General features: G+C 41.6%; 4 protein-coding genes across 5 annotated transcripts in view; 1 reads left to right on the forward strand and 3 right to left on the reverse strand.

The window, feature by feature from the left end:
* Positions 1-4,286: 4,286 nt before the first annotated feature.
* LOC145433489 (uncharacterized) lies at positions 4,287-10,421 on the forward strand. The gene is made up of 4 exons (XM_080310604.1): positions 4,287-6,567; positions 7,835-8,001; positions 8,067-8,627; positions 8,783-10,421. The coding sequence occupies exons 1-4, from the start codon at positions 5,046-5,048 to the stop codon at positions 10,106-10,108; spliced, it is 3,576 nt and encodes a 1,191-aa protein (XP_080166730.1). The 5' UTR covers positions 4,287-5,045; the 3' UTR covers positions 10,109-10,421.
* A 1,092-nt stretch (positions 10,422-11,513) lies between these two features.
* Positions 11,514-34,939, reverse strand: LOC145433490 (uncharacterized). Of its 2 annotated transcripts, none has more exons than XM_080310606.1 (15): positions 34,168-34,939; positions 33,925-34,098; positions 33,778-33,865; positions 31,009-31,067; positions 29,583-29,741; positions 27,558-27,663; positions 27,242-27,486; positions 26,643-26,768; positions 26,311-26,399; positions 26,215-26,251; positions 25,205-25,333; positions 19,491-19,667; positions 19,243-19,421; positions 15,815-16,030; positions 11,514-12,285 (listed from the first exon to the last, which is right to left on the reverse strand). In XM_080310606.1, exons 1-15 carry the CDS (start codon positions 34,393-34,395, stop codon positions 12,138-12,140), a joined length of 2,160 nt encoding a protein of 719 aa, XP_080166732.1. In that variant the 5' UTR covers positions 34,396-34,939; the 3' UTR covers positions 11,514-12,137. The 2 variants fall into 2 exon arrangements, with proteins under 2 accessions (XP_080166732.1, XP_080166731.1); XM_080310605.1 differs by having other exon boundaries at positions 26,643-26,786; positions 34,168-34,933.
* A 10,403-nt stretch (positions 34,940-45,342) lies between these two features.
* On the reverse strand, positions 45,343-53,976 carry LOC145433491 (pseudouridylate synthase RPUSD4, mitochondrial-like). Its single transcript, XM_080310607.1, has 6 exons — positions 53,394-53,976; positions 50,092-50,293; positions 48,450-48,575; positions 48,251-48,375; positions 47,954-48,148; positions 45,343-46,592 (listed from the first exon to the last, which is right to left on the reverse strand). The coding sequence occupies exons 1-6, from the start codon at positions 53,857-53,859 to the stop codon at positions 46,315-46,317; spliced, it is 1,392 nt and encodes a 463-aa protein (XP_080166733.1). The 5' UTR covers positions 53,860-53,976; the 3' UTR covers positions 45,343-46,314.
* Positions 53,977-67,650: 13,674 nt separating this feature from the next.
* The window catches only part of LOC145433492 (von Willebrand factor-like), an 8,896-nt gene continuing 4,457 nt past the window's right edge, over positions 67,651-72,089 (reverse strand). Inside the window, exons 10-18 of the mRNA XM_080310608.1 lie at positions 71,879-72,089; positions 71,591-71,785; positions 71,309-71,533; positions 70,407-70,852; positions 70,147-70,337; positions 69,693-69,920; positions 69,041-69,262; positions 68,650-68,793; positions 67,651-68,592 (exon numbers count right to left, since the gene is read on the reverse strand). The exon at positions 71,879-72,089 is cut by the window's right edge and continues 134 nt beyond it. Of these exons, the coding sequence (XP_080166734.1) occupies positions 68,297-68,592; positions 68,650-68,793; positions 69,041-69,262; positions 69,693-69,920; positions 70,147-70,337; positions 70,407-70,852; positions 71,309-71,533; positions 71,591-71,785; positions 71,879-72,089 (2,158 nt within the window). The 3' untranslated portion in view covers positions 67,651-68,296. The remainder of the gene's footprint in view (positions 68,593-68,649; positions 68,794-69,040; positions 69,263-69,692; positions 69,921-70,146; positions 70,338-70,406; positions 70,853-71,308; positions 71,534-71,590; positions 71,786-71,878) is intronic.

The following is a 72,089-nucleotide window of genomic DNA, read 5'->3' on the forward strand; positions in this document are numbered from 1 at the left end:
GTTTATGATTCACAGTGAGCAGACAATGGGCCGTCCACAACGGTGTGCCTATAAAGTAGGATACAGGCTGTAACATGTCAAATGATAAGTTCACCGACAGTGCAAACATCCATCGATACAAACGAAATGCACGTTGCAAAATATTTTGACTTTGTAAACAATTTTGACAATTTTTTTACCTAACGCTACAATTTTGACGAAATGTTGTCTTATTTTAACATGTCAAAAAAATCGCTCTATTTATAAGGCAGTTTACCGCAGATACTGAAGGACGACTGCTCAGTGCTGAGTGTTCAACAATACATGAACGAATGGAATGTCAATCATCGCTGTCGTCTATTCGAAATTTCAGCAGTCGTATGACAATCGATATCGAGTTTGGGAAGGTTTTTGTTCATTTTAGCGAGATGTATGATATGAATGATGAAGCTGAGTGTCTAATCAATACAAATAGTTATTATCGTACTAAAATCGAAAAGAGGTCGACTGCGGTACGGCACCTGTAGTAGACCATAGGCCAACATGTTCTCATACATTACCGTATCGCTTGCTGCTCATAAACTGTGAATTCACTAGATCAGTGTTTCTCAATCTTTTTTTAGACAGGCCCCCCTTTATGATAGTGAAAAATTTCGCGCCCCCCTTATCGTCATATCACAAAATCCAACCGGAATGCTGGGATTGTTTGACGGCATGGAAGGTTATGATTGTTGATTATAGAATTCAAAAATACGACATTCGGTCTCTACATAGAGAAACACGCGTGAATTGGAGGTAAATCGCGCACTGCGCGAAAAATTTTTCAGTTTGCCGCTTGATGCATGAATTCGTAATTTTTGTTTGTTAATTAAAACAAAAAGTATTACGATATTGCAAGTTTGGTCAGCCATGTATGTACGAAGTCCTGTGAGCTAAAAGTACCACGCTTATGCAGAAGTTATATATAATGCTAACTCTGAAAGCTCGCGTCGTGCAGTAATCATGTAATAACCGGTTCTACTTCAGACAATTCATTCTAAAGTTTTGACTCAATGAGATGAGGATTATATGTTTCATATGGGGTATACTTCACAAAAGAGCAATTACATGTATATAACAATTGGAAATTGATATAATTCCAGTTTTTAGATACACGCAAGCATATGAGCCATACAGACAATGAGCAATGAACATCTGCCATTAGGTACGTCAGCGGTCTACAGGTGACAACATAATTATCCGATCATGCTGTATATATTAAATTTCTAACATTAAACTTAATTTGTTCAAAAATAATAATCAAATTCCTGTAAAAGATTCATGATCAAATTTGCTTGCACATGAACTTTGATTCACTGTCTCAGGAATGTGAATCTATATATTCTTAATTTTCAGCTCGACACTCCACCAAGTACAGCTAATTTTATTGAGAATGCTGCGGAGTATCGGTACATATAGAGTTCACTATAGCACACTTTCAATCACGAGAAATTTAAACTGACATAAACTCATTCTTTCGAGGTGCGCCAGTGGAATACTGCTGGGGTATAGTTGGACATTGCCGGTTCTTAGCTCCGAGATTTAATGCTTAAGACTAAAATTAAAGAAGTGAATAATCATAGATAAATGCAGATGGATGTTGATGGATATGTTGTGTATTTACGTATGTGAAAATGGTAATTGCTATTTTTGTTAAGTAAGAGTCTTGGGAGAATGATTATCGTATTCTGAATAACGGCGCTTTACTTGAAACATATGCTGGTGAAATAGATAGGATGAAATAGAGTGAGAGCGAGAGAGGGTAGAGATAGAGATAATATGTATTTAGATATCAATAAGAACTGCAATCAAACTGGACATCTTCATTATTCATTGACAGCCCCGTCCGCGCCGTAAATGGCAAGTATAGAACGATATGCCGTGTAGCAGCAAATCGTACGATTTTATCGAGGCCGCCTTGGTCCCTTTGCGAAGACTTTTGTGGCATTGAAATGTATCATATCTGCGTTTAGATGGCAATATCTATTTCGCACGTGATCGGCGTATGTCAATCAACAATTTTTGCGTTGTAACTTGCGGGACGTAAAAATTATATAACACATTCTTTCTTGCAGTTCGTTATGCAAATGCTGCGGCCATGACCTGTGACAAACGTACTATAATTTGATGCGAAATAGCAGCGGAGCATATCTCACCTGATGCCAAAGCATAGATGCTTCATAGGAAATAGGATCATCGTAAATGTGGCGAATCATATCGCTGTTGATTTGAATCTCGCTAATGAGTTTCAAGCAGTGGCTGGCCGATGCTAAACAATAGGCTTCCACGTTACAAAAGCGAATGTGTGGGGGCACTGTCTTTTAGAGTGATATGCTATTCAAACGATCGATTTAATAACAATGCAATTTGAAGACCACTGACATATGGCCGATATCGACAATTTCCGTCTCCCGTTGCTTTAATTATATCTTCATCAATTTCGCAGGGTTCTGAGGATAACATCTGCTCCTTTCTTAGATGGCATGTGTCAAATCAATTCCCATGTACTTGCCGATTCGTAAATGCTAGGCATAGTCGCCGTAATGTATCGTCGTTCTATGATTAAGAAGTGTGCAGTGCACGGTGTGCAATGTACATCATATAAACCAGTGGTTCCCAACCTTTTTCATCTCGTGCCTCCCTTGGCCGAAATTTGAGCCAAAATTCCCCCCTTTGGAGAAATCTGCCCGATGATTAAAAAAGGTCATTTTTCCGCGCAATCACCTGTTGACCGAAGAATAAGACGGGATGTACGGAGTGTCTGTTTCTAGCAGGGCTGTAACAACAATTTGTAGACCTCCAAAAACAATGGTCTTGGTCCCAATCAAACAAATTCTGGAAGGCTTGACTCAACAGACCCCCACACTTCCATTTGTGTTTTCGGCTTATCATGCACCAATCGTTAATATAACTGCTGTGAAAAATCAGTATGCATAAATTTGCTGGTCTCGCGATTTTTTTCTCAAGTGTGCGTATGCATTTGGCCAAAATATTGGTATTTTCATATATAGCAGAATTGACCACACTCGAGTCGGACTCGAGTCAGCATTTTCTGATGACTCGATTTGACTCGAGTCATTTTCTCTAAATAGGGAAATGACTCGACTCGGTGGAGACAATCTGTGTATTGACTCGACTTGGAGTCATTGTACATGACTTGAACCAAGCCATATGACTAGTGACTATAAGACGGTCAAGACCGACATTTCATTGTAATTTCGAAGAACAGTAAAGTGGCCTTCCTATTGGAATTTCGTCTATTGGTCCTGGTACTTGAGAATGCGACAATAAACTGCTCAAAGTGAGGAAAATTAGTATATTATAAATAAAAATTATTCAATATTACCAAACATAGTTATAAAAAGGGAGTTTAACAAGACTTTAACTGGAAACTGAGCAGTCGACACAAGGAATTAGACTCATACTCGAGTCATAATACCATAACTCGGACTCGACCCTATGCTCGGTGACTTGGACCGTCGGACGTGACTCAATGGTGAATTGAAAATGACTCGACTTGACTCGAGTCAAAACTATGAAAGTGAAATTGACTTGTGACTCGGAGCCTCGGGACTTGGTTACAGCCCTGATATATAGGCTACCCTGATATATAACATACACGTGATCAGATTTGCTGCTTGAGCTCATTGAAATTTAGGACACTCATTCCGTTTCGGCAACATTGCACCAAGTTTAACATGCATTTTTTCGATGAGTAGCTGTTCACTAAAAATAAAGCAAAGCTAGCGATCTCTTTGACTTGAATCGATGACGTTGGAATATTTTGTCACTTTATGAAAATCTTGACATTAAAATATAAGATAAATACTTTTGTTAGAGGCCTTGTTGTGATAGATTCGGCACGACATTTGCTCGCTTAGAATATATTTGATTGGGAGGCCGTCGCTGGCCTACAAAATTGTCTTGCGAACTGCAGCACATCTGAACTAGTTCAAAAAAAAACAAGGGCGAACTTGTATGGAAGAAAGAGATTTCAAATAGCATTTGAAGATACTTTCAGCAAAAAAAACAGCTATAAGGAGCATACGCTCTGATATAACTGGTTTCCAACATGACAGTTCGGACATGAACATTTTGGGAAATCCGTTACAATTCTAAAGTGGAATTCCTCCCTAAAAATTGAAAAATTCCCCCCAAGGGGGGAATTCCTCCCCGGTTGGGAACCACTGATATAAACGAAGAGACTATTTGTGGGGCAACGCATTTGTTATTACAAAATAACGATTGCGAAGGTATTATTATGATTTCGAATTTTTAAATGTCATATAAAATATATACTTATATACCCAAAATGCCACTCCAACCCGTTGTATCACCGGAACGGCGGGATATTTCACGTTCATTAGTCGTATAAGTAACTAGTTCGCAGATATTGAAAATGGTTTGGTCAATTTATTTCTTTATTCGATAATGACAAGAGAAACACATGGAAAGCGCATCATCTGGCAAAATGCATTCATTATAGTTGAAACCTTTCTATGACAAGCATTGTAACCTGTAGAGAGGCTTGCGGCGTGATTTCCGAAAACAAATCGCAGCAAAGAGAAATTTCACTTGCAAATCTCATGCGCAGGATCCCTGGCAATGAATGACTATTTCGGTTACGCGGTGAGAGAAGCCAACGCGAACGAAGAAGTTTCGCCATGCGACGGCATTCGCACGCACAATAGTATGTTATTATACAAGCAGTCGCTCACTCACTGTTCGAGACTCGTACTGCTAGCAGTGCTAGTGAGATGAGACAGGCTATTACGGAGACATGCCTTGGAGATCGAGGAGATCTATGAACTTCAGTCGAGAATGAGTTGTGCGAGAAACTGTATTATAGACCTCGAGTGAAATGCGGATTTCTCATCGTAAGCCACAGATATTGAATTTTAACATGGCATATTTCTATTTCCAGAACACATCGAAATGATATAATAGTTTTGAACAGTCAATTTTACAAGAGCACTGATCATATATATTACGACTTGATTGCGTGACCACTTGCGGATATACTGACCATGTCAACCATAGCTGTTCGCGTTGGACGTGAAATAAAGGAAATATCTGGACTTACCAAAAGTACTACGTGTTGGGATGTTGTACTAGCACTTCTAAAAGAGAAGCAGGTGACCTCGGAGACGTCGGACAGCGCGACGCGCGCAAACGAAAACACAACAGCGGGCGACAACACGAATGCGGACTCAGGGTCAAATTCATCAAAATCAATCAAGGAAATAGCCCCTTCATATGTAATCGTGGAAAACTGGCGTGGCTGCGAAAAGCCCATACCCCCACGCACCAAGATTCTCAACGTATGGCAGGCCTGGGGTAAAGAGCAAAAGCATGTCGAGCTTTCTCTAAAAAAGAGCAAGCACATAAGGTTCCGAGATGGGAGCAATCGCCATACTCGGTCTCGGGCTGGAAATTTGAAGTCCGAAAATGCGGAGGTGGACCCGGATCATTATTCCCTTCACTGCATGTCTAGCCATCAGAAGAAAAAGCTACGTCGGAACATGAGGAGATACCAGCGCGCGTTGATGACGAAACAGAATGAGGACTGTGGCATTGAATCAGTAGACTCAGAAGTGAAAACTGAGCCAAAAAGCGAAAAACGAAACAGACCTATTCTCAGCGAGGAGAAATTCATTGACGGATTTTTGGCTGACCCAGACTGTCTTCTTAAAGGACCTGACAGAGCGCACTTGATAAGCCAAGGCACGTTCAATCGCGAATTTTGCAAGTATCGCAGACGGAACCGTCGACGTCATGGGACTTCTAACATGCGTCAGCACAGGCGGCATCAAGTGTCCCATTACCCGTATTCTTCGCAACTTGATAAACCGCGCTCTTCAAGAAGGGGAAGGAGCACAACGTCAAATAAGTGTCGCTACAGCTCGGACGATACGTCGACTACTTCGTCTGTGTCGTCGGAAGACGAAAATGCTTCTGACGCCGATGATGAGAAGTCGGTTTTAGTCGACATTAGAGGCAACATTCCCCGCCGTAACATGGCTTTCAACGTCGGAAGCAGAGACGGGTACGGAGCGACGACCACTGCCACCGACTCAAGCACTACAACTAGCGGCGATAGTATGACAAGTTCAGTCGGTGGAAGTACAAGCAGCGAAACTTCCAGCGGTGGCGATTATTTCCTACCTGAGCTGCATCGGTTATCGTACGGACGGGCGATAGAAAACGCAAAATCGACCAAAGCTAACGAAAACTCTTCAAATAATAAACCCAAAAAGAATAAATTTATTTTAAAACCGGCGCTCAGCTTGATAGACTCGTTTCGTAAGCGAAAAACCGACAAGAAGTCCCCGGACAAACAACCCATTATATCCGATCCAAAACTTAAAACAGTAATTCCTAAACCACAAAATTTATCGGAGTCGAAAATTCCCTTGCAAAGCGCAGAGTGCAAGGAACGCACACCCCGCGTGGAAAGAAATGTATCAGAGGCCAAAGAAGAGCCGAAACATGGGTCCAACAAGCAGGACTCTGATAGGACCGGGCCGGAACATAAAAGCACTGTCGAAGGTACGTATTTTACTCTATGAAGTTACTGCTGTGAAGTGGGTGGTCGTATATACCTTCCAATTGACAGCTGGTTGTAGCTAATTTTATACGTTGACGTATTCCATCTATATACTGAATATGATGGGAATGCGACGGCTAGTTGTCGTGATCTGACAAATACGACTATTCGACATTCCAGACATTTACAAAATGTTTTCGTGATTCCTTTGATTACTTACGCCATGTTTCGGTACCGATATAGAGAATCTGTTTCTTTTCGGATAACTTGTCTGCTAAAATATGCAATTTACAAAGAGTCACAGAGTATTTGGATTACAGAAAGAGTTCGTTTTGGTAGCGCGGTTATTAGTGTGAATCACGAAACGATATTCTTATTGATCCTTACCGCCCGTGAAAATTGAGGCTACACGTTGTAGTAACAGTAACAACTCTATTTGTTTTTTGCGAAAACCGTTGGAGCGTCGGATGTAATGATTTGTAATCATGTAATTTCATCCAAGTGATATCTATTTACTTTTCCCTTCTTAATTCGAAGACACGGAGTCTAGATCTTGCAATTAGCAGCATAACTGATGTGATTATCGTAATTGCACGTCGCTACGCTCCTACTTTTCCAATGTCTTAGCTCCTCTCTGTAAAATACGGACAAAAACAACCCGACAATTACCAATTACCGATGACATGAGTGATCACTGATCACTGATCATGTTGAATATGATTATGATGATTCCGTTTTGTCGGAGTGTATGGCGGGACGTGGCACTCTATCATCCGATTGCCCAGATTTTACGCAATGAGTTACAAATTGTGCCTATCTTCGCTACTGTGACGTCTTGTCATCGAACGTAATCCTTGTTATCAGATCTTCGTGGAAACTCAAGTCTGTTGACATCAAACAAAATTCGAACAACAGCAACAGCAAACACCTAACAATTAATCGCGCATCTCTGTTTGAAACGAACTTGAATTTTCAAGTTCTCAACACTCACCGTTCCACACGATTACTTCACACTTGGGATCACTGGAGCGAAAACACGAGAATGCGACAAACCGCGGTTCCGCGATGCGAGAAGAAATGAGGATAATTCTTGCGCAAACATATCGTACACGTATTCGCCAAATGTCCACCCGCTCATATCGTAATCATCCACAAAATGTAGCTTTTCGTAACCCACAGAACACTCTATGTCGAAACTAGCACGACAAATGGCAATAATTCGCTCTGTTCAAATTTCGAATGTATTATTCAGCGTTAATAAATGTTTAGATGAAAGACTCGATTGTAAAGACGAGATATTGCAATCGGTCCAGTCGCAGGAGATAGTGCTGAGGAACCAACGGAATAGACTGAAAGTTACCGATGACCAGATACAATCGATTGAAAGCGATATTCACAACCTTCGGACAAGAGCATTGGGAAAGAATTATGTCCAGGTACGCAGCCTATACTGCAACTCTGTTTAGGATAACAGAGGATTAATTTTCATAATTCGTTGCAGGATGCGTATTTATCTGGTTACGTTGACCCGAACTCAAACGACGCAATGACAAATCTCTTCAACGGCCCTTCCATACCCGTGACGACACCCTGGATATTGGACTGTAACGATGCGGACATGCTCGAGCGGTTCGTTCAAATGAGCGATAAGATCGTCGAAATGCAGCTCAAAATCGAAGAGTACAATAGAAAAGCGGACATGCTCATACAGGACATACAGGAAGAAGTCTGGCGGTCATCCACTTTAGGAAACAGTCAAAACCAAGGGCCGAACGCAGCTGCAAGAGCCGCCGCGCTAATGCTCGGATTAAGCGACGAGGACGTATCCGACAACGAGAACGGGCACGAGCTTTTGTCCGTTACCAGCTGGAACGATCACTCTACACAAAATTCTGCAACTCCCGACGAAACCACAGAAGAACGACTCGCTTCTCACTCGTCAATCATAGAAGTTGAAACCGCCCGCACAGAGCTCGAAGCAAGCTTGTATTTGAGTTTGCGATTAACGGCCGAAATCGACGAAATAGAAAGCAAGCTGGGTGCATCAGATCATTTAATTCAGGTGAGCAACAATACATGGATACGATTAGGCATATCAGCCAATGTCATCATTCACTAGTACGCCCCCATCTAATATAAGTACAGTCAAATATTTTAGGTTTCTGGAATGTCCGTCCAGTTACGACTCCATTAACGAGGTCTACATTTATTCTTTAGAAAAAAGGAGAAAGTCTTATCGACTGCGTCAGAGATATGGCAATGTCAGAAGAAGGGGTCTCTCCAGCGGTTTGGGAAGAATATGGCGAGCTATTGACCGCATATGATATGGAACTCAGTCAGAGGCGCTTCCTAGAAGAACTGGAACACTCTGAAATAAGAATAAACGGCTCGGAAGACTCCATGGGATGGGCAGAAGAGGCAAATACTTTGTACATCGACGCAACTTCGCCCAACCCAATATCTCACTGTGGAGGCACGAATCACATGAATTTGAATGGGCCGGTTCGAGAAGCAGGTAACGCACTCGCGCCGTGGATCAGCGAAAATTCCCAGGTCGGCTGCCGTTATAACGGACATGTGAATCACAGCCCCAAGCACACTGTTATGCAACAACACATTCCTCACTATCCGCAACACCCGCCGTTACTCTCAAATCTACCTCTGCCAACGCCGATCAACTCCAGAACAACTGGCAACGGCGGTAACAGTCAACAGAAAGTACCATCGGCAAGATTATTGCCGATGTTGCCGATACCGGGAGAGATTATGTCACCCGGCCGCCATAACGACAGCGATTACGAAGACCTACCTGATCTAACGAGTATGAGCAAGCCGGACCCGTCCAAATCCAGCAGGCGTCTTGACTTACTAGTCGAGAATGAGATTTCCAACAATACTGACGATTCCGGAAACGCATCAGCCGGAAGCACCTCCAGCTTCGCGAGCAGCGACGGAAGTCGCAACAGCAGCTGCGACGGTGGAAGTCCCAGACCGATTCCGATGATAATCGAGAATCCCAGCTCCAGGCCAATATTCGGAAGAAATTCGGGATTTAGAGGGAGCTGGAAGGAGCACTTCGTGTTCCCGAACACCTGCAAAGAGAACGGCGCCAAATTAAATCAACAGCGTTCCGTCGTCTCGTTACCGCAAGCGATGATGAAATCGAAAGCAGGAAAACCCGAGTTGCTCCCGAAACCGGCAAGCGTCACGTTGAAGCAGGCGACGGTTGTGGACTCGAAAGAGACCGAAATCCGGATGCAGCAGCAGAGATTGATAAGACGCAACAGCGCCGGTCGTAAAAGGAACGCTTTAGAGAACGCGAATTCCGCCCAATCCAATTCGAAAGGAGTAAAACTAAAAAACGTCTCTTCTGGATCGATTCATCCGAAAGGGAATAACTGCCAATCTTGGCAATTGAAGTTCAACGCGACCGAACAAAACCAGAGGTTCAATAACACGTACGATAACGACTCGGACACCGGTAGAAGCTCGTTGCATAGCGTCGACTCAGACCAAGTAATGTTTTCGGAAACTCTGGTTTGAAGAGTGTACAAATGGATGCAATTTTTACGAAGTAACCTCCGTCCGACGCATTTTCCTTGCCAATGATTACATTTATTTATCTTTTATATTTGTTTCGTTGTCGCATTAGCGAACTTTTCTTGTGCTTTGCGCGAGTTCCAACGTTGCTCTTTCCCTCTTTATTTCCGATATTTTACCAAGGTCTTCGCGAAGGCCACCCTTTCTTCGAGAAAATTACTATAATATTTGTATCAGAGTGTACTTCGCACTTGCTTCACTATAATTGCCAATGTTACCTTCTTTCAACATTAATAGATTGGCAGAAAATGAAAAACGTTTTGGTTGTTTCATTTACGGATCGGAAATTAGAATGCAGGTAACACTCCTAGTCCAGAGTTAACTACCGAGAATTAATCTAAAAGAAGCGTGGAGGGAACTGTAATTCACGCGGCATCTGGCTGCCGATGGTATGTTAGCATCAGATCTGCGAACCAATACTTTTCTTGGACAGGTTATCGGACCATCAAACCCTTACATATTTTACCTGTCCGTTACTAGCCATATAAGAGAAGTCCGTACTTTTGCAAAGGTGGAGGTATTGAGACTCTAAACATATAGATAAGACTCATAACCTGGTCTAACCTAATAATGCGACGCACGCATAGACCTAGCTACTGGCCACACAGGCCAGTGCGGTAGAACTGCTCGTGCCGCCTCGTTGCGTCTTATTCAGGCGAGTAGTGCCGGTCACCAGCACTCGGCTACTATAGAGCAGATTAAACGTGATAGGAAGCTAGTCAGTGGTGGACAGATCACGACAGCGATATCAAGTCACCCTCAATTCGCGCATTGATCTTCAGCCCTGTGTAATGTGCAATGTAAATGGTAGGTAGGTACTAGTGCGGAGCGGATCGACAAATCATCTGGTCCGACTGCGATCCTGTTTTTCAAGTCTATGGCCCGGCTCCGGCCGCATCAGGGAAAGTACTGATCCGACTCGGCCGAAAATGAAAAACTCCGGCCGGATATCCAATCTGGATCCGGTCTATGCTCCGCCCTACACGGTACGGTGGTTTCGTGGATTTATAAATATGGCACGTTTATTTTCGCACTGGCTTGGCGGTTACTTGCGTGTGGTAGGTTGGTAGTTATTTAGTTACAAAAGTCATGCTTATCATTAAGATTCTGGCCGTATCAAGGTATTACTGATCCGGACCGGCCAAAATTGAAAAAATCCGGCCGGATATCCAATCCCGCTCCGGTCCATGCTACGCACTAGTAGTTGTTATGTAGCGCCATCTTCTGGATGAATATATCTCGATTCGGGACTACCTGACCTTGAAAATGTTACTAGTCGGTGCTCGATCGCTGATTATGCGTATTAGACCATATGAGTCCTACAAATTCAATCATGAAGACCTAGCGATATAATAATTGGCAAATTTTATTGAAAATATACAATATTTTGGTGTAATATACATTTCAATATCGTCTAGTACAGGGACGGCCAACTTCTCCGGTCGGCGGGCCGGGAATGGAAAAATGAAGTACTTGGCGGGCCAGATTACAAATCGCGTATTTATCCACCTATACAAGGAATAAATCGCATTTAATGTAAACTTTAAGTTTAAAGCATAAAGACCAAAAACAGGATTTAATGAGCTCATTAACAATAGCTGTTGAAGTCAATCAACTCTGGCTGCATGTCGTATGTAGAAATCCTTAGTAACAACTGCACGCGAACATCAGTTATATTGGAACGCAGCTTTGTCTTGTTAATGTTCATGGTCATGGTCAAAAATGTTATGTAGGCCCGAACAGAGCAAGTAGTTTCATGTCCATCTTTCTCAGGTTGGCAATCTTGGATTCATTCTGACGCATAAAATTTGTCAATACTTCGAGAATAGAATTTCACTTTCATGGTAGAAACTCTCTGCGTGCCGGATCCGGCCCGCGGGTCGTACATTGCCCGTCCTTGGTCTAGTAGTATAGTTATCATTATTTTTGGTGGCACTTTTCGCCTTCTAAGGTGATGTGTGCCACGGCATAGTTAGGCATATTTCTTCCGGATGTAAAGCAAAAGTTGCTTCGTCAACGGGTTCAAATTGAATTCATGAATCTTCCATTCTATGTTATAAAAGTCTGCATCCTCCAAATGAGTGTCGTTTTGCTTGATGGTATGCACATGGAACCCGCCCCTAAAATATACGAATAGTGAATATGTCTTATTTCAAAATAAATGGTGCAATTGCAATAACTGAGCGTTTTCGTGAGAGCAGGTTCCAATTTTATTATACTAGTGGAAAGCTTAGGTCAGTGGTTCCCAACCGGTGGGGAATTCAATGGTTTCTGGTGGGGAATAGACGCATTTGGTAAACATTATAAGCACCACAGTCTACATATTTACGGAGACACCTGCGCGATTGCCGTTACCAGCAGAGGTGGTCAAAGTAGTCAAGAAGCTACTCAAGTAGAAGTAGAAGTAGTGACGGAAAAATCTACTCAAGTACGAGTAGAAGTACTTATTTCATAAGCAATCTAAAACTACTTGAAGTAGAAGTAGAATTGACTGACTTTAAATCTACTCAAGTAAGTAAGTAGTTGTGAAAACAATCGTAATTCGTTCGCATGGACTGTCAAAAGCTGCAAATTGAGCTATGAGGAAGGTGTAGAGAGCTTGATTCATATTGATGCATCCCAGGAGGTGTTAATTTTTGACAGAATAAGCAGTCTTCCATATCATGGGATGTAAATGATAGTGTAGATATAGAATGCAATACTAATTTTTTTTTACTCAAACACCCCGTTTTAGAGAATACCATAGCAAGGCGCCCTCCCCCATATTATAAGGCCCCTAGTTAAGTCGAAGAGCAATACTGACAAGTTGCGTCGGATACGGCTGTAACATTTTGCGCGATTAGTAAACGTTAATGAAAAATATGGCAGATCGTAAAAATGCCATATAGATATAGCGTATAGCTTTATTTTCGGAAAATATAAGGCATAGGTACACTTGCTTTTATATTTCAACATGTATGTTTTGCATACAAAAGAACTGAAACTATGATTAGAACTCAACGTATAATACTCGTAATTAAAAAAAAAATACAAAAAAGCGAAAAGTTTATTTCATGTCTTTTGTCCAGAAAGTTTCAAAACGGTGGTCTGCTAAAACAGGTATAACGTTAAAAAAAGTGAAAGTCCACTTTTCCAGATTTGGACACGTCATAGGCTGCTCGGTATAATAGGTTATTGCTAGATTGCGAAACGATAGTTTCAAATATTATGGGGGGCCATACTTGCTGTGATGAAATATTTGGTCTAGGTGACAATGCGGTGTGAAAGGAACCGCGCAACCCGCTATCTAAATTATATTCAGCGATACTTTCGTTAACACATATATGTGTCACACCATATCTACTGTGCGCGAAGCGCAACGAAAATTCTGGGTATTACATGACTTTTATGATAATTAAATGTTGGTACCACTTGAAAACAGCCCCAAAATTCCTTAGCCTATCTTTCCTATTGGGGGATTAAACTAATTCTACTTGACAAACTGAAAATAGCGAGAAGTAAGTAAGTAGTTCACAAAATATTACCAAGTAGAAGTAGAAGTAGCGAAAAACAGATCTACTTGAGTAAGTAGCATAAGTAGAGGAAAACTACTTGATTACTTCGAAAAAGTAGAAGTACTTCGTTACTGACCACCTCTGGTTACCAGTTAACTGCTCTGGAATGTATGTATAGAAAACTATATTGCGTGTTGTTCACAAAAACTCATTTTAACTCCGGATAACCAATGATGGCGTCACATCACAAACGTATCCAGCACGACCGGTATGACGTGTAATAACGCTTTCGCTAAATTTTTAGGGGTACTGGCATCGTTTCACAATAAGTTTTATGTTGCAGTTATAGACGATTGTCTTGCGTACTGCTATGATTGTGTGTCTTGTGTATACTCAAACAAGCTGCTCCGCTGCTCCGAAATGACAAAAGTTTTGGGTAGTGAGGAATGAAGACTCGGAATAAATCTTAAAAGAGGGGAATGAAAACAAAAAGGTTGAGAACCACTGGCTTAGGTTTTCAGGTTACTGGTTGGACTCGTTCGAGTTTTTACTGTCAAGTCCATGAATTAAGTGCTTCATACGACATGACATAGATAGATTGCAGTGCGTAAGTACCGAATTAGCTGTATAACCCATAAATGCAATGTTATTAGCATTTTCATCCATAAAAAATACACAATGTACATTTTACAATGCCAATGCGACCAGTGGTTCTCAACCTGGAGGGCGTGAAAGCATATGAAGGGGGGCGCGAAGAAGCGGTTACCTGAAGAAATTTTTCGCGCTCTGCGCGATTTACATCCAGTTCACGCGTGTTTCTCTATATATAGACCGAATTTCATATTTTTGAATTCTCTCATCGACAGTCATAACCTTCCATGCCATCAGACAATCAGTTGGGGTTGCTAGCATCCCGGTTGGATTTTGTGATATGACGATAAGGGAAGCGCGAAATTTTTCACTATCATAAAGGGGGGCGTGTCTAAAAAAGGTTGAGAACCAATGAATGCGACACACAAAGACACAATGTGACGGAATGAACACTGAACAGTTAGTAAGATGTTGCAACGACTATGTGCTGTCTACGAATCTAACATCCACCTTAGCCTGGTCGTTTCAATATGAATGCCACTATACTACTACTACTATGTGAGTAATTGCTTTATTTTAAGTCGTATTGTGGAAAATTCATTGTATACCTCGTTGACCTATACATGCGTATAATACTTGGACTGCATGGCGATGAGAGGTCGTAATATCATGCAAGCCGATACGTAAGTGAAATTTGTTATAAAATTTTCGTCATTGCTTTTGTAAGCTCATAACGTCAAAAAGGAATATACCATGCTGGTTACACCGGTTGATGCGTATGCGTATGGAATATAACTTGACATAGGCAGGCCTGTCTGATAGTGTTGCACACTGTTGCCTCATACCTCGCCCAGACATCGCTTCATTGATCATTTGCTACCATCGTTTAGGCTACTAACATTTTTAAAGCCAGACTGTATGGAGTCAAATGTACCTGTTCGATGCTGGTGTGATCACACTAGTTGACCCTCAAGGTCGTATCGGTCATTTCTATCTGATACCGAATACTATGCATGCATATTTTCTGTCCACCATCATTGTCGTCTGTTGTTATGTATTTTGGTTGGATGAAAATAAAGACTCTCTCTTTCTCTCTCTGTGTGTGTGTGTAACAAAACGACAAGGCCTGTCTGACAGGCCTGCCTATGCCAAGTTATATTCCATACGCATACCCATCAACCGGTGTAACCAGCATGGTATACGCCTTATTTGACATTATGAGCATATAAAAAATCAATGACGAAAATTGTATAATAAATTTCATTTACGTATCGGCTTGCATTATATTACGACATCTCATCGCCCTGCTTATAGCTCATTCATAAGGGGAAATGGATCGCGCAACAAGCGAGCCAAATGCGACCAGTTGGCGTAGGTAACAATTGTTCAACCCACGAAATTGATGATTAATTTACTTTATGGTGGTCCATGCAAACGATTCCACGTGTTCATCATAACCTTTATATTTTGGCAACACTCTACGTTTTGGGTCTATTTCTAGTAATGTACGCAACGAAACAGCACTGCGTTTGTACCTATTTGCTTCCACATAGCAAACACTCACACTGTATCCTCCTGACAAAGAATCCTGTTTGCGAGACAACAAATTCCCACGAATGTGTCGGGTCCGATGGCAATGTCGGACTGTGACTCTGATGCTTTTGCCGCATTTAGACCAGTACCGAATCCCAGAAGTCCGCAAATTTTCTCCATCAGTGCAGGGGAGAGTTCGACAAATAACTTTTCCATGGCAGCACCAACGTCTTTCAGTGACAATTGTCTGTAACAGCAAACGGGATCGCTTCAAAGCCCGAAGAAGGCCAAAAGCTGGTACAGATACAGAATGATACAGGGTTGTATTATGACTCCAGTCGTAATTTACCGGCGACTCGACGTGACTCTTGTCCTTTTCTTAAATTTGGAAAATAACTCTACTTGTACTAGACCAGTGCTCTTCAACCTTTTTCGTCGTGGTACACCCTTTTAACGTTTACTCGAAACTCGTACACCCCTGACCACATAACGCACGGATTCCGTATAGTAGGCCTAATTCAGAGGTGCTCAACCTGTTTTCTATTCACCGCCGTATTGCAACATATAAATAGCATCTAACAGCCGCATTCCGGTGGAGAGTCTCATGACCCGTCTGGACGTCATATACTCATGTTAAATTGGCTACTGGGAACTTTGCACCGTGGAGAGTCCGTGTTGGGTTCTGTGCCATCACTGATTTCTTGAGATATACCTTGCTTAAAAAAGTTTTTAATTGTAGCAGCAGATCACCCCCGCAGGCTTACTATCTATGCACGATAATCGCGAGTATAAATTCCAGTATAGCGCGAAAAGATTTCCCACCTTGAAAATTAATTTCGTCTATTGGTTGCTTCAAATATTACTGACAAATATTTATCCATTCTTAGCCCACGTGATCAGATTAACCGGTAGAGCGGATGGAGGGGACATCTTCGACAAATTTGGGCACGAAATTAATGATGATGCATCTACCAGTTTTTATTAATCACTTTGTTGCATGATGCTGTTTTTTAACCTCCCATCCGGATTGAAGCCATAGTCGAAATATAATCGCCCAAACGTATACCAGAATAACCTTCATTCGCGAGACGCACACGATTCCGACTTGGTATTTCTTTTACGGGATGCATCATTTTCCTTAGCGGTTCGCATTTGTACGGTGGGGCTCAGATTACACCATTATATTAAAAACGAGTCATCCAAGTCCCCCTGAATCGCGTTAAGAGTGAACAAAATCTTCAAGTTGAATTAAAACTCTCAAAGATTTTTGAGCCTATTCGTTGATTCAAATAGCATAATGACGGCGGCCAACACACGCTAATTTATTTATGTGTAGAGGGCCGCAAATTTTGGGTTACCGCAGGGGCGGGTTACTTTTCCAGTCGGCTGGCCGGATATGGAAAAATGAAGTACTTGGCGGTCCAGATTCTTGAATCTATAAATTATACGCGCATTTATCCACCTAGAAAAGGAATAATCGTATTTAATGTAAACTTTCAGTTTGAAGCATAGAGACCAAAACAACATTCAATGAATTTAATAACGTAATGCACTTTAATAGCTGTTCATGTCAATGAGACAGCTGTGGTCGATCAAAATTGCGCACAGGTTCTTTGAATTCTGGCTGCATTACGGACACAAAGAAAAGAAAGAACTAAAGAATAACTAACAATCACTAATATATGTGACAAAAATGAAGAAAAAAATACCCTACAGTCACTATAATGTGACGTAGTAAGCAAGTAGAGGAAAATTGCGGCAGACTCTGACCGTGGGTGATATTATCATGTTAGAATGCAAACTGTCTGCGGGCCGCTCATAATCATGTCGTGGGCCGAATGATGGCCGTCCTTGGTTTAACGGCTACATGTGGCCGTATAAGTCTAGCTAGAGGTTGGCCACCTCTGGCCTGTTGAAATAAGGATGAGCAAGGCTGTAACGAATTATAAATGCCAAATACTATAACCAGGGCTCGAGATTACCGGACCACCATTTAATGAAGTGGTTCTTAAACTCGACTCCCGCGACCCGCTGCATGGTTATGCTATGTTATATACACTGCGCTATTTATAAGCATCTCGCAGGAAGTACCAATTCAAAATGTTTGAGCTCAACCAACAACGTTTAAACAATGAGGAGAAGCATTTGCTTATGAAATTATAAAAGGAATGTAATCTACGAGCTGCGTACAGCTGATATGAATATAGACCAGAGGTCTCAAACACGCGGCCCGTGACGTCATTTTGGAATTTCAAGTATTCAACAATATATTCAAGTGCCATATATCTTTTTTATATATAAGAGCCAATTTATTCAACTGGAAAATAGTCTTCGCGCCACGCGCGATTTTATGAGAATGGGCTTTCCGATTTTAATATAGGTACCATCATAAATTGTGTTGAAAATGGACAGGGGCTACGAGAAATTTTATTGGAAGCACAAGAAGTACGATCGCTCAAAAGGTTAAGAAGCAATGCTATTACTATGGCTCCATAATTATTATATTTCCGTTGTTATTGATATGTTCCAATAATAATCGAAGACAAAATCTAACGCCTATTTAATTTGACTTTGGCAATGAAAGAAACAATAGCCTATACTTATCACGGCTATATCAATATCAGGATTAGGATACACCGCTCAAATGCTCTGATATCAGATCAATCTTCAGGGGATTTTAAAATATTCTACATAAAATCGTGGCTCGTCAAAGGTCCAATAGCTGCGATATTAGATCCCTAACAGTTTTACTATTTCGTGATGCATCGTCTTGCATGATGTCTATAACTCATTATTTTAACAAATTAAGCCCGACACAAAAACAATTTTATTCAAATATTTGAAAATGTGATTTTTTTCGTGTCGAGCGTGAATAGTACAATATAGTTAATTGCATTTTCACGATGTTTGTGGGATGCCTGTCTGCAAGGTCCTGTCAAATAAGGCCTACTTGGAAATAATACATTGAATATATTATTGATGCTGCGGCCCGCGGCGTCATCAAAAACTAGGAAATTGGCCCGCGAGCACATTTGAGTTTGAGACGACCTCTGATATAGACAATGGACACTGTATGATATTGCACACCCGGTCAACATGTTCTTAAGCATGTACTTGCCAATTTTTTGTAATAGCTACAGTCATTGGTCCGTTTCGGATCTGGTACACCCCAGTACACCCCATTTGAGAGGTACACCCTGGGGTATACGATACATCCGGTTGAAGAGCCCTGTACTATAAGAGTCATTGCGCATGACTTGACCAAGCAATTCGACTCCGGACATTCTATGTGACTTTATTAAAATCATACACGTTCCTGTTTTGCTGTATTGCTGCTTTTTGCAATTAGTAAATTAACTGATAGAGTGGTATAGATAAGATATTAGCTCTTAATCGCATGAATTTTATCGTACGACATAATCTACATGACATTGGGGCCTCAAATCCATGGGAAATTACCTCTTATTCATTTTATCGTAAGCTGTAAAGACGCGTTTGTAGAATGCTCTCCATGTGCTGCTTACTGAACAATATTGAGATATATATTGCACCGGTTTTAAACCTTCCAACTTTCGTAGGTCCATCGGTATCGAAAACCGGATTTCGTATTTGCTGGTAGTATCTTTCACACTTGCAGCCTGACAAATATATGATCTCGAGAATTATATGTCAGCTTATCTCTAAAAATGTACTGGGCAAGAACAAACTTTTGGGATTTCCTGACAGGCGAATGACGTGCAGTCTAGACTCGATAATATCCTGGTTGCAGTGTTCGGTTTGAGGGGAAACGACAACTTGCCCGTGCTGCTTGTTAATACGAAATTGTCTCCCGGTTTTAATAATTCCTCCTGAAGAAGTCGTCGTCTGGTCCAGGTGTAAAGATCCTGAAGGAAAAACAAAACAAAACATAACATAACATAACAAGTAATTCTAGAGCTGTGTAGCATTAACCCCGTCCACTGCCATCTTACATATGGAATAACAGTGTGGGGCTGCTCTTACAAGAAGCATATCAACAAGCTCCAGGTATTACAAAACAAAGCCATTAGGATTATATCTAGTATACCTGCACGTAGCAGTATCAGTCCTGAATTTAGAAAATTGGGCATTCTCAAGGTCTCGGATTTGTATGAATTTGAAATTGTAAAAATCATGAAACAATATAATGAAAGAACATTACCTGAATATTTCGACAACTTTTTTCAATGCCCCAATTCAATTCACCATTATAACACAAGATTCTCACAGAATCAGTCCCTAGGCCTATTTGTTAAATTGAATTCATCAAGACTGTCAAGAAATTCCCTATCTTATATAGGTGTGAAATTTTGGAACAATGTACCAACTTTGTACCGTACTCTTCCTTATCATACATTTAAAGCTCGCTATTGCAAATTTATATTATCCAAGTACTAAGAAGAACATATCTCATGACCACAGTGATGTTGTTTGTTGTTTTGATTCATTTAATATGCTACAATAATATTACTACTGTGTACATGGGTCAAATTGTTATTTTCTGATCACACCATAGTGTCCTATATGGTGTCGACACAAGCAAACTGCACGGTTCAATGAAATTGTATCACGTCACAGTTTCCATTTGGCTACAGGCAATTTGACGGTGATTTTTGACCGACTTGCCGAGCATTAAATTTGATGAATCAGGTATCAATCGAAAGCTGACGCTGTACTGATTGCGAAAATATAAATTTTATTCCACTCATGGCCCTGGAACCCCCACAATCGGCCACAGATTATTCATTGTCGGGTAGATTGACAATGTGACGCAACAATGCTGTCTGGCGAAACGTGAGACTAGCTCAAGAGCAAGGATGCGGCCGAGCGGTGAGAGTGGGATCAGCTGACGTCGCGGCGATAGCAATGTGCAACCGCGCCACAGACAAAAGCTGCGCTGTTGATACTTTTTCTATGCGCTTCGGCACAAGCGAGCACACACCAGCCGGGGCCTACGTAGGCCCAGCACGAGCCTTTCCTTGACTTGTAAGGGTAGAACCGGGTCCACAGAATGTATAGGGCCCTACCAATTTTCGCGTAATAGCCTTCAGCTGATAGAGATATTTCTAGTAAGAAAAATATACTTTCAAGTAATAAGATTCACTCAAGACAGCAAATTTAGATAATGTAAATATATCATAGTGTTGAGTTTCACTCTAGTCCCCATAAGCACCACGTCGGTGACCTTGACACCAAATTCCGAGAAGGCGAAAAAGTACAAACTCTGTTGGGCCGAATGGACAATGGACATTCAGTTATTCAGATGCAACAAAAATAATGCAAATCCGTTTTACGTAAGTTACATTAGGAATACAAATACAGGCTACAGAATGAATATAATTCAAATGTCTGTAATACCACTGTATTACTTTTTACGCAAAAGGTCCCCGGCATTCAAAAAAACTGTTTGGTGATTGAAAAATGCTAAACCAAATTCCAACGTCAACGTTTATAGTGATATCAGATATATTCCAGTGAAAAACAAAGGTATGAATTTGGTGGTAACATTTTGGAATCATTTGGCAGGTATGGCCCGCAAGATTTCTAGTAACGGATTGAATCCGGACAGCGATACCAGTTTAATTCGACACTCCTGCTGTTAAACTTTATTCAACAATCAACATTTTACCTGCTGCATTCGCGGACCAAGTCCTACCCATACGGATCAAATAAAAGCTTGTAATGTATGCTCATGCTCAATGCTCCTTGCTCACACTTAACCACAAAAGCGACTATAGAAAGTATCGACACCCGCCATCAACAGCGGGACGTGTCTCTGGAGCCCTACGCAACAAGCGGGCTAAGGCAATCGATATCATAATAGTCTGACATAACCAATGTAGACTACTTAGACGTAGCCTACATATCTCTATCACCTGAAGGATATTTCGCGAAAATTGGTAGGGCCCTAATACATTCCGTGGACTCAGTTCTACCCTTACAAGTCAAGGAAAGGCTGGTGCGGGGCCTACGTAGGCCCCGGCAGGTGTGTGCTCGTTTGTACCGAAGCGCATAGAAAAGTATCACCAGCGCAGCGTTCTCATTGGCGCGGTTGCACTATGCACATTGCTCTTGCCGCGACGTCAGCTGATCTCACTCTCGCCGCTCGGCCGCATCCTTGCTCTTGAGCTAGTCTCACGTTTCGCCAGACAGCATTGTTGCGTCACACTGCCAATCTACTCGACAATGAATAATTTGGTGCTGATTGTGGGGGTTCCAGGGCCATGAGTGGAATAAAATTTATATTTTCGCAAGCAGTACAGCGTCAGCTTTCGATTGATACCCGATTCATCAAATTTGATGCTCGGCTAGTCGGTCAAAAATCACCGTCAAATTGCCTGTAGCCAAATGGAAACTGTGACGTGATACAATTTCATTGAACCGTGCGATTTGCTTGTGTCGACACCATATAGGACACTATGATCACACTGTTAACTATGTAACTATGGTAACCGACGGTTACTAACCGTCCTTCACTAGTGTTGCTGTCTTTTATTTACTTTTGTTTATTTCGTTACTCTTTGCGGTGCTACTTGACTGAGAGAAGAAATTGATCCATATTATAATTAATACTGCCAATATGCTTGGGTGACTCCGGCCTAGAAGACTTCGGTCATATCGGGTCTCCCAGTCTATACCGTGTAAATTATAGTTAGGAAAATTTAAAAAATGTATACTATTGGACGTGAATGTTTGTGGACATTGCCTTTACTATATTTCATGGTTGACGAATAAAAAGAACTCTCTCTCTCTCTTTCTCTCTCTCGGATTATGGATCGATCTATAGCCAGGCATCGAATGTTTCACCGCATAGTAGCACAATCAAGTAGTGATGCAAATAGTCTTTTTGTTTTTGTACTTCTCCGTACCTATACAGCTACAGTAATTGACAACAAAAAGTAAGTAAATTTACGCAATGGTTCATGATTGTCAATAGTAAAAAATTACATGTAGGCCAATTACACCAAGTAAATCGCTTAGACACACGAAGAGAAAATGCATGGCTTCTTTGATTAGGAAAAGTAATTTATCAGTCGTCTAGCACAGCAAGCCCTAATTATTATAATTCATAATTATTCCACTATTTTGGAATCGGGTGGCAGAAGTCAACATTATGCACACATTATTTTAATTCGGATATATTTCTGTACCACCTCGCACTATTTGGGAGTCGAGTGGCGCAGTTGGTTACGTACTGCCGTCACGACACCAACGGAAGTGGGTTCGAATTCCAGTTCTGGCCAACGGAGGTTTCTCTGGGTTCCTCATCGCCGATCTCGCTATTACGGTACTGCATTGAAATGCCAGGTCTGAAAGTGAGCCGCGCTACAAGCACCTGTGACCACGATTGGGGGTGCATGTTAGTGAGAGAGATTAGAGAGAGAGAGAGAGAGATTGACTGGGAGAAAAGGATGAAAGCCGTCCCCAAGATTACGAAAAAGCAAAGACACTATACAGAGGTCTCAAACACGCGGCCCGCGGGTCGCATGCGGCCCGCGAGAGCATTTTGTGCGGCCCGCGACGGGATTTTGGAATTTCAAGTAGCCTATTCGACAATACGTTCCAGTGCCACATATCATTTTTAGATATATGAACTTGAAATTTACCCTAAAACTACTTTAAAACACTCAAGTCTTTACAAACTACACTATCACATCACTTTTAAAAGCTACCATGCGGTAGAAGATCACCTATTACGTCACATTTCTAGTTCATGGCGATAAAACATGACCCGATGATGATTCGTGACTGAAATTTGTGATTTGGTTTAGTGCGATCTTTCGTAAAATTACTCGATTTCGGATTGATTGGGTGATTAAATAAAACTGACTCGAGTTGAGTCAAGTCAGACGTTAAAATCAGAGAAGGACTTGCGACTCAGAACGGTGACTTGGCAATTTTACGGATGCAACAATCTATGAAACTGTCATGGGAAATAGTATTAGTAATATATCAAAAGGTCGTAGCTTGCGTTGCCTAGGGTATATATAGCTATCTAATCAGGCCAGTATGGCAACCATTGGCATGATGTGACCCCCGTGACGTATAGTTGGTTACATGCTAGGTGTTGTCTGGTCTCTTTATCCATGTTATTATTGGTGGTGAGTAAGGTAGTAGTACGCTCCACAGCTCTAACACCAATGAATTCATCGGCGATTGGACATTTCTATTCCAAGGGTTCTTAACCAGGGTCCGTAGACCCTTTCGGGGTACGGATCTCAACATCCTGGCGTACGAGATGCATTGTAGAGTTAGGCCTATATGCTGTGGAATACTTTCTTGACCAATTTATTCAACTGAAAAATGGTCTTGGCACTACGCGCGATTTTACGTGTATGGGCTTTCTAATTTTATTATAGGTACAATCAGAAATTGTGTTGAAAATTAACAGGGGCTACGAGAAATCTTATTGGAAGCACGAGGGGTACGCTCGCTCAGGTTAAGAAACAATGCTATTACTATTACTCAATCATGAATATATTAAAGTTTTTATTGATATGGTCTAATAATAATCGAAGGCAAAATCGGACGCGGCTTTAATTTGACTTTGGCAATGACATAGTAACTATAGCCTACTTTTCACGACTATCATAACCCGGATTAGGCTACACCGCTCAAATGCTCTGATATCAGATCATTCATCAGCAGATTTTAAAATATTCTACATAAAATTGTGGCACGTCAAAGGTCCACTAGCTGCAATATTATAACCCGACAGTTTGACGATGTCATGATCAATCTTCCCTCTAATTTTTAACGCATCTGCGGGGCGCACACTCACCAACTCATTGATCAGACCCTTGGACAACAGTGCGTAACGACTAAAAAAAGGTCATCATTTCGGATTTTTTGTGTGCAACTTGGATTTTCTGTGAGCAGAGACCTTGTCAGCACTGTGCATTTGCGCACGTGCGCAGCTCAGAGGGAACATGGGTCATGATGCATCCTCTCTCATGATGTCTATAACTCATTATTTGAACAAATAATGCCCGGCATAGAAACAATTTTATTCAATTATTTGAAAATATGATTTTTTCTGTGTCAAGCGTGAATATTACAATAGTAAATTACATTTTCATGATAATTGTAGAATGCCTGTCTTCAAGTTCCCGTCAAATAAGACCTACAGCCTACTTGGAAATTCTCCGTTGAATATTGGTGGTGCGGCCCGCGGCGTGATCAAAACTAAGAAATTGGCCCGCGAGCACATTTGAGTTTGAGACCTCTGCACTATGAGCATTATCACAATTCGTGTCGTGGTAGCACATAGCTTGAAAAAAGCGATAAGCGCCACTGTGTTGTGCCAATGGTAATAATAAACTCGTACTATGTGCAATTGAATAGTATATATGCTACATATAAACATTGTGTTTTCTCATAAATATAGGACAATGTTGTAAACCTGAAGAGATTGATGCAGTTCAAAATCGTTCGAGATAAACTGCGCTTTGAACTTAATTGATACAGTCGCCGATTTCCATTTTTTCGTCTGGAAGTTGGAACGAGTAGGTGCCTTGCTGGACATAAAACTCTGTAAAGGTAGTAAGGATACAGTTTAGAAGACTTCCGAATATTCTAGAAGTCGCGATCGATACTTGGATTTTCAGAATCAACACGACAATTGCATTTGATTAATATCAGTGATCATCAATTCTGATCTATTTACGACGAGTTGCGCTGTTACACACATGTAAGGCTTGGCCGTCTGTGGCTCATCTGAGCCTTACCTCTCCTTTCGCCGTTTATTTACGAACAATAAATATGAAAAATTCCTTGATTTTGGGAACAAAAATGTTCAAAATCTAGTCATTTATAAACATCGATAGAAGATACCAATAACCATTGACGGGTTCACAATTTTCTTCACTCATCCCTGACGACATATGAGGCACTGCCTCACTTGCCTCCCCTAACCACACGTCACTGACGTATCACACGGTGTGTATGTACTGCTGTAGTGACCATGTTTGGCTCCAACTACCCATGTGGGCAGAAAAATATGGCGTACACTACGAATCTCATATATTAGTGCTACCAATACGTCAAGGATTTTTAGCTATTTCAATCAGCCGTCTCCTTCAAAAAAAGTATAGTGGTGAGGATTGGACCATAGAGACTGTAGGCTACAGTCTCTATATTTGGACGATAACCGAGGATGAATTAAGTTTGATATAGGGTATGATAAAGCGGGAAGTGGGCTTTTAATAGTTATCGGCGAGTGCTTGTGTGATCATTATGACGTCACATACTATACCATAGGCGAATAAATAAGATATTTGTCTTCCAGAATCTAGCATACCTCTGTTTACGAGATCCTATAACAGAAAAGACAGGGATTTTTTAAGCTCAGTACTGAAGCAAAGATAAACGTACAGTACAAATTGGTATATATAAATGACGTCGAGATCTTACTGCGCTTTTAGTGCCAGATGATCTGAATGCGGCCCGCCTGTAATAAAGCTCACTTTTAATCAAAATGACGTTATTTTACAAGTCGATCTCATTTACTTTCGCATTTTCTTCAAATTACCCTGGTCGCTCTCAACATCACATCCATCGGGATTGGCATTCGTTGAGGATTGCATCTGCGATCCGTCCTATGGAAAGGGAAATATAGTTTTGATAGACGTTAGACATACTACATCATGCGAGTATTGAAAAATATATGCGTATCCACATTTGACAAGTTTTCAGAACATTCATTCTCGTTAGCTATAGTTTGCTGCTTTTCCTAGCTTGCCGACTCGCGTATATAGGAATTGCCCGACGCAACTGCTTTGTAGTTCAGGAAATAGAATACTGTACAAGAGTGTCGATTGAGACAAAAAGGAAAGCACAACCTTGTTATTCGAAGCATCATCATTAGAAGTTCTTCGGGGTGTCTCCGGAATGATCTCAGTTTCCTCCCGCTCCGACGCACGCGGCATCATACGCGCTTCGCGAAGATACGCAATTTTCTTTCTTTTCTGTTTTCGTGGATTCACCTAATATCAAGAATGTTGTGGAATGTGGGGATAAAGACGCATGATTCTAACATTAGATTATGGAAGCAGCCACCAAGCACCAAACATTGCAAATTCCCAGAATACAGAAAGACAGTGGCCTAATACAAGAATAAATTACGATAATTGCATAATCTCGCCACGAACCATTTCCCACGCAGCTAGAATCTCCCCTATTTCAGCACACACGGAAATAATGAACACATAATGATTCCGTTTACATACGTACACGGTACTAAAAGTAAAGTGATTCCTGCAAACAGAATCAATACTCGAGATATCTGCTCATCAGTGCCGTTGGGTATAGCATGGCGAATGCAACATGAATATAATAGCCTATGCAAAAATCCTCTAGTAAATAGTGATTTAATAGAAAGACTTACTCATTGACACGTGCGTTTAGGGTTTATTTTCTGTTGTCTGTGAAAGTTACCTACCAATACATGCACATCTGGTCTATGGAGGCTCAGGTCGCAAGATTCCGCGCCATTCTTGTCTGGAATATCAGCCATGAGTGGATTATCAAAATTTTCAGTTGATTCCGACCGTTTCTTCATTGTTATGGCATCATTTTCTTCGGTTTTGTGAATACACTGGACTGTCGCAGTCCGACCGACCCGGGCTCTAATTTCGCGACGTTCTTCGACACGACGTTGGCAACAGAAGTGCACAACGCATCTGCCTGTTCATTGTTATCGCATAGTAGGCAATACGCTAAATAGGAGACGTGGAATATACGGCTTGGGAACGAACCTTTCAAATGTTTGTCGTGCCTTAGTACGGGTCCATTTGACGAATGTAGCAGCTCTACATAGAAACCGCTTTGTAAAGCTTCTTCCAGGTCCATATTCATAAAATGCTGATAAGTGAAAACAAGAACACGGAAAGGATTAGCATTGCCTCACTTTGAAACCCTGTCAGCTTTAGTATTAGGTTGTGTCCACCAGTACAGTGTTGTTAGTATTAGGGCAAGTTTTTGTTGCAGTTAAATCCGTGGAAACTTGCATTCATTTTTGAAAAAAGTTGAAAAGTTGCAAAAGTTGCATTTTGACCACATTGCTAGGTTGACTGAAAATAAAAGGTCAATTTTCCGGCTCAGCTCCCGAAATACCCGTAAAAGCGTTACTTCGGTGCTGATTTACGGTGTTTCAGTCGAATTTGGCCGTGTATTTCACCAAAATCGAAAATACTTTCATGAAAAATCGAGAAAGTTGCAAAAAGTTGCATGAAAAAATGGACAAAAGTTGCACTATAAGATTCCTTCAAACAGCTTAAAACAGCATTCTCTAGGGTTAGTTCGGATATCGATAATTTTCACTATCTGGATAACGGATATATCCGTATATTTGGAATTTAGCTAACCGGTTAACCGGATAGTGAATCCGAAGTGAAATAATCGATTTCACGAGGTCTGCATGAAAAATGGATCGCAAAAACATTACACAGTGTAATTGCAGTTCCCTCCTTATAAAGCACACCACATCAATAGTGGCATCCTGTAGCCGGGACAGGAGTTTTGTAACAAAGAGTCCACACGTATTAAATGCTCTTTCTGCTTCCACAAAATGGGCTGAATTATAGTAGGCTAAGCAAGGCTGAATATAGTAAGCAGCGCTTCCTTTTTGCCCATTCTTCTGTTTAGGTGTCCAGTACTGGAAGGACGAGTAGCTGATACCGGAATTGAGGCCGACATGATAGCTCGCTCTAATTCCTCCATGAGAAATTGACATGATCAGGCCCGTAGCCAGCCGAAAAATAAGGGGGGTGTTTTAAATAAAACGAGGTGGTTTCGATTTTTTTCGAATTTAGTATCAGCGGAAATCAATTACGCTTGCACGCACGAACATGTTTCCGGAATACGAACATTCGATGTCATTCAGTTTCGCAATGTCACTCATTAATCACAATCGCTGATCATAATAATCTCAGCGGCATATTGTCTCCAAGCCACCAAGAGATAGGAGCCAACGCATGCCAGGCCCGAGACTATGGTTACGCCAGCGATGATATCGTTCGTACCATGCCTATTGCAGATGCGATTGCGCAGGCCAGCGATAATATCGTGAGCACCAAGCCAATGCAGATGCGATTATGTAGGCCAGTGATGGTGTATTGTCCACAGAGCCTATTGCAGATGTGATTCTGCCAGCGGAACTAAAGGCTTGTTGAAGACTCGAAAAACCAGGCCAGCAACGATAGCCGAGTTCGCGGCAATCAATGACCTAATTTGGTGATCTTCTCAGCGGGAGATTGCGTCGCGTTACACAGTGCATTGACGTATCCTGCTAATTGACGATGCGCTTCTCGCTAATTGGCCGCGCGAAACACTGATAATACGACTTATTGAAGCTTCCTAAAAGTTTAAAACACATTAACGATACTATTTTATACGGTTAACCGGCAGATTTATATCTGGATATCGGATGATAAAAACACCTGCGGTTAACCGTTATGCGGATAATCCAACCCTACATTCTACATATCTTACGAGCATTTAGGAAGCTGCCGGAAGCTGTAAAAAAAGTTGCAAAAGTTGCAAAAAATTGTCTTTGTTATTATATTTAGCGCATCTGGTCGAATCGATGGTTAACCAGAGCCCAGGTAAAATTTCGCGATCTTTTGGTGTGAGCCCAGACACAAAACATGATGCAAAATCTACTCTACACAATTTCCATCGAGACATATAGCGCAACTTGATTTCCACAACATTAACTATACGTAGAGGCCATCCTCTTTTGTATTTCAAAATCAAACTTACTAAATATACATATTTCCTACCTGACATGATGCATCCTGAATAGTTTTTACTGTTCGCAGATCGTGATGACAAAACACAAATTCCGCACGACCATGTACGCGGTAATGGCTGGTGTCTGGATATGACTGATGCGTCCGAGGCCGCATAACGGTCTTTTTAACCATTTGTATGAGGATCCACTGAATGCAAATACTTGTAGCCTACTGTATGATTGCACAATTGTACAGTCGACTGCGCTTAATGCGGACCAATTGGTTCCGTTCACTTCCGGCCGAATTAAGCGGAGAAATGGCTTTGTCCGCATTACCCGGAAAAATGACTGTTCGTTTCATGGGCATGAGTAAAGGTAGATAAGGCATTAAAATTGCTGTAGATCGTCTGTTTGTGGGATTAAAACGCATAGCAGCTGCGCTATACTACAGTAATTGGCACTGATCACATAAAACGCATAGGAGTTACACATTCTGTCAGGTTAGGCGTTCGATACCAAACCATTCAACAAATATACTGTATATTACTATGTATAACACACACACATAGGGTGGAAATAGTGCAGTACGAAGGCATGCAGCAATTGCTGAAAAGGAATTTGTTCTTGATAAAGTTATACACCGCAAAACAGTAGGACTTTTTAAAAAGCAAAAAGCTTTCAGCTGGGCTAAAAAAGTCATTTATCGTAAAGCCAGCAACAAACTGTCCAGGAAACGTTTTCGCTTTCTCTGGTAGACTTTACTGTGCCATTATGTTCTACAAGATGCATGCAAGCAATTGTACCGAGCAGGGCCGTAACTGCGGCACCCCAAACCACCAATTGGGGGGGGGGGGGTAGTGAGCTCCAAAATATTTGGAAAATAAACATAAATTATAAAGTATTTTTGATAGAATTTGGTAAAATATATGCAATTACAGACAAAATTCAGTCTTGAATTTGATAGTTTGTTCGCACTTCGCGCGATTAGACAACATATATCCAAGGTGCCGTTTCACAAGTGACGCTTTGAAGTAGCCATTAAAGGGGCTGACGAAGTGCAGTTTTTAGGTCCTGTTACCCATTTAAAAGACACGATGCAATTGGTATGGTCTTTTTCTGTTGTTACTGCATGGTTCATCATTTTTTCGACAAAATCCTTCATAATGCAATTGAATCTTGCGTCACAACGTACGACGTAGCTTACCGATGTTTGTTTCATAGCCTAACGTTAGGAATTGCGAACCGGTCTCCAAATTAAGCGGATAATTGTCCGAATAAACAGGATTTTTCACGAGCAAGTTTTAATTTTGTTTCGTGCCTCAGCATTTTGGCCGAATAAATCGGTTGTCTGGGTTATCCGGTGTCCGAATTAAGCGGATTCGACTGAACTTGTATAACCAGATTAACCACCCTGGAGGATAATAGAATTAGGAATAAGTTGCAATTTTTGTATAGATAATATGTAAAACTCTCACGTCTTTATGCCATGTTTTGGCGTGCGTCTCCTTTGTATTCGATCCAGATGACAGCAAAACTGAAACATAAAACAATATATTTCTTGACGTTGCAAGTCCGCAATCAAGGGTAACTGCGCGCTAAATATGATCGTCTCAAATTAAAGTTGAACGCAAGGAAAATTTCTCTTAGCAGTCATTTTCCTCAGAAAGCCGAACTGCTGCTGAAACAGTTTCACTCCTGGTGCTATTTTGCAGAGATGAGCGGATTTGGACTTTCTATATCCTAAACCTATACAAATCCGAAGTTTCAAATCCTAATCAAATCCAAATCCAGAACTTTTGTATATTTCATCATCATCGTCATTGGTTTATTAGCAATTTTATCAGTTCAATACACCACAAAAAATGCGATACAATGAAAAGAAAGGAAGATGTCGAAGCGACTAGGAGTTGTCTATGGAATCGGGCACCCACCTTGGCCTAGGCGATGTTAAGAGGAGGCATGCACACTGAATGAAAGTAAAGAAGATAGTATAGAAAAAGTAGTATTCAAATCCCCGTCCAATCTTAATCCGATTCTAACTTGAAATTCAGAAAAAATGCTTATTTATGCAAGGAAGGAATTGGAAAATTTTCTTTCTCAACGAACAATTCTCTTGATTTAAGATAACTTAGCATAGGGATGAGCCTCTCGTGTTCATTGCAACCGAGTGTACCATAGTGTAGTGTACCGTAAGTACATTAATAACTAATCTTAATAAATTTTGTCGCCGTTCGCCACACGAGAGATCAATTTCCCAGAAAATCGGTAAATCCAATCCTAATCGGTTCAGAAAAAATCCCTAATCTTAATCCAATCCTAATCCGACAAAATGTCACAAATCCGTTTTTTTTCAAACTCCAATACTAATCCATGCTCAGCTCATCTCTGCTATTTTGCAATCCATCAATCTCTGTGGTATCGAAGACAAGCGTCATCGCTTCATCACACTTTGCGAAAACTGCTGGACAGGGTTGTAACCAAGTCACAAGGCTCCGACTCACAAGTCAATCTCACTTTTATCGTTTTGACTCGAGTCAGGTCAAGTCATTTTCAATTCAGCACCGTGTCAAGTCCGGGTCCAAGTCAGCAAGCAGAGGGTCGAGTCCGAGTCATGGTATTGTGACTCGATTCCGAGTTCAAGTCATTGTGTTGACTGCCCAGTTTCCAATTAAAGTCTTGTTAAACGCACTTTTTATAACTCTGTTTGGTGATATCGAATGTTTCGCATTTATAATATAATTGAATAGTATATTCATATTGAAATGAAACCCGAATATTTTCGTCTGACACTCGTCAGGGGAAATCGTCAGCAACCAGTAGAGAATGAGAAAGAACATTGTATATCAACAATCGTATCACAAAATATTACGTCACCAGCATGAAACTTCACGTATGTGTGCCTTGGAGTCGACTTTTATCAAAATACACCAACCGACACTCTGTCAACAGAAGGTGTTGGTGTACCACTTGGGAATATTGCACTAAACGCTGTCGCATTCGAAGTTTCATGCTGGTGACATCATATTTTGTGATACGATTGTTGATATACAATGTTCTTTCTTATTCTCTACTAGTTGCTGACGATTACCCCTGACGAGTGTCAGCCGAAAATATTCGGGTTTCATTTCAATATGAATATACTAATCAATTGTATGCTGAAGTTTTGTACCTCCAAGAATCTCTTCATTTATAATATACTATTTTTCGTCACTTTTAAAAGTTTCTAGTCGCATTTTCAAGTACCAGTACCAATAGACGAAATCCCAATGGTGGGGTTTCTTCGAAATTTTGGCCGTCTGAGTCTCGAGTCATACGACTTGGTTCGAGTCCAAGTCGAGTCAATACACAGATATGACTCGAGTCGAGTCGAGCCATTTCCGTATTTTGCGAATCAGAAAATCGTGACTCGAGTCGAGTCATGACTCGAGTCATTGCAACCCTGCTGCTGGATAAAATTGGCTGAACACTATCTAAAATTCCTTCATAACTAACATCGGCTGACACCTGAAATTCGTTTTCTGCGTGACTGCTTATTCGCGCAAAGAACGTGCAACTAGGCTATCATTTAAAACAAACGGTGTTTTAAAACACTTTGTTTAAAGCATGTTTTAAAAAAGGCCTTTTTAAAAAAAATTGTGCTTTTTTTAAGTTGTAAAATTATGCCATAATTGTGTAAATACTTTCCAAAAACATGTTGTATGAGCCTACGGACAATTAACACCCGATATAGCCGACGTATATCAATATGGGATGATTGGATCACTCAAAACAGTCGGTTCAACATTAATACTAAATGTATTTCGTCAAAGGAGCTATATTTACCCTATATTTTCAATTGTCGATGTCAATACATTATGACGTCATAATTGGAAATTCGTGACGTCATGGCTTTTAAAAAACAAACAAAACAAAAAACAATTAAAACATGTTTTAAATTAGAGCCTTGTTTAAAACATGTTTGTTTTACATTGATTTTTTTTTAAATGCAACCCTACGTGCAACAGTGGCGGGATGGTTATCAGAAGTTTCGCAAAGCGTCGAGAAGCGATGACACGTGACCTCGATACCACAGACATTGGTGAATTACAATACGACCACTCGTGAAGATATTTTAGCTGCAGTTCGAATACGGTGACTTTCTGAGGAAAATGACTGCTGACAAAATTATTTTCATACTTTCAACTTTAATCTAAGACCACATCATATTTAGTGCGCGGTGCCACTTCAGGCAGTTAGTTACATACTTGGATGTAATACCCCAGGTCTTGTGATAGTTTTTGTATATACTACAAATTTTTCAGTTTGTTTTGAGCTTAACCCGTGTCTGCTGGCCTATAAGATAAAAGATATTGAGAAATCTAATTGAAAACGAATAACCACACGCTCCTTACTGTTGGCCACCTCTGACACCCTTGGACAACATCATTCGAGGATATCCTGTTCTTATCCGCGCCCAGATAGCAGGTTAGTCCTTCTGACCAGATCTCGGGCGATAACGAAGTACGTTCTTGGAAGATGTTCCTTGAGCAATGTTTTACGGAGGCAATTGGCGGCTCGAACAGCATCTTGGTAAAAATTAATGTTGACACATAACCGATAAAACACGATTCCTTAACCTCTATGTAGCAGCTTACCTTCCCTATTCTCTTACATACGCTTGACTCTGGTACCTTAATGTCAAAGAACACACAGCCATTATGGGGCTTCTCTGATTTTGCACTCGCTGTTTGGCCCCGCGTACTCTCCCGAACGTTCTCCAAGGCACAATCGCGCAACGATGACACATCCCAAGTGCTACCATGAGCTTGTGCACGATTGTCACTAGGACGTAACTCAGTTTGACAAGCAGTATCCCGGGTCATTTTGTTGTAATACCCTCTGTCACATCTTCTCAGACAGGACAAGCCCTCTTCAATGCTTACATTTACACCGGTACCTTATAAAACGCTAAACGTTGACTATAGCGTCAGTTGTGTCATGATTGCGAGTAGCTATATATTTGCGAGGCAAACGAGAACTTAGCTAGCAGGCTCGATGTCGAGATACGAATGACACAACACAAGACTGAAGGAGGGCGAAGGACAAATAATTGGGAAACACATTATTGACAGCACACTTGACTTGGAGAGACACTTGATGAGTGCCTATGATATCGAAGATATGCATTTTTGTAGAAGCCACATCGCTCTACCACAGTCCGATGTCCACGGCCTTAAAATGACACGTATAGAGCTATACGGCGGACGGATATTACAAATGTAGCCTACGTAATATCAGGATTGGAAACGATCGATTTGGGTCGCAGTTTTGTTTTGATTCTAGTCGTTTGGCATATGTCGTCGGGGCAGTTTCACATAATTTGAAGTACAAATATTTTCGCTTCCAAATACTCCTTCAGTCACTTAGTAGCCTATAGCCTATACAGTGTGCTACAACCACACCAATTCCATATGTAACATTTATAATCTCATTTGTAATGAAGCAATTGGTAACAAGCTATTGCGTTCAGACCAATCATTGTGATGGCACTTTCTATGGGAAGCCTCGCATTTCTGAACTTATTGTCTCTGAAAGGGAACATCAGAAGTCCGCGCACTGATTTTCAATAAATATTCATTTTGTTTTAGTTTTGTGTGAAAATTATATTTTATTCTATTAACACTATTTATACACCAGTAATCTATTGTAATGTATCAACTGTGTAGTTTTATTTGTATTGTGGTAGATATTTTTGTTCTATGACACAGTATCTTGGGTTTCCGGGTAGGCTTGCAGATTTAGCGGAGGCTAAGTGTTCCGCGGTTAGTAATTTTGGTTAAAGCGGCACTACGCTCTAAATATGATGTGGTCTCCAATCAAAGAAAAATATCGGGAAATTTTCTTCCCCGCAGCCATTTTCTTCAGGTAGCCACTGCAATGGTACTCCAGCTAAATGATTTTTCGGAAACGCCCAGCTCCACACTAGCAGCAAAATAAATCTATATGCTAGCTGTCGCGCCTGCGCGAAGCTCGGCCAGTATGGTGATCACTGGAGCGATTTTTTTGACATGTCAAAATAGTCAAAATTTTGTTAAAATTGTTGCGTTATGTCAAAAAATTGTTTACAAAGTCAAAATTATTTTGCATCCTGCATTTGGTTTGTATCGTAGATATTTACACGGTCGGTGAACTTACCATTTGACATTTTTTAGCTTATAGCCTACTCTATAGGCCTACCGTTGCAGGAGGTCAATTGTGTGCTCATTGCGAATCATAAACGGTCCAATGAATCAAATAGGTTGACATGGTGTTGTACTCAACTGTACCGCACGCAATATCCTAACTAAAGCAAGACTGCGTGAACATTGGCTCTTATATCAAGAAGAACATGATGAAGAATTGTGATGTGGACGACAACGTCAGAATGAAACAACGCGGTATGTCACCAGCAGTGTACGCACGACTTCAGTGTTGCCAGTCAACAACTGCTGCTGTCGAACGTTCTTTCTTCATTCTTGGCAAGCTACTTAGTAAGGACAGACACTTTCTACTCAAGAATATGCCTTTCGCTGTACTACAATAAATTTTAAATATTTTCACCATAATGCGTGATGTAGCCTAACTACTGGAATTCTTCATAGGTCCAGATTTGTAGAAATAAAAAAAAATATGTAAAAATTTGTCAGTTTTTGAGTGAAAAAAGTTTTCTCAGGCCAAACCAATTCGTAATGACAGACAGTTCCAACCAGAAATGAAGATAAGTATTAGGGGTTGTGTGAACGTGAGGTTCACGTTCACTACATGTAGGCAGCGAAACATGCTTATTCAACCATTCACTGGAATTGATACCGTTCTCTGATTTAAAAAATCTAGCAGGTATACGGGACCAGGGTCAATACTGACTTCATATGCGTATTGTATCATAAAAAAATCCTTGTAATTGCGGAGTTGGCTACTGCTGTGTAACTTGTTAATGGGGTAATATCGGTAGCAAGAATAGAAACCCGTTTTACACTCTGCTCAATGTCAACGTAGAAATACTCAGACGCCGAATGCCTTGTCCGGCCTGGCCTAGACTGTTGAGGCGTAAGCTTATATCCCCTTGCAAGTCCTCGTCGAAACTGTTGGCAAAGCGACGGAAGATATTGATTTTATGGAATTATTATATCATTTGATTGCCCCATTTGATACATTTGGCGACGTTTAAAACGTCAGCATTGTGGCATTATGTGGCCCGAGTCGTCGCTAGGCATCGTGCACATTAATATAGGCTATCACTTCATTGAAATGTAGGGTTGGAATTAGCAATATGACGTCACGTGACGTCATGAGGTTCACGTTTGCGTTCACACAGAACCTTTCAAAACGGATCGCGTTCACACGAACCTGAACCTTTCAGAGGTTCATACCATCCCTAGAAGTAGTAGACGTCAATTTTAACATTATGAGCGGAAACAGCGAATTTACATACATGAGGTCACAACTTTGTCAAAATTAAGTTTTTTAAGGTCAGAAAACGTCAAAATTTTGATTTTTAGGTCCAAATCTTCCGGCTTTTAGGTATGTGACATTGAGAGTTCGTGCTATTGTATCATGTAGAACAGGGGTCACCAACCCGGTGCCCGCGGGCCCCAGGTAGCCCGCGGGGACTAGATGAGTAGCCCGCGAGCCCATTCTAAAAATAGGTGGAATAGCAGCATTTACCAATGTTCGTCAGATTATTACCAGTGAGCTTTTAAATATATAGATTGATTGATTCAGCTATTCTTGTTCCAAACACACTAACATGTAACTTACATATATAAACACTTAAAAATATCTTCAATTACAATAAGTGATATATAGATGTATGTGATAGAATCACCAGAAATTCCAAGATACGGCGCATTGCCTATAAAGGCGACATGACGGAATGCCGTCCACGGTCTTCTTGAAATGGTAGGGGGTTCCGTTGCGATAGCTCGACGACCAGGACAATGCCAAAGTAGTAAACAATATTACTATTCGGAGTCAGATAGCCGTGAAGTACTAGCAGATTTTCGATATCTGTATACCCATTACATATTGCATCTTTTGGCACAGCTTGTTTCTGTTACACTCAACGCAGTTTGATATATCATTGATATATCATGTTTCTAACTTTCTGTAATCGTTGCTGCTGTCCGGTATAATGAAATCTTGTAATTTCTGGATGCTGAACAGTTGGAGATTGAAATTGTAACACTACAAAATGACCCCCATCTCAGTCTGCATCAAACGTTTGGTGCATTGTTGATACGGAAAAGTACAGTGGTGTATGCGCAGCAGCTATGAAGAATGCAAGCGTCTATGGTTCAACTTATCGTTGTGAATCAGCCTTTTCGGACATGAACTTCATCAAAAACAAACACAAAACACGCTTAATTAATGCACATCTGGAACACTCACTCAGAATTGCAGTGTCAAGTTAAATACCAGAGTGCAGCGCACTAGTTGATATCATGCAATGCCAGGCTTCCCACTGACTGCTATAGAAACAGATCACATGATGCCCAGGCCTGCCCAGTGCTACGAATATCAAAGCGGAAATTAAGTGTGGTGCGGGTAAACGGCGGGAGTAAACAGTAGCCCGCCGCTTCAATCATTAGCCAAAAGTAGCCCTCGGTTGCAAAAAGGTTGGTGACCCCTGATGTAGAAGCTAAGCTAGCGACGAATCATATGTTTCCTACGTAGGGTAGACCGGGAACAATTGTAACACTTTTTGTATTTTCTAACATTACGTGTCTTTCTCATGGAGATTTCATTTCCAAAGTTTAGTATAAATAAAGAAGCCAACAACTCGATAGTTGATTTAAAAACGAAAATGGAACTCAATCAACAATCAATCATGGAAATTCTAGGTCTCGAAAATCGCCGCTCAAATGTTACAATTGACCCGTACCCAGGGGCAATTGTACCACCCTTGCGGGGCAATTATAACAGTGTTATTTATAACTAAAAATAAACCAAATGAACAACGAGAACGGCAGCACAAATTATAATATTGCAGCAAACTAAAGAAAGAGACGTTTGAACGCTTCCAGGCTACGCCCCATCGCATTTATGCCATCTGAATGCAGTAGAGAGAGAGAGAGAGAAAGAGAGAGAGAGAGATGATATTCTTTTTCGCCTGCACCATCGAGATGCTTTGACGACGGAGTTGCATTACGGCCGCGAGGTCATCTGGTCTGCGTCCCCGTTTTTTTCTCCGCCATGCTATCCGTGATTGCTGAGCGCCTAGCAGGATAGGTGCGGATACCAATTTTCGAGTCTTTGGTATGACCCGGCCGGGGATCGAACCCACGACCTACCGATCGAGAAGCCGGACGCATAACCAAGCCATTACACTATCTCGCTCGGCAGTATGACCCTGAGTGTCTTGTTCGTGATGCAGTAGATAAATGGTTATACCAACATATGAATAAAGACATTCAGTATTGATAACATATTGTAACGGGGCAAAAGTAACAGAGTGTTACAATTGCCCCTGACACGCTCGACCATGATTAGTGTCTCAGTATGGTACCTTCCCGGCGATGCAAGTCCTAGTTTTTCTATCATCACGGTAGACGTTTCAAATTTCATACAGGCCGCGGGCCGCATGAATTCAATGGATTTAAAATAGGCCTCACAGTTTAGTAATCACTATGGCGATTTTTTGACATATAAAACGAAAGATTTTGACCTAAAAATCAAAATTTTGACATTTTAACCTTGATAAACGAAATTTTGACCAATCGTATGAAAATTAGGTGTTTTCCCACATAAAGTTAGAATTGTACTAGTTATCTTCATTTCTGGTTGGTACTGTATGTCCTTACGAACAATGTTCCCTCTAAGCTGCGCACGTGCGCAAATGCGCAGTGCTGAAACGGTCTCTGCGCACAGAAAATCTACGCTGCGCACAAAAAATCAGAAGTGATGTTTTTTTTTTCATAGTTGTTGCGCACTGTTGTCCAATGGACCACGCAGGCGCGCAGATTCGTGAAAATTAAGATGGAACATTGCCAGGGCCAAATAGTGTTATCACTGAAGTCTGAAACCGAGGTACAAGTGCGCCCCGCAAAGGTAACTATTGCGCTCCGTGAAGAAATGAGAGTTCACAATCACCTGCGCCTCACGGAAGATATTTTTTTAGTATGTCCTCGTACACGTGAGCGATACTGATATCATTTCAATAGCGCATTATTTTCTGGGAATGGCGAAATAATATGGTTTAACAAAGTTATAAATAACAATGGGCTAGCTCGAAGTTAATCTGCGAGAAACTAACGAATGACAGTCTTCTCCGCGTGGCATGAACATTGCGTAAGATTTACTCAGGACCGTAACTTTCGCACCCCAAACCCCCCAATTGGAGGGGCCAAGCTCGAAGGGGGTTCAAAATTATTTCGAGAATCAACATAAATCATGGTGTATTTTTTGAAATTTTTCAGGAATTTTTTTTCGCGCTACGCGCGTTTTATTATTGTAAGATATCTGATTATTGGGTACCCTTTCCCAACAAAAATTAGGCATGATTTGTAGAAATGGGCAGTTGGGCGTCGGTCGTTACCACATCATGACGCGCCAAGACATATGAAGCTAAAGGCTATGTAACATGCGAATCCAAGAAGTGCGCCAGAACGATCAGCAGCGAGAAAACTGTTATGTTCGCGCATTTACGTTAAGTGTTGTTCATCTCCTAATTTCTTTAGGACTAGTAATTACCGCCAATCATTATTTCCTCGTGTGTCGTGCTTGTATTTATACCCTGTGTTCTGTTGTCTCGTGGTCTTTCATTCAACTGAACTCTGGATCGTGTCGCCTGTCGTAAAGTCATACTGCTGTTAATATATACTGATTTCATATTGCAACCTCGTCGTATTGAGTTATTGTTCGAACAAGATCAAGAACATAACAATTGGTGTCAGAAGTCGGATTCATAGTTATCTCTGCGACGAAGATAAAGCATGGAAGAAGGTATACTGAAGCTGCTCGAAAAGCAGCAGGCAATGATGGCGAGTCTACATGAAACGATGGAACAGCAAAAAGCACAGCATAAAGAAGAAATGGCGCAATTAGCGCAGAGGTTGAGTCCCGGTACGTCAACATCTGAAGCTACCGCTCCCAAGTTTGATTCGTTTGTAAAATCGAAGGAGAAATGGGACCAGTATCTGCAACGATTCAACCATCACCTAGCAATTTACGGCATTTCCAACATGGAGAAGAAAAGAGCGTGTCTACTCTCATGGGTTGGACCTGAAACGTACTCGCTCCTACGTAATTTGTTTGGTGCTGCTGATGTCAGTGTGCAAACCTTCGACGCGTTGACTGAGAAGTTGTCCACACACTTCAAGGACTCAATTCATGTGCAAGCTGCCAGGTACGAATTTTACAATTGCAAAATGCAACCGGGACAATCGTACGCCGATTGGATCGCAACTCTACGCGGAATCTCCAAGGATTGCAACTTCATATGCTCAAGAGATGGCTGTGATCAAAGCTACGTTGATGAGCTAATGCGCGATCTCATCATTAAAGAAACGCCGCACGCGGATGTGAGACGGCATTGTCTAACACAAACCAATCCATCCCTTGACGACGTTCTCAAAGTAGCTGCAACATACGTGAGAACGCTGGAAACCGATAGGGTTATCCAGGGCGAGAGTAACGGTAAAGATACTTCCATCGTCAACAAAATGACTGGAAGCTATCAGAAGGGGAAAAACCTTCCAAATCCAACCAAGGCAACTTCCCGGAAAGACTGAAATCCTGCAGCCGCTGTTTCATCGATCACCAGAGAAAAGACTGTCAATATCGACATTCAGTATGTCAAAAATGTGGTCGTAAAGGTCATATCAAACCTGTGTGCATGTCCAAACCTAGTATCACGCAACAGGTCACATCCGTCAATTTCTGCTCAGTGCCACTCCTCTCCTTCGACATCGATCAACTATATCGACGCGTAGGAAACCAGCTCTGGATCAACTCCAGCATCAACGGCATTCCGTTGCCGACACAGTGGGACACTGGTGCACCCTCCGCCATGGTGGGATTGACTGGGTACAAAACTTTGGGCTCTCCGAAACTCTCAGCATACCATTGCTCTTTCGTAGCGTATGGCGACAAGCCACTGAAAGTGAAAGGTATTTGCACTGTAAGCGTGCAGGTGGGTTCTGAAGTTCGAGTTGGCTTAAAATTGGTGGTTCTCGACGAACACCGGGGGCAAAACATTTTTGGTCTCGATTGGAGCGATGCTTTCTTCATGACCGCTAAGGGGACGTCTGCTTTGGATGCAATTTCCTCGCAGATGGTCAAATCGCAATCATGTAATACTATTGACATTTCTGATTCGAACGACAAATTGGTAGCTTTTCAGTCCAAATTTCCCTCCGTTTTCTCTAATGTATTAGGACGATGCACCAAGACAACGGTGACAATTCACTTGAAACCTAATGCCAAGCCCGTATTTAACAAGCCACGTCCCTTGCCGTTTGCAAGGCAAATCGCTGTTCAAAACGAATTGGATAGATTAGTCAATCAAGGTATTCTCGAACCAATCAATTACAGTGATTGGGCAGCACCAATTGTTGCCGTCACTAAATCAAATGGATCAGTACGCATTTGTGGTGACTTCAAAGCATTGAATCAACAGATTCAGATAGATCAACATCCCCTGCCCTCCTTAGATGAAATCCTTCACAAGTTACAGGGTGGTTGTATTTTCACGAAAATTGATCTTGCCGATGCTTATTTTCAGCTAGAATTAGATGATGATGCGAAGAATTTGTGTGTCATCAACACGCAATTCGGTCTATTCCGTTATCGACGCATGTGTTTCGGAGTCGCATCTAGTCCCGCAAATTTTCAACGCTGTATTGATGCCATGATCGCCGGCTTACCCGGTGTTGCTAGTTTTATCGATGACATAATCGTTACTGGCATTGATGAACGCGACCATTTTCGCAACTTATCGCTACTCTTTTGAGCGCCTCACCGAATACGGTTTCACCGTCAACTTCGCTAAATGTGAATTTTTCAAAAGTAGTATCGAGTACCTTGGTCACATAATCGACAAGGACGGCAAACGCCCGTCTAACAAATCCGTTGAAGCAATCAAACAGTTGCCTAAACCTCAGGATGTTCGCCAGCTACAGGCATTCCTGGGCAAAATCAATTATTATCGCGCGTTTATTCCTAATTTCACGAATAAAGCCGCTGCCTTGTACCGTCTTCTTAAAAGACGCGGAATTCATTTGGAATACGGACTGTGACGCAGCTTTTCGCATTCTCAAAAACGACGTAATCGACGCTACGCAGTTAGCTCATTATGATGTAAACAAGCAGCTCATTTTGTCAACTGATGCTTCTCAATTCGGAATCGGCGCTGTCCTCTCAATTGAGCACAATGGCGAAGAGAGACCGATCGCACACGCGTCGAAAACGCTTTCCGATTCGCAAAAATCCTACTCTCAAATCGAGAAGGAAGCTCTGTCAATCATTTACGGAGTCACTAAATTTCGTCAATTCTTGTATGGTAGAAAATTTACGCTCGTAACGGACCACAAACCGCTTTTAGCTATTTTCTCGCCAGACAAGAAAATTCCCGTGATTACAGCGCAACGCTTACAGCGATGGGCACTAACGCTCATGGCTTACCAATACGATATTCGCTATAAACCGACTAATCAGCACGGAAACGCCGACGGTTTATCTCGCCTACCAAAGGGTCCAGACCCTGAGTTTGACGAACTGGAAATTCGTGAAAACGCGGAGATCGTTCACGCTATTAATATGGCATTCGATGGCTTACCGTTAACTCGCAATGAAATTCGCGACGCGACGCTGAAGGACAAAACCATGGAACTAGTGAAATTATCTGTCACTCATGGTAATTGGAATCCAAAGACGCACATTGATGATATTTCTTGGTTTTCGACTCGCAAACATTCGCTCTCTCTGCACGAAGACATAGTCATGCTCAATATTGATGGTTTTCAGCGCGTAGTAATTCCGCAGTCACTTCGCTCGCGAGTCTTATCATTGTTGCACGAAGGACATTGGGGTATCGCGAAAATGAAGCAGATGGCTCGACGTTGCATCGCATGGCCTTCCATTAACCGCGACATTGAAAATCTCGTTAAGAGTTGCGACGCTTGGCGTAAGGCAGAGGTCTCAAACACGCGGCCCGCGGGCCGCATGCGGCCCGCCAGAGCATTTTGTGCGGCCCGCGACGACATTTTAGATTTTTAATAATTTGAAAATATTTTAGTGTCACATATATCATTTCATGTTATAAAGTCAAAATCCCCTCTTAAATTGCCCCGAAAGTCTGAAACAATTCATCAAACTTCACTATCACATCAATTGCTAACGCCACCATGCAGTGGAAGATTCCCTATTTCGCCACATTTCCAATTCATGATGACGAAACCTGACCCTTAGACGATTCGTGACTGAAATTTGTGAGTTGGACTTGGACGCGACCTTTCTTAGAATTACTCAGACTCGGGCTAACTCGATTCAGTGATATCTAGATATCCCTGACTCGATGGCAAAATGAAGATGACTCGAGTGGACTCGGAGTGACTCGGAATGCCGTGAATTTGTTATAACCACGGGAGCATTAAACTAATCGCGTATCAGCGGAATAGTAATAGATCAGAAGGTCGCAGCTTGGTATTTCGCTAACTAAGCAAGTAGGTATGGCAACCATTGGCAATCTGTCAGTTACATCTTTGGTCGCTAAACCATGTTATTAAGGCCACTTACGGGTACTGACCAGGGCTGGGCACAATGATTCGAGTACTCGAATCTGAATCGAGTAGTAATTTTAATGATTCGAGTCGAGTAGTAAAAGACGATTTTTTCGAGTACTGAAAATATACGCTCCTCGCAACTGAAAGTTAATTTACTAACGAGAATTATAGTTTTGATACTATTTTCCACTGTGGAAGCCTTGAAACCGTGATTGGCCGTGTCGCATCATACCAGACATAGTACAAAGCAACGAACGTTACTGGAATAACATATTTCCGAAATCATGATCACCTCACAACATTTTCTAGAAGTGCAATCAAATCGGTATAATCAAAAAAATACCAAAGTATCTTTACTGTGACGGATAACAGGCATTATGTTCCTTGCGGTAGTATAAAAGGTACATATTTGAAATTTGACATAGTACATTCTGTTTTGACGTCATAATGAGCGATATTCGATTACTCGACTCGACTCGAAGCGTTATACGTGATTCAGAATCGAATCACTTGGGTACTCGATTTTGCCCAGCCCTAGTACCGACTACCGAGTACCGTAGTGGTACGCTCCAACGATGTAACAACAATGGGCCGTTCGGCGTTCCGACATTTCAATCATTAGGACACATTCATTAATATATTAATATTATATTTATATTTGTTTCTGCTCCTATATTTGAAGATATTTGTCCATGAGATTAATAGCCTATTTATCAGAAGTATACCCGAATCCTGGATTGGATTTACAATGCTCAACCTAAAAATGTTTTGATATCAGATCAGTCTCTATTATCAATCTGTTAAATTCAAAATATTCATAGTAGCTGCAAAATTATAACCCGATAGATTTTATGATGGCATTATGCATTTGTCCGCCCATATGGTGTCGGTACGGTACTTGCTGCTGGAAAACTATCTCCTCGTAAAGCTGGATCTTGTGGCATCCCTAGTCGTTTTCCAAGCGCCTCGGTCTTGGCATAGTCTGGGCCATTGAACGTCAAGGCAATAGGCTCGTTCATGTCAACTAACTCTCCAACGACCAACAGCAACAACAATACTTTTAAACTGTAATCAATTTTATCATTCAAAATGTTTTAATAAGCGTACTTATGAAATATTAAATCAGGTTGCGGGCCACATAATATGACGTCGCGGTCCGCGTGTTGGTGACCCCTGGCCTAGGCGATGTAAAGAGGAGGCATGCACATTGCACACCAATGTTCCCACTAAGATGCGCAACGAACGCAATTGCGCAGTGCTGACACGGTCTCTGCGTACAGATAATCTAAGCTGCGCACAAAAAATCCGAAGTGATTACTCTTTTTTAGTCGTTACGCACTGTTGTCCAAGGGTCTGCGCAGTGAGTTGGCGAGTGTGCGCGGACTCGTCAAAAATTAGAGGGAACATTGGTCACAAGGCTCCGCGTCACCAGTCAATCTCCCTATTTTAGTTTTGACTCGAGTCATTTTCAATTCACCACCGAGTCAAGTCCGAGTCCAAGTCATTGCGTTGGCTGCTCAGTTTCTAATAGAAGTCTTATTAAACCTACTTTTTATAACTCTGTTTGGTTATATCGAACGGTTTGTATTTATAATATACTAATTTTCCTCACTTTTAGCAGTTTCTGATCGCATTGATGACTCGAGTCGGACTCCAGTCATTACAACCCTGCTGAAAACCATGACTTTTTGAAAGTCAGTCAATTTTGAACAACCCTAACATACGCGGAAAGAGTTCATTCGTTTTCCACACGAGATCTGAATGCATTTATTACCGACCATAAGCAAACCGACGTTTCCTAGATAAGGCAACTGCTGAGTCGCAGTCATCACGAAAGAAAACGTGCTTGAGCAACGAAATATGAGAGTTTTCACCTGTTCGAGAAGAGTCGAGCGTGATTGGTAAATGTGTGAAGTATTTCAATACACTTCACATGGTCGGATTGGTTGTATATCGCCTCACAATCTCCAGTGACAGTACAATTACTACAGGGAATCTTTTATAAAGAAATTGAATTGCACAGGGGCTAAAAGTGGAACACGATCAAGACCGAAACTTGACTCTAATCTTAGGTTTATGAATGGTAACGCAGTCCGACCTTTGTACATTATCAGTGTCTACTGTGGTTGATTCGAAGGGATCATGGAAAAGTTCTTGCATACTGGCACCTGCTATTTTTGAATTTCTAGTAACGGGTAAGGGGCCTTTGAAGTCCGTTTGCTGGCCTGGTTTCAAATTGAATAATTTCAATGTTTTGAACATATGCTCCGAAGCCTTTGCAGTCACCAGCAAATTTGGTTTTGACGCATTCTCCAGTATTCCTGTAAAATTAACAGACCGATCAATGAAAGTTTGTTCTCAAGATGCTAGCTGCGTAGCACAATTGAACGAAAATGATGTCACATTAATTATTGTGAATTCACGCTTGGCACAAAAAAATCACATTTTAAAATATTTGAATAAATTGTTGCTGTACTTAGCATAGCTGCTGTAGATTAGGCCATATGTAGACTTACCATATTTTGGAAATCTAAAAAGAGGACAATTTTTCAGAAATTTGAGGCTTGCTAAACCGGAGAATTCTCAAAAATCGGTGAATTTTCCCCACTTTGTGATCGGTTGATCGATTGAATAAAAAAAGGTCAACTTTCCGCTCAGAGCTCAAAATACTGTTTTTCTCTCCGAAATAACCGCCGGAGCGTCACTTCTGTGCTAATTTGCGGCATATCACTCGCATTTTGCCCTAAATTTTCAAAAAAGAGGGCAAAATCTCAAAAAAGAGGACAACAGGGCGTCCTCCGAGGACACTTTCAAAAATATCAAAAAACAGGACAAATCCTCTTAAAAGAGGACGTATGGTAACCTTACTGTAGACACCATGCGAGAGTAAAAATGCATCAGGACATCGTAAAAGCTGTTGCGTTATAATATTGCAGCTAGCGGAAATTTGACGTTAAAGGTAGAATATTTTAGAATTTTAGAAATATTAATCAGCTGATATCAGAGCATTGGAGCATACTCCTGATAACAAGGCTATTGTTTGTTTGTTTGTTTTGGGGTATTCATGGTGTTTGTCGACTACTATGGTCATTTACAGCAGGCCGATATTCTTATTTTCCGTAACTGCCGACTCATAGCACGGACCACCTCTGGGCTTCTGTTAGACACCGCTGACGCGGATGAGGTGGCAAGGAAGAGCCTAGGTAAATCTCTAACACTTAGGTATCGGAAGTCGGACTCGAACCCGCGCCCATTGGTGTTGCAGCTATTGATCATGATCTACCTATGCCGAATTAAATCAGTGTTAGATTTACCTTTGAATACGGGGACAGATCTAAAACAACTTGAATATAATGATTACTGTGCCATAGCAATAGAAATGTTCAATCGCCGAAGTATTCAGTGATCCTCCTCCACTCAATGGTAACTTTTGAAAGTGATGTAATAGTGAAGTTTGATGAGTAGTTTCAAGCTTCTGGGGCAAATTTCCAGTTTCATAATAAAAAATTGATGTATGACAATTAATTATTGTCGAATACTTCGAAATCCCAAATACGGTCGCGGGCCGCTGAAAATGGTCTCGCGGGCCGCAGCCGCGTGTTTGAGACCTCTGCTCTATTATATATTTATTATATCCAAAAATATGCATAAAACATTCTGGAGATCTGACAGTGGTTCTAACCTGGAATGATAATCTCTTTCAGATGCAGGTGCATACCCAAATCTCGGGTACGAGTTGCCTTCATGTTGAACAATTTAAGTAGAGTCTTCGGAAGTCTTTGAGGCAGCAGTTTTTGAGGATTGGAGTATTTGTGGTCGCCAAGTAATGGACAGCCCAGTGCTTCTGATGCATGGACACGAATTTGATGTTTCGCACCTAATTGAAAATGCGTTGCAATTGTAGATGAATTAGATTTCAATGAGGATTTAAAACCTGTAACACCTTAGAGAAGCTGACCCACAACACTCGAACACTTACTCGAAACAGGCTGGAATTCCACAAACGCTAAACCCTGATTGGCATCCATTACACGGTAGTAAGTTGTAGCAGTGGTTGAGCTTCGGTGTGAGGCTTTAACAATTTTCCCAGTTTCTTGATCCAGTCTGAATCCAACGTGAAACATCACCTCATTAGAAAATACAAGTTTTGAGGAATGGTCTATTACCTATTAGTCTACCTTTGTTTTGGACATAATGTCATTCGAGTATGAGCTTTCATATTCAACACAGATTCAATGTGTCGCTCTGCCAAAGGAATATCGATGAAACCTTCCCGAGGAGTAGGAAGTCCAACACACACGCCCCTGCAATAATATGCTAAATTACTTTCGGTGTATCAGATTAGACAGCAATTGCATTGTGCACAAAATTCTAGAACATGTTGTAGACTCAACAGTGGAAAAAAGAGGATTTGATTTGAATTCTCCCACTGTAATGTGTGACTCCCTGGACCAAAGAGTTTTGACAGCTCCCAATAATCATACCAACCGAATTAGTAAGTTTGTCATGAATTCACAATCAGAATGCGATGGCCTTGGAAGCCTTCAATCTAGTTATATAACTAGAAAGATTTTTTTACATGTCAAAAGAAGTCAAAATTCGATCAAAATCGCAGCGTTAGGTAAAAAAAATGTCGAAATTGTTGACCAAGTTGAAACTTTTTTGCAACCAGTATCTCGTTTGTATCGTAAAAGTGTATCGTAGATTTTGAACTGTCGGTGAACTTATCATTTGACATTTTACAGATAGTAGCCTACTTTATAGGCCAAGGGTCGGCAAACCTCGGCACGCGTGCCATTTGTGGCACGCGAGATGATTTTTCATGGCACGCTAAATGATTTGACGAACACGTTGGAAAACATGTCACATAAGTTGTCACAATTGAAAAAGGTAAAATTATTTGATAAATCAACATAATGCAGAGCAGGTTCAAGTTACCCTAGACATATTTTTCGCGCTGTGCACGATTTACCATGACATAATTTTGTGATTCTGGGAAACCGACAAAAATATATATACGGCAACCTAATATCGCAAGAAACCGTTCCGATGCTTTAGTCTAGGAGTGTGCATGTGCAGTGTGCACTGTGTAGCCTGTGGAATCGCGAATATTTTATAGGAACAGCATTTTGGTCCAGGGCATTTTCACGATATGACAGTGCTCTTCAATAATTTTCGTCGTGGTACACCCTTCTAACGTTTACTCAAAACTCGAACACCCTTGACACAAATTCCGTAGTGAGCCTAATTTATGGGTGTTCAGTGTTCACTATGCAACCTTTGCAATTCACGGACATATTTCATTTACATACATAGCAGCATATAGGGCCGGATCTCAGCAGAGAGTCGTCATGACCCATCTGGACGATAAATACTCATGTTAAATTGGCGGAACTTCGCACCGCAGAGAGCTGTTTGAGAGTACCGCTTTTAGAGTAGCTCAGATGGTTAGGCGGCTGTTTCACGATTACAGCGATATATTGGGTGTCGGTTGAAATCCAGCGGGTTCAGATTTTATGAACTTTTTTCTAAATGCATCAACATTCAGACCTGAGGCCGGCCGCGGGAGGAGGGTTAACAAGTGAATGGCTGAAAGTCTGCAAAAAAAGTTATTTTTGAATACACAACACATACTCAAGACACCGATATTTTGACATCTACTGGTATTTTATTTCACTTACTGAAAAATAGTGATTCAATCTGGGCTTCGATATAGGAGTCTGATTCAAACCGATTGTGATTCAATTTTGTCGTCCCCAGTGTTGGTTTGGTACATGGTATCAAGGTCAAAACGGCTATAGTATGTAAAAGACAGCTCACCAATACTTTCTGCGTACTTTTTGCTGTCGGAATAGTGTCATCACATCCCGGGATAGATCTTTGTTAGTGGCGCATACAACCACACCACTTGTTCCTTTATCCAAACGGTTGCATAATATCAGTGGAATTGATGTATTCAATCCAAAGATCATTTTGGAAAGAACAGGCAAACACGAACGCATGTTCGCTTTTCCATAAATTCCTGAATAAGAGGATGAATGAATATTAAGGGAAAACACATCTTCAATATAGATATATTACAGCAGGGAATTTGTGCCCTGGACTGACATTTGCGTATCCAACTTGAATGCATATAATGTGGTTCGAAATCAAGTTTTAACGAACATAAGTGTAGCCTACTTCCCTAAATTATTAATTTGAGTCAAGATTAACTCAATTTTAGAATATGGAAGTTTCAAATGGACACCACCCTATATGACCAAGACATCATTCAATTCTTACAACTAACATAGACTAGTCAGTGTATGGCAGGGGTGGCCAACCTTTTCGACCAAAGGGCCACATGAGATTTACGAACCATTGCGCGGGTCACTTGGATGTTGATGACATTATATTAGTCGTCCGATAGGAATGAACCAGAAATGAAAAGTCAGCGTGCATTGATGTTCTAGCGAAGAGTGAAAATTTCGCAAGGATAATAAATGAATTCAGTCAATAACGTTGTTGCTTGCATATGCTCTGGTTCGGCTCTGTATATCGCTGGACTGATTTGGCAAGGACATGATTATTAGGCGCTTGGACATATCAATATTGAAGGTTTCGGTGAACATGCGTCTATCATTTTGTGGCAAGACTTCATCGGCGACGATCTTTCTACGAGTAGACAGTAGACACGCGAAGTTGCATGTTGGACGACACGTTCTTTCAAAATTGCAAGTTAGACTCAACTCTGGAGAGGGTACCAATACTAAAACGAAACAATCGAGCGATAATAAATCACATGAAATTTTAAGAAAAATTTCAAATCAAATAAATCTGTCGCGCGAAATAATCTACTTTATGGCCATATAAGAATATTTACGAAAATGTGGCCGGCCTCTGGCTACACTGATGCGTCGGAACTGATATGTTAGCCATCAACATCCCAGATTATACGGTGAGGCTAACCAAACATTTGGTTGGCCTTTCAAATTCACAATAAATTACCTGGGTAATTATTTTTCTGATAATATAATTAATTTAGAAAATGACCTTGTGGACCACTCAAAGCCTTCTTGCGGGCCACGGGTTGGCCGCCCCTGGAGTATGACATTGTCTTTTCTTTCGATTGGTTAATATAGTAATAAATTAACCCCGAACCCTAACATCTCTAAGCAAATAGTGGGGATAAAAGGTCTTTGCAGAATGATTCATTACTATGGCTGAGCAAAATCAAGTAGGCTACCTCACAAAGTCACTTCCATCTCAGGTGTGCGACAAATCTTTTATGAATTTTGCAGAAGAACTGACAAGTGACAAGGATATGCGAGTCTTAAATGGCTACCCCCCAATCCCCTCATCCTATTACCGTAATTTTCCATGTATAATGCGCAAAATTTACACGATTTTTTGCCCTAAAATCGGGGGGTGCGTATTATACATGGGAACAACACGCTTGAAAAAAATCTCCCTCGATAAAAAAACTTGAAATCACACCTTCCTTCATGTTTGTTTCCAATCGCACATCACTTTCAGCCATCGCGGGTAGTAATTCGTATTATAGAGTGTGACGCGCTGCCAATTAAGGGAAGCGTGTTGCTAATTAACGAGAGCCGTGTGCACAATCACGCGATCTCCTGCTGAGTTGGTTTGCCGTTTGTACGCGAGCGACATGAGGTCAGTAATAGACACTCGCACGCGGCAATTCTCGCCAATTCATCGCGTCAACGACAGGCCCGAACAATCGCATATACAAGAGGCCATGTGCGAGATATAATCGCTTGCGTAATCAGTCGCATCTCCAACAGACCTGTTGCGCATGACATAACCGTTAGCCAAGGCGCAATCGCATCTGTAATAGGCATCATGCTCAAGATGTCGGTTCGTTGGCCTAAACTAACTTGCCGCCGGCCTCGCAGGCTTTGGCTGCCATCTACTATCGTTGAGAGACAATACTGTTAATTGTATAATGATTAGCAATCGCATCTGTAAAAGGTCTCCTCGTGCTCAAGATGTATCGCGCCACCCGCCTCGCAGGCTTTGGCTGCTATCTACTATCGTTTGAAGACAATCCCGCTAATTGTATAATGATTAGCGATCGTTGTGTAAATGACTGTTCAAGAGTGACATCTCGGAACTATTCATGTACTGAAATGAAGGGTGCGTACTATACATGGGTACAGGCTTTTTCCCAGAATTTACATGCTATTTTAGGGGTGCGTATTATACATGGGGGCGTACTATACTTGGAAAATTACGGTAGTTATCTATACCATCCAGTTGAAGTGGTATCATTGCTGCTAAGATTGAGAGAAACCTGGTCTTGATTCCTGGCCGTTCAAGAATTTTAAACTACAGTACGTAGAGGGATGCAAATGCAATCAAAATTATATTGTAATTTGCGTTTTCAAGGCTATGTGAATAAGGCTTGTCTGTTTAACTAACATTAAAAACTGTTAACGAGAGACTGCCTGGATTGATGACGAAATGTAGGTAAGTTTGTCAACAATACAACCTTGTTTCATTCGTATGTTTGTATGGACAAGCACATCCATCGCATTGACATGCGAAAATGAACATTTTAGTTATTCATAATTTTTTCTAGAGTGCCAAAAGCTGAAAAAGTTTGGGAACCAAGTCACAGAGAATCGCTGCATGACTGATCATTCATGATCATGACTCGAATTCATAGTATGTCCCCAGAGTGGAATCGATGGCAACGGCACACGCAACATCACGCGAGCATTTATATATGATCACCCGGATTATTGAATTATGCTGACGTCACAAAGCGATACCAGAGTCCAGATCCAGAATAAGGCGCTTGCGCTTTACAACAAACTCAAGCAAGCGTGGCATTTGCGTAACAGCGCCTGTATACGGTGTAGCCCTAGTCTGGCGACTGGCGTATGCCAGGTCTATTTTAGCACATTGTGTCGTTTAATAAGTAATTCAGTATTGAATCAGAGCGAAAAATATTTCCGTCACGCAGATGAAATTTTCCAATCACAGGAGAAATCCATCTGTCACGCACAACATGTTGTCGAAAACAACCACCGATTCCAGTCTGGGTATGTCCCCATTATGAGATGTAGCCTACAACTAAGCTGGTGAGAAACCAACCGGTAATTAAATGTACTCACCTGTATCATCATGTGCAGTAACTCCACATGGTTTATTGAAGACGACCAATTCTTTGTCAGCATATATCACACGCTTCCGCAGCACTTTTGAAAGTTGGACGTTATCAAGTTTGTTCAAATGTTTGGTTACAATTCTTCTGTTAGATTTGGAAGAATCTTTCTTGAACCTCAGATCATTCACTACATTTTGAGCGAGCAGTTTATCTTCCAGCACTTCATGTTGTGTACCTAACTCTGTCACTACATTGTTGGTATTGACAGAGCTAGACGAAGATGATCTCCAATCGCCGTATAGGATTTCAGAAGAGAAGGATTTTCGATCATCGTTCATGCGCCGAGAAATATAAGATAAATAGTCTTCATTTGGTGTCGGCCTACTAGTCTTTGTGTGCTTTAATCGACGAACTGGACAGAGAATACCATCACACAGCACTTTCCAACATGAATTTGCATTTCCAGCCAACATAATCGAAATGCTCAGAGCTCAGCACAGCACAACGAATGCCCACTTTACTTTTGCTTACTTATATTACAGTACTGGATATCTGTATTCTGCAAGCAACTCCAGCAAAATTAGGAACGCCTGGTAAATCGCTCGAATCTTACGGAAAATTATCACGATCACGAAGCACAGTCAGCAATATAATAATTGCTTCATTAGGGGCAAGCCATGATGCCACTAGGATATGTTGGAAAAACCCAGATCCTATATTTCACTCAAATTTCGGGTCTATTCTCTTATCCACGCCTTATTTACTACCTTACCTCATCCGACGTCACATCAAATATGACGTCATCAACTCACCTCCACCTGAGGTTATGACGTCTCAATGACGTCACAACCCGCTCGCGCAACTGCTATCCCGCGACTGACCGATATTATAGATAAGTTAGTTATCTATACCGATATTCACGATCTTTCATACCGGGCTCAAATTGAGCGAGTTGCGACGTCGAATTGCCTACAGGGTTAGTTCGATTATAGAAATTAAACATGGAACGGCAACGACCGATTTTGCAGCTTCGTTCCGCTTCGCAGAGGCTGGAGAGGAGAGTGGTTTTGCGTAAGCGACTGTAGGATTTCTGGCAATCCAAAAGCTATCTTCCCGAGCCCAGAAATTATTGAATCTGGTCTTGATCGAAAGCTACTGTTGCACCGATTCCGAAAATATAAATTAAAATAATGATCAGGCACTGATCCACCTAGAATCTGTCCTCCAAGTCTGAAATATCGGCATTGTTCAGAACAATCGGGTAACCGCAACACAATGACCGTAACAATGACCCGTTGCGACTCTCCGATTGTTCGAACAATGCCGATATTTCGACTTTGAGGACGGATTCTAGGTGGATCAGTGCCTGATCATTATTTTAATTTATATTTTCGGAATCGGTGCAACAGTAGCTTTCGATCAAGACCAGATTCAATAATTTCTGGGCTCGGGAAGATAGCTTTTGGATTGCCAGAAATCCTACAGTCGCTTACGCAAAACCACTCTCCTCTCCAGCCTCTGCGAAGCGGAACGAAGCTGCAAAATCGGTCGTTGCCGTTCCATGTTTAATTTCTATAGTTCGATCATATACTTCGTTTCCATGCTCGGCCGACAGTCGGCCGAAAGGCCATGACGCATGCGTTGTACATGTCGGCCGTGTTTCCATGACCAGGCGTAATCCGACCGTGACTTGGCCGAACTAGGTGGACGAAGCGTTCGCGGTAAAGTTTTGGGCTTGCTTACTCAGTAATAATTTCATAATAATCACAGGATTGCGATAAAATGACTCGGAAGGAATGAGCCGAGATGACTTGTAGCGGTCATTCAATCGAACAACACGCTGTGACCTTGAACACGAAATTCACCCAACATGTAAAATGGTCACGATGAACCAATTGCTTAAAACTAACAAAAGATAAAATAAGATGGATAAAAGATGAAAATTGGTGGCATATATCTCAGTATGTGGGAGATATAGATATGGGATATCGTGGTCCAATAATTTTGAGCACAGAATAGTAACTTCTCCAGTAGTCTACCGGTACTGCTGTTTCGTCGTCATGATTCAGACATAAACGTCCAGTGTCGTGTCGATGATTTGCTTACCAGGGGAATGTGAATAAGTTTACCTAGTTTGTGGTCAAACGGTATAGTTTGTAATGTATCCATGCACCAGAACACAAACCCTCGAATTGTGGCAGCAGCGTATGTGATGAGATCGCGAAGATTTCGGTAGCCTACGGCTAATTCGTAGCGGTACCGGTACTACTAAATTCCGTTGCGATCATAATTCTTGGTTTCTCAAGGCGTCCAAGAACCGTCCGGAGTGCAGCCATGGTTAATTTGATACGAAAAGTGTATTGTAAGTAGCGAATACCAATTCGCTAATCGAACACACAGCGCAAGCATGGCCGAAGGGCTAAGCCGAAGGATTCACTCGATGGCCGACGAGTCGGCCGACGTGGGTGTGCATCACTGTAAATGCGCAACAAAATTCTCTCGTTCGTCGGCCGAGTCTCTCGAAAATGGGCCCATCGGCCGAGCATGGAAACGAAGTAATAGTGTCCTATAGGATGTCGACACAAGCAAATCTCACGGCTCAGTGAAATTGTATCACGTCACAATTTCCATTTGGCTACAGGCAATTTGACGGTCATTTTTCACCGGCTAGCCGAGCATTAAATTTGGTAAAACAGGTATCAATCGAAAGCTTTCTCTGCACTGATTACGAAAATATAAATTTTATTCCGCTCGTGGCCCTGGAACTCCCACAATCAGCCTCGAATTTTTCATTGTTATGGAGATTGGCATTGTGACGCAACAAAGCTGTCTGGCGAAACGAGAGAGAATCTCATGACGCAACAATGCTGTCTGGCGAAACGAGAGTGTAACTCAAGAGAAAAAGGTCCAAAAAGCATTGTTGCGTCCCAATGCCAACCTCCATAACAATGAAAAATTCAAGGCGGATTGTGGGGGTTCCAGGGCCGCAAGCGGAACAAAATTAATATTTTCGTAATCAGTGAAGAGTCAGCTTTCGATTGACACCCGTTTTACCAGATTTAATGCTCGGTAAGCCGGTCAAAAATGACCGTCAAATTGCATGTAGCCAAATGGAAATTGTGACGTGATACAATTTCACTGAGCCGTGAGATTCGCTTGTGTCGACACTATATTGGACACTATGGTTCGATTATAGCAGGGGCGGGCAACTTCTCCAGTCGGCGGGCCGGTTATAGGAAAATTAAGTACTTGGCGGGCCGGATTGCTGAATCGATACATTATTCACCCATTTATCCACATATACAAGAAATAAATCGCCTTTAATGAATGTATTTTAACGACAGCAATGTCACTTCGAAACCATTTCTCGCCGATAATGACGAGGATATGCTGTGGGTTTGAGAACGGCATTGTCATACAGGCTCCGCCATGTCAGCTTCTCTCTAATCATAGTGTCCTATATGGTGTGGAAACAAGCAAATCTCACGGCTCGGTGAAATTGGTCTACGTCACACTTTCCATTTAGTCAAAGGCAATTTGACGGTAGTTTTTGACCGACTTGCCGGGCATTAAATTTGATAAAACGGGTATCAATCGAAAGTTACCGCGGTGCTGGTTGCGAAAATATAAATTCTATTCTGCTCGCGGTTCTGGACCCCCCCCCCCAAAAAAAATAATAATAATAATAATAATAATAATAATCAGCCTCGAATGCTGCATTGTTACGGAGTTTGGTATTGTGACGCAGCCAAGCCGTCTGAGCTGCTCGGGACCAAGCACGCACGAGAGTAGGAGTGTGAATGCTCATTGCTCAATCGGTTGCGCAGCAATGGCCAATACGTTTGCCGTTTACTCTGCTCCTCACCTGCTCCCAGACGGCATGGTTGCTTCATAATACAAAACTCCGTTACAATGCAACGTTCGAAGCTTTTTTGGGGGGGTTCCAGGACCACGAGCAGAACAGAATTTATATTTTCGCAATCAGTGCTGCGGTAGCTTTCGATTGATACCCGTTTTATCAAATTTAATGCTCGGCAAGCCGGTCAAAAATTACCGTCAAATTGCCTTTGACCGAGGGAAAGTGCGACGTAGACCAATTTCAAGGAGCTGTGAGATTTGCTTAACTCTTTCGACGCCGCGTATCCCCATATGTTCGCTAGAGATTGTCTTCAAAACGCCGCGTATCCCCATATGTTCGCTAAATCGATAGAGAGTATTTTTGTCTCGAAAATCTGACATGCCGTTTTGCGTCCATGGCAGTCGGGGCATTGTGCGGTAATGAATTCAAAATTCAAGACTTGCTACTAAGAGGCAATTTCGCTGGATTACCTGTACGGAATAGTAACTTTATTTGATATATATTTCCACGACGGTAATGATTTTCAACAGATGCCAATACCTAAAGACATTCTACATCATTATCACCAATCTTTAGCGACACATCGCGCGTTAAGTTAATATACGGATCTACTGAAGCCACCAAGTCAGTACATGCACTGCGACAACACAGACTTCACACCAATATATACGTATTTATTCAAGTTTTTCAAACGTAAAATTGCATCGGGAGATGACGATGACTCAACGGAGACAAATAATGATGTTTTTGTGCAGATCGTTGCTTGTAATCGTACACAAATGGGCTCCGTCGGTATGTTACTGCGCCTGAAAAACAAACTTGAGTACCGGTACTAGCAGAAGTCAAATTTTCGAGCCATTATTGCGGATTTGACGTCACAATGATAACCTTGAAGCATCGACGGCCGAAGATCATGTCGGCAGCAGTATTTCACGACGGTTCTGAACCTCCGCATTGCCATTGAAAAGGAATTAACGATTTAAGGATAATATATTATCAATATATAATATATTAAGAACACTCTGTGAAATTTACAACGTCACAGCTAATCTATAAGTACCATAGAAACACCAACAAAATCCATACCTTGGCAGCAGCGCGCCTGAAATCAGCCAAACTTCAGTTCGTACCGAAGCCTGTGCTAGCAACACGACAGGATCAATCAAGGCACGTTACGCATCATTAGATAGATATCGTTCGCGGCTACAATACGGACGTAGGTACGTCTCAGTACCTAAGGTAGCGACGAAGTTACGATCGGTTGAAATTGGGGTTATTTGGAGAAAATCGCGGCGTTTTGAGGACAATCGCCAAATTTAGCTCGGCGTCGAAAGAGTTAAGGCATTCGATAAGCCCGGCACCCCAAATTTACCAAGATATCAATTCATTAGGGCTGAATAGGTGATGAGATGGCGCCGTTGTTTATCTGTGTGGCCTATTTTATCTCGATATTAAATTCATGCGGACCGCGGCATCTATGAAATTTGAAAAGTGGCCCGCGACCCGTTTTGAGTTGGCGACTCCTGGCATAAGCGGTGTCTTACAAACGCCTACAAGTGCATGTGCCGTGCTACATGTCGGCGGTTACAGAATCAAAAATTAGAAATATCGGTCTCGTGTACATGACCATTGTAGTCTACAAACACCATGATTACCACAAACGATATTAGGGTTGAGTACATCGTCAGTGCCGATAATGCAAGTCTTCTCGCTTCGACGAACTTACGCACAAGCTCCACTCGCACGCTGCGCACTCCGCATATATGTATAAAATAACGTACAGTCAATAAAATTTGACGTAGTAAGCAAGTAGCGGGGTATCTCGGCCGACTGTAGCCGCGGGCCACATTGCCATATAAGACGGAAAACTGTCCGCGGGCCGGATCCGGCCCGCGGGCCGTATGTTGCCCACCCCTGGATTATAGAGACTTCGACAGCGACATTACCAGACATGGGGTGATTACTTCATGAATGTAATCGATTGCGATTACGATTACTTCGGAATCACGCGATTACGATTACGATTACGATTACAGCAAAATCAGGAAGTAGTCGATTACGATTATGATTACATTGGAAAAGTAGTCACGATTACTCACGATTACATTTATTTTGCATATTGGTAGTTATATTGGAAGACAATACATGGATTGCGCTGAAAAGGCCTAATGAGATAACATATTTCTTTAAAACAGATGCGAAATTTGCTTGTTACGTCACAATGCACATATTGCCCATTTTATAAAGGACAATTTATCGCACCCAATGATTTGCATTATTGCCAGGTCCATAGCTGCTGCACCCCACATGCTCCAATAGGGTGTGCAGCGTGCTCGGAGGGGACTCAAAAGTATTTCGTGAACCAACATAAATTATAGCGTATTCTCGACAGATTTCATTAACTTGAAAATTCTCTTTGAGCTTTGCCATTTAAATGTCTATAGATAGCTTGATTTCGAAGTGCAAACGTCTCCCCTCAAGAAATAAAGGATGCATAACTCATAGTAATATGCATTATGGTGCCAGTCAATACCGCGCCCCGACACACCAAAAGACATATGCAGTTTAGGCCAACATGCGACTCTACGAAGTGTGCTATCAAAGAAAGACGTTGGCCGAAATTTGGGGTATGTGTCCATTGTCAATAGCCGCGCTGGGTGGGCGTGACTAACAGTCCGGTCCTTCCAATCTGAGCCCACGATGCAAATGCCACGCAGGCACCCACAGAGCATTAGACATGACAATTTGTGTGTGCGTCTCACGAAAGTTTTTCTTTTAGTCTGCTAAGTTTGGGCCACTACAATTTCTTTTGACTATATAACAGACCCGAGGTCACGAATTAACAACATGCACTACAGTAATTATTGCAAGAAACCAGATGTTATAATTATGGATTACGCGCCCCCTGCTCTTCAGGTAAGTCTGACCATCGGAGGCTGAGATGGGATTAAAAATGCAATATAATGCAATTACCAATGTTATTGACGAAATTAAATCTTCAAGTTAAAAATTGACTACCCTTTGGGGGCCCAAGACCAACGTTTGGAGTGGAGGACGATTTTGCTGTTTTGATCCAGATTCTAGCTACAACCCACGCTAACATGGTATATACTATAAGCCGGTGGCTATGGCGGCAGGTCCAAATCTTCAGTAAAGAATTGTGAAATAGCAATTGACGCCCGTTTGGAGTAGAATAATATGAGAATAAGAGGAGGTGAAAATAAAATTCGGCCTCCAACTTAATACAGATAATGTAATGCAAGCTGCCATTACGAGAAATGGCAAAAAACGGCGCGGTTTTGATATATATCAGCAGCTGTTGATTTTTTATGCTTTGTTGTGGAAACCGTAATATTTTATTTGATGAGTACAAAATTTCAAATCTTTGTCTGGTGTACGTTCGTACCAGCACATAGGCTTACTGCTCGCCAAGCAGCAACGGTCAAATTGCGTCTAACTAAGCATAACCAAACATCAATACAAAAGTTGCTATTCTAAACTAGGCAGAGAGGGGATTAATTATCCTGCAGCGAGGTAGTGGCGTCTGAAATATATTGATAACCCGATATACTGAACGGTGGGTGTTTTACAATCACACTAATGTACATCGACTATCTATTTACTATAAGTGTGGAATGTGGATACTTCTTACGCAAAGACGAGCACAGCTAATAGGCTACTTCTGACGTAATAATGAGCAATGGCATTTGAAAATCAGACGTTTGTGACTCAATAACTGGTATAATATATCTTGCTTGTTAACGAATGTTCAGTTTATGTCACAGTCGTCGTACAAATAAAAAGTAATCGTTCTTTCACAAAGAAATCGATTAAATATGCGAAGTAGTCGATTACGATTACGATTACTTCGGAATTTTTTCGAATGTAATCGATTGCGATTACGATTACTTCAAAATGCTGTAATCGTCGTAATCGATTACGATTACTAATCGCGATTACCCCATGTCTGGACATTACTACGCTAATCATTGAGTCACCGCCTTGAAACTTGGTACAGTGCTAGATGACAGCATCAAAATATACCATACTAAATCCTGTCACCCAATCCGATATGGAACACAGTCAAAATCAACAAAGACCAATGATATATTATACACATACACATATATCTCATTGACAAAGACCAATAGCGACTCTGCCCCTGCGACTCTGCTGAAGACGGATCGACAATAACAAAGATCTGATCTTAATGGCTACTCCAAGTTGTTTCGACACCTTCCTATCTTTTCATTGTATCGCAGTCCTGTGATGTTTTGAAACGATGAAAATATTAATAAACCTGATTGATTGATTGATTGATTGAGTCATGAAAGGTATCAGGGCGTGACGGTCACGTGATTTTTCGAGTGTCCACCTCCACATCACCTTTGAGTACACGCTGGTTACACGGAAAAGGTCCCCTGCTCCAATGATATATATACATATATTAGGGTTACCATATTTTTGTAAAGCAAATTCCGGACACTCTTTAGCGCCCACTAGCGGATTTTAAAATGAGGTTTCACTCATTAACCGTGAATTTGACGTCACACTGGCAAAGCATTGTTCATCGACTGTATACACTATACAGGAATGGAGTGGAACATAGGTCATGGATTGGGCCATCTGTAATGTGAGCTCTGGTGATTGCCACTTGCTAGGGTCTGCTATAGATTCCTCCAGGGGTCAGATAAAATCATCTGGCGGGCCGTGTCTGGCCTGTCAGGATTGTGTTTGGCAGTCCTGCTATACTGTTAGGTCGGTGGGCTATCTGTATATGTGTTTTAATCAGAACTGAAATAAAATGCACCAGCCGGTTGCACATCCGGTGATTTCACACCTTTATGGTCGCGACCTCATTCCCCACTTGAAAATGTTCCGTGGCAAAGGTTAAAACTTGATAACTGATTACTAATAAAATTCAGCTTGCTCAAACTTACTCAAGGCCTGCTGATTACGTCCAACATTATCGTGATCCCCAGATAGAAGTGAACAACCCCAAAACTTGGAACCACTTTCTGTTATTGAAGCATCCAATCGGCCTTAACCAGCTCTAGGAATATACCGTTAGCTTATAATTGCGATTCCAATCGGACTTATTTCAGTAAATGATATATTACTTTTGATGGCATTTTTGGAGAGGGTGATGCCGCTGTTGCCCATACTAATATCATTATACGTTGCATTAACTCGCGCCCGGCGCGAAGAACAATTTTGAATAGCATAAACCTGCTTGAAAATAATATTGTTTATGTTGATTTACGAAAAACTTTTGAGCCTGCTTCAAGCCTTCAAAATTCCGGACATTTAGGCATATTTTAGAAATTCATCCCGGACGCAGATTTTTCAGTGAAATTCCGGACATGGCCGGAAAATTCCGGACGTATGGCAACCCTAACATATATACAATATACATATATATAATTGCCTGCTCGGAGCAAAGAATATAGAAGGACTTCAATGTTCTTTGGCTCGGAGAGAAACCCATATCGCGATATAATATTAATGAGACAAATTTTGATGTTCGCATTCGCAGTTAAATCTTTTTATTCCTCACAACGTATACGCGGTGTTGACGCCAGCATACCTTTATTTCATCCAACCAAAATACATAACAAACGGCAGTGATGGTGGTACAGAAAATATGCATGTACAATATTCGGTACCTCTAAAACAAAAGGAACATAGAAATATGCCAACTTATATCATCGTCGGAGCCACTGTTGTATCATATTATAACCGTGTTTAGCCGCCCAATCATCGTATTATTTCGAATTCTATATTTTGCGAATAAATTGTAGCTAGAATAGAACCACTATGATCCGTGATGTAATGCAATTGATGTGAGACTGTACCTTAAATTGGCTCGAACTTTGGCGATGCAATTTGTGATGTTCGTGTATTTACGTTTGGTGTTGTTCAACTCTTGATTTCTATAGGACTAGTAATTACCTCCAATCATTATTTTCTCGTGTGCCGTGTTTGTATTTATACTCTCGCGTTCTGTTGTCTACTGTCGTTTCGTTTACCTGCACCGTGTCGCCTGTCTTTTAAGTTGTTCTGCTGATAATATACTGATTTGATATTGCAACCTCGTCGCATGAGTTATTGTTCAAGCAAGATCAAGAACGTATCAATTGGTGCCGGAAGTCGGATTCATAGTTATTTCTGCGACGGATATATATCATGGAGTCAGGTATATTGAAGCTTTTCGAGAAGCAGCAGGAAATGATGGCAGAACAACGCGCACCGCACAAGGAAGAGATGGCACAGGACAAAGAAGATACGGAGAAGCAAAATGCTCAGCATTAATAAGAAGAAATGGCGCAATTAACGCCGCCAATGTGTCACCAATGTCGACGTGTATCTATTTTGTCAATGTCGCCAATGCCGACAATGCCGCCCGCCATTGCCGACAATTCCGACATTGCCGACGATGCCGCTCGGGGGCCGAAACTAGGGTAGGCCTACTGTATGTAATGACAGTATTTTTGGTGACTCGACTTGAATCAATCTTGGTATTGACTTGACCTGTAGTCTAGGCTAACCATACGTTTTAAGAGGATTTGTCCTCTTTTTTGACTTCTTTGAAAGTGTCCTCGGAGGACGTCCTTTTGTCCTCTTTTTTGAAAATTTAGGTCAGATTTAGAGCAAATTGCGAGTGCCATGCCGTAAATTGGTACAGAAGTGACGCTCCGGAGGGTATTTTTCGGAGCGAAAAACGCTATATTGAGCTCCGAGCGGAAAGATGACCTTTTTTTGTTTTGTTCTAGTCATCCACCTAGCAATGCGGAGAAAACGGTATTTTGAGCTCTGAGCGCGAAGTGATGACCTTTTTTTTTAGTCAACCGGTCACAAAGTGGGAAAAATTCACCAGTTTTTGAGAATTCTACTCCAGTTTTGCAAGTCTCAAATTTCTGAAAAAGTGTCCTCTTTTTAGATTTCCAAAATCTGGTAAGCCCACTGTACTCGAATGACGTGGACTCGAATGACATCGACCAAGTCATGACTCCAGGCTGCATGCGATATTTCAAACTTCACGAGCCGCATTTGGCGCAATCTCGGCGACGACGAACTAACATATCAAAATATCCAAGTAATTATATTTGCATCTGCTTAGTATATGACAGCGATTTCAAGTCAGCCCTTATCTTTTGACAACTCGAACCTTGGCACACATCTTCTGAACGTTATGTTTTAGTATTAGCGGATATCAATTAGGTAGGCTATAGGCCTACGCCCATTACGGTTGATAGCAGAGGTCTCAAACACGCGGGCCGCATGTGGCCCGCGAGACCATTTTGTGCGGCCCGCGACGTTATTTTAGATTTCGAAGTATTCGACAATATTAATCTGCCAAATATCTTGTTTTTTAATTTGAAAATGGAAAGTCGCCCCAAAACTACTCCAGAAGCCTGAAACTAGGCCTACTCATCAAACTTCACTATTACATCTCTTTTCAAAAGTTACCACGCAGTGGAAGATCAAATAATACTTCGGCGATTGGACAATTCCATTTGTGTGCCTTGGAGTCGACTTATCAAAATACACCAACCAAAACTCTGTCAACAAAAGGAGTTCGTGTACCACCTAAAAATAGTACATTGATTGCTCTCTCATTCACGAAATTTCATGCTGGTGACGTCATATTTTGTGATACGATTGTTGATATACAATGTTCTTTCCATTTCTCTACTAGTTGCTGACGATTACCCCTGACGAGTGTCAGCCGAAAATGTTCGGGTTCATTTCAATACGAATATACTATTCAATTTCTATTGCTCTGCTGGCACAGTAATCATTATATTCAAGTCGTTATAGATCTGTTCCATATTCGAAGGTAAATCTAACGCTGATTTGATTTGACTTAGGTAATGGCATGATCTATAGCCTTGTTATCAGGAGTATGCCCGAAACCCGGATTAGGCCGTACTGCTCCAATGCTCTGATATGAGATAAATATTTGTAAAATACTAAAATATTCTACCTATATAATTGTGACACGTCAAATTTCGGCTAACTGTAAAATTTTAACGAAACAGCTTTAACGATATCCTGATGCATTTGTACTCTCGCATGGTATCTACAACTAAATATACAGCAATTGTGCCTAGTTCAGCACGGCCCGCGGCCCCATCAAAAAGTAGGAAATTGGCCCGCGATCTGACACCCATATTGGCCTAGGCGGTGTAAAGAGGAGGCATGCACACTGAATGAATGTTAAGAAGATAGTATAGAAAAAGAAAGCGACAAGAATAGGGCGGCATATCATGAGAAGCGAGATCGATTGGTCAGTCGTGTTCCGGTAATCTTCCACGGTCGCACAAATTTCTATGACCGCTGGTTGGCCATCCCTGGTTTACACGAATGACATGGCGAGGAGGAGCCTAGATAAACTTCCAACACATTAGGTAGGAATAGCGAGGAGTCTAGTTAAACCTGCAAACACTTGGGTAGGAATTCTGGAGCCAACCTCGGTCGGACTTGAACTCGTAACCGAGCGAGATAGTGTACTTTTTGCCCGCGTACCTATACGCCTGGCCGTGTATTTTCATCGCGAATCTTACACTGGAATGTATAAAGATTTCGACGTTTATTCAATTCAACGTAAGCCTAAAAATGTAAATAATATGATTAGTTATAAATAATTTGCGTTTGTGGCCATGCAATCTTCAGGTATTCCCGTCAAGAATCACGTAGTATGTAGCGAGATGGTCGAAGTACTTGAGTAGCCGAGTGATGAATTTCATGGCTTCAGAATTGGAGTCGTCTGGTCGAAAAGTTATATCCCATGCAGGGATGACTTGGTCCACGTCATTCGAGTACAGGTCAAGTCAATACCAAGATTGATTCAAGTCGAGTCACCAAAAATCCTGTCATTACAGTACCCTAGCTTCGAGCGGCATCGTCGGAATTGTCGGCAATGGCGGCATTGTCGGCATTGGCGACGTTGGTGACATTGGCGACGTTGGTGACATTGGCGACATTGGTGACATAGCCGACATTGGTGACATTGGCGACATTGGTGACATTGGTGACATTGGCGACATTGACAAAATAGATACACGTCGACATTGGCGACATTGGTGACATTGGTGACATTGGCGACATTGGCGACATGTACAAATGAAAGACACCCCTGCGGGGCTCAGGTTGAACTATTCGGAGCCGACCATTTCGGCGACCGGACATATCAATATCTGGAGTTTTCGCCAACCAGGTACTGTTATTATGCGCCGCCGATCTTCTCATTACTGCACTGTGCCCAGTCGCATGTAGGTAGGTCAGCACTTTATGTATTCATGTGTCCCGGCGCGAACATGCTGGTTGGCTCTGAAATACCTGTATCGCATAGTCCCTCATCCGCTCGTTGTATACACCTCTACACTAAAGCATCCCAGCGGTCTAACGATGTTTGGCGAAACACGGAATTACCGTTCGTCCAAATATTGCCATTGCAATTATATTAATTTCTGAACCATATTTAAAAATAGGGTGCGGCTGTTACGGCCCCCCTCTCCCCTAGTGTCAGATAAGAGCGTTCCAGTGAAACCAATATTGGACAAATCTTATCATGATATCACACCAATATGTGTAATACAAGGATCGCTCCATTTTCTTGATCAAGCCATATTGATGTAATGACTATTCGGCGTGCATCGCTTATTATTGACTATCGCGCCAACACAATGGCTTCGGATATCTACAATTGTACAATGTACATTGCACAAACTATCCGACGGAGATATCGCAAAGAACGAAAAATTGTTTTTGCTACGAGTAATTCATCAAATAGTACATAGCCTACATATTAAAAGATCCCTCTGTTGCATTTGCGAACCAAATTTATACCCTACGCGGCCCATACTTTAAGAACCGCTGCTACAAAATAACATCGCATTTCCGATGGAATAACTATGAATTCATGTGTGCATCTCAAAATCACCGTCAAACCTGCATCGCGATCTCCATAAATTGCCTCGCCGTCTACTGAAACTACCTTCGCTATGAGCACACCTGTCTTAGGCATTCAAATTGTTCATAATTAAATTGTTCATAATTAAATAAATATTTAGCACACGTCTATAGTACTGCCTTCCTTAATTATATATTCTAATTCTGTTATTTGACACATTTCACAGTCACGAGATAAGCGACGCGGTTTTTTGAATGCAGTGTTATATATTTCCCTTCTCATGAGCGACTATAAATTACAAGAACAGAGTGAAAGAAGTACCATTAAGCGCAGCAGTAAATACGGGATTAATCATATTATATCATCGTCGTGATATTCTACAGTCGATAGGTAGCTATCATTGCAGTGCTTCTAATTTATCCTATCACCATAAATTCACCTGAAATCATTGCACGATTATATTAACAAGCGCTGAAGAAGGAGCGTTAGATTTTGGCAAAATATCGCCAAAAGAAACTGAATAGATCTGACATATCCCCATAGTCAGCCTATTGGAAAATGCATACAATACCACCAAATCAAAAACGATATGACGAAATCCACAAGCCCCTTAGTATGGAAGTCACATTCGAAATTGCTAGGAGAATCAGATGCGAGAATTAGCAACTAAAAGAGCAGATAGATGAAAGAAAACACATTGAAAACCGTTGAAAGCTTATCGAATTCACTCAGCATCTCATCGCATGGAAACTACCAAGCGTATAAGTACGGTTTGCGCCAGCACCGTCACCTCATTTCTTCAAAAGCTCTCAGTTTTTGTCACAGTGTGGATCTTCGGATACCCATGGGATCACATTCGTCCTGACAGTGTCATAAGCGCCTTTCCGTTTCCATTGTAATCCTACTATATGCATGCCTGTGAATTTGCATTCTGATTGAACAGGTACTGTGCGCCAAACCACAGTGTTCTTCAATCCACTTCAAGCATATGAGCGCCAATGGAACATTTGGTGGCATCTCATGGGCCTCCACAGCATTGCCACATTTGCGGCGATCTCTAAGAGTACAGAACTAAGCAAGGAAAGAAGGGAAATGAAAATTTAAAATGTTCAGTCCGTTTGAATCGATTCGTTGTTTATGGTGCAGCACACTGCGAAGATTGACAGGCGCACTGAGTGGCGACTTTGTAAGTGTGCTTCTTGGTGGATCCATCAGGGCATGTCAAGTTGGCAGTCTTGGTTACTGTTTCGATGGCGGTACAGCAAGTGCACTGTTTCTGGAATGATCCAGTTTCAGACGAGAAGATCGATCCACTAGTACAGCTTCCATGGCACATGGTCATTTCGATTGGTTCTGTAGATTTACATCCCTCAAATTCGATGTGTTCGCTGAAGTCGACAGTTGGAGCACAACCGTTTGATGATTTTGTTTCTAAAATAAACTCGGCTTCAGTTCACTGAACAAGAAAATTTTTCTGAAGTGACATACCGGTTGCACATTTCTGACAGCAACCATCAGACACTATGTCGGTGCACGAAGGATCGATCTCTGGACAAGATGGAGCGAAACACTCGGTATAAACTTCATTCGTGTGTGGATCAGTCATACACTCGCAAGTCTTGCAAGAGTCACCTTCAAAAACAGAGATAAGATCATATAAATGAATTGTGAGTAATGTCAGGCATGAGAAAAATTATGATTCTTTGAAACCACACCAAGACGAGATCAGAAAACAGAAGGGCTGGTAAAATTCTGTAATCTATATAGGGTAATGTTATCACGGAAACCAGATGAACTGGCTAGAGTCATATCCTTGGGCTCTAATTTAGTCTTTTAATGTCTCCTAACATACTTTGCGTCTTGATTGCATCGAACTCACCATCAGGAGACCAAGTCTGTCCGACAGCGTATTGTTTAGAGCTGTGATGACAAACATTTGGCACGCAGTCTCCACAACACTGTCCAGCAACCGGAACATAAGTGTATCCTGAGCTGCATGTTCCGCATTTAGTAATGGTGCAAGTTGACTCGTATTCTCCCAAAGAGTTAGGAATGTCGCTGCAGGAGCATTCGTTGCAAACATCTTCCATCCATACGGATCCTGAAAGTAATTAAAATGTTAATTTTACTAATTCGCTCAAGTAGTGGATATCTATTCAGACGAGCATAACACCAGTTGGGTACTGCAAAATACCCAAAGGATGCCATCTATATACACTTGTATCTACGAATTGCAAGATTATAGCATCAATTCTTATTAAACACATAATAGTGTTATACAATAGTTCATGAATCTCTTGTTAAACCAATATCTTTCGCTTTAATTGAAAATTAGATACAACTTGAAAATGACGGTTATGCCGGAGATTTCTGAATGCTACATATAAATTTCACGCAATTAATGCCTAGCAGGCGCATCGTAATCGTTTTACTCGAAGTGTTGCTTGTTGTTATTTTAACAGCGATTCCGCTATGTGATTGTTGGTGGGGCTTTTTATTCATCTGCTAAATGTAAGTCCGTTCATGCCTACCTGGTGCATGTGCAACACTGTCAAGGTAGCACATTGGTTCTGGTTCGCATACTCTGTCGACGCATCCACATTCATCTTTGGAATCGGTAGCCTTGTATCCTTCTTTGCATGGTTGTGGTTCTTTACATTCATTGCATACGCACATGGAAGTTGTGCAGCATTCGTTCACCACATTTTCAGCAAGATGTTTATTGGAAGGACAGGACATTTCTCCGGTTTCACATGATGCTGACAAAGAACATATAATTACATAATGCGCCGATGTAGATTGATACTATTTGGAACGGATGTTCCACATCCACACGATCGAGCAGTAGATATCACCCGTATGCGATGGCAAAGGTTTTAAAACTGATATATTCATCTTGAAATTTAATCGCCTGCAGGTGCTATACGTCTGATAGTAATATGTCAACTGTACAAAAGTAGGGCAACGTATAAATGTTTTACTCACCATAGTCGCATTCACACTCGTATTCGGGACAGCATCCGTCAGGATTAGTTCTGTGTACTCGTTGATAAGATGCGCATTTAGGCATTGCAAGAGAGCAGCTGCTAATATCACAGATACAAGATTCTTCTGCTTGAGTTGGGCAGCACTCCAGTTGACCAGGAGCACGCACTTTTTCCTCTGTTTTGAGAAGTCTTTACAAGACAAATACAGAAAATTTAAAGAAAGCTATGACTTAAATGAATAATGTCATGGTTAAATACCTGAATCCTGGTGTGGTTGGACAGTAGGTAGTGCTAACAGCCGGACATTGCACAGGATCGCACAGACATTCGTAAACTTCGCAGCAGTCATTCGCGGAGCTTGTTTTAACTCGTTTGTAACCGCTACCGCAGTCTTGTACGACTGGCGCGCATCTGTCTGGCACGCATCTGCACTCGTAAATTGGACAGCAGCTGCCCGCATTGGTTACTTCGGCAATTTCACCGCCAGAGCAAGTTGGAATGCCGCTATCTGCGCAAGTAGATCTGTCGCAGACGCATTCGTAAACGACGCAACATCTGCCCGATTCAACTGCAGACAGCACATATCCTGCGGAGCACAGTGGTACGTAATAGGCGGGGCACGAGTCTGGTTTGCAGACGCAAGTTGCGGTTGGGCAGCATCCGTCTGAGTTAACAATCACGAGTTCTTCTCCTTCCTCACAAGTCTGAACGTTAAATAAAAATATTTAGGCATGTTTTGATATCTGGTCATTTGGGAGTGTCGTGATTGATAAGCGACAGGTTTCATGATATGGTGGAGAACTGAGGAACAGAGAACATTACTCTGATTGTCAACCACAAGAGGAATGCAAGAGGAGTGATATTAAGCCGACGATATTTCATTCGCTACCAGGCTATATATCACCCAATAAGGATAGCCATGATGGCATTGCGGGATGTGGCTAATATAGCACGATACCATGACAATATTTAATTCTCCGCAAATATATTCACTTCTGCTCCAGTTTTTGTCAGACTTCTATCAAAATATGAGTTCAAAGTCATTTCTCGCCGAGATGAACGTATTATACATCATTATACACCCTCAATAGCACAGCCAATAAGTCACCAGCTTTAGTCACTGCGATACATGCAATTCATCATGTGCGTAGTATACTTACGGTGTGAGAGACATCAACGCATGTAGCAGTGTTGCATTCGCATGTGTAAGTCATACAACATCCGCCGGATCCACTTGCGGTTGCAACCAATGTTTCCCCAACTTCCAAGCATACTGGTCGAACGACCTCTGGACAAGTCACAGAAGAGCATCTAGTCTCGTGGTCGTCGGGCACGCATTTGTAGATTGCGCAGCATTCTTCCTCGTCGGTAACAGTGACGAGTTGCTGTGAAAAATTGACGGCTATATCAAATCCTTTGACGGACATAAGACTTTTACTTACTTCTCCCTCCTCGCATTCCGGTGCTTCGGGGCAACATACTTGACCTTGGACAACATGTCCATCCGGTTGGCAAGTTGCGACCAGACAAGGATCAGCTTCGACACGCCATTGCTCTCCGACCTTTCTTCCAATGTAGGACTCATCCAGACATACTGGACACTCGGATGCATCGACACATTTTCCATCAACGACAACCTGCAATGTTTAGTGCACGCATTATTCTCTGCTGACACTGCTATCATAACTACAGTTTAATTGCAAAGAAATATAAATGTAAACCTGACTAACCTTGTCGTCACCACAGAAGCATCCCTCGCTATTGAAGGCCACAGAGACACCGTTGTAAGTTTTGAAGTTTTCACAAGTCCTGGCAACATCTGGTCCGCACGCAGAATATGCAGCGCCCTCAACTTCGCATGTCGAGTACGCGCACAGTCTGGCACTTCTCCATTGTTGGCAAGTACCCGATTTGCTGCATTCAGTCGCATATGCGGCGAGA

The sequence above is a fragment of the Botryllus schlosseri genome, chromosome 2 (assembly GCF_051294905.1).
Source record: "Botryllus schlosseri isolate E-star chromosome 2, Bs_hap1, whole genome shotgun sequence".
NCBI lineage: Eukaryota > Metazoa > Chordata > Ascidiacea > Stolidobranchia > Styelidae > Botryllus > Botryllus schlosseri.

What these genes read in the sequence shown, in the direction of transcription:
- LOC145433489 (XM_080310604.1), top strand. Translation starts at nt 5,046, where the DNA reads ATGTCAACCATAGCTGTTCGCGTTGGACGTGAAATAAAGGAAATATCT. An exon ending in ACATAAAAGCACTGTCGAAG is followed by an intron (nt 6,568 to 7,834) that starts GTACGTATTTTA and finishes ATAAATGTTTAG; the next exon opens with ATGAAAGACTCGATTGTAAA. An exon ending in CATCAGATCATTTAATTCAG is followed by an intron (nt 8,628 to 8,782) that starts GTGAGCAACAAT and finishes TTTATTCTTTAG; the next exon opens with AAAAAAGGAGAAAGTCTTAT.
- LOC145433490 (XM_080310605.1), bottom strand. Translation starts at nt 34,395, where the DNA reads ATGACCCGGGATACTGCTTGTCAAACTGAGTTACGTCCTAGTGACAAT. An exon ending in CATCTGGCACTAAAAGCGCA is followed by an intron (nt 25,334 to 26,214) that starts GTAAGATCTCGA and finishes CTACCTTTACAG; the next exon opens with AGTTTTATGTCCAGCAAGGC. An exon ending in TACGATAAAATGAATAAGAG is followed by an intron (nt 16,031 to 19,242) that starts GTAATTTCCCAT and finishes TTGCTGTTACAG; the next exon opens with ACAATTGTCACTGAAAGACG.
- LOC145433491 (XM_080310607.1), bottom strand. Translation starts at nt 53,859, where the DNA reads ATGTTGGCTGGAAATGCAAATTCATGTTGGAAAGTGCTGTGTGATGGT. An exon ending in AAAGTACGCAGAAAGTATTG is followed by an intron (nt 48,576 to 50,091) that starts GTGAGCTGTCTT and finishes ATATTATTGCAG; the next exon opens with GGGCGTGTGTGTTGGACTTC. An exon ending in ACATTATGTCCAAAACAAAG is followed by an intron (nt 48,376 to 48,449) that starts GTAGACTAATAG and finishes CGTTGGATTCAG; the next exon opens with ACTGGATCAAGAAACTGGGA.